This window comes from Ixodes scapularis, unplaced genomic scaffold, assembly GCF_016920785.2.
Source record: "Ixodes scapularis isolate PalLabHiFi unplaced genomic scaffold, ASM1692078v2 PGA_scaffold12__126_contigs__length_90152505, whole genome shotgun sequence".
Lineage (NCBI taxonomy): Eukaryota > Metazoa > Arthropoda > Arachnida > Ixodida > Ixodidae > Ixodes > Ixodes scapularis.
The window spans coordinates 84,687,299-84,759,387 of NW_024609838.1; the positions used below are offsets into that span (position 1 = coordinate 84,687,299).

Consider the following 72,089-nt stretch of genomic DNA (forward strand, 5'->3'; position numbering starts at 1 on the left):
GTAAAAAATTCCTCAGATGGCATATGACAGAGAGGATGTCCTACATGCTGGATTCTTCTTCTTTTATTTTTCATTTCGTGTTTTCTTATGTTGATATGTTTTAAAAAGATGAGAAAGAAAGTAAGTCGTGAGTCAGCGCTGTGTCTGTGTCCCTTCTTCTACTTGTCCTTGTGTTCGTTTGCGCTGTTTTATTTCTATGTTTACAATGGCCCCTCCTTCTTTATTCTATGAGCTTCAACAATTTGTCGAGCTTTTTGGTCCCTGTGTTTATGCAAAACAACGGCTTTGTCAAGTAACGGTGTGCAGGCGCAGTTCCTGCAGTGTAACGCCAAGTGCGAGCTTGCCGTACCTGTTAAAGAACTACGGTGTTCCCGCAGGCGAATGTTGAGGCACCGCCCCGTTTGTCAGATGTATACCTTCCCACAGGTGAAGGGTATCTTCTGTACTTTTTAAGTCACGATCTTTAAAGATCCTTAGCATCTGTGAATATTTTAAACGTAAACTTCCTCTTTCTTTTTTCTACCGGAGTGTCTATTCACGTCGTCCCAGGACTCAATCGTTTTCAACAAGTCATTTAAGCGAGCAGCTTAAAGCTTGGTATTCTTAGCAATTCATTTTCAGTCAACTCAAGCTATAGCATATGTTTTTGCGGGTTTTTATTATGCATGTTTTAAAAGCATTCTTGGGTTCTTTTTCCTCTTTCTCCTTTTCATTAAACGTCAGTTGTTAGTTCAGCGCTCTATACTGTCTCCCTTGTCTTTCCTTCCTTGTCGTATTTGCGTTGTTAATTCAACAATAGTTCAAGGCAGCTTCCTGTGTCTCGCTTGAGGCATTTGCGTACGGCTTTAGCAGGTGTGCAGTCAAAGGGAATGCTTGGTCGCACAAGAAAACTGGTTTTACAACAGTACCTTCGTCACTAGCACAGGAGACCGGAAATGGTCGCCGTCAACAAGTGTGCACACTCTTGAACGTCCATACACGTTTGCGTCATGGCACGTGCCGGGGCTTCCAAGTTTATGTACCGGAAACGGTAACAGTGGTCCAACAACGGCAAAAGGATGATACTATAACTGCGTCAAGACAAAAAGGAAAAAAGACCAGTAAGCATAAAGAGGGCATGTCTCAGAAGTAATGAATAAACTTTAAAATTATTAATTGCTGTAAAACAAAAACACAGTTTAATTTTTTTTATATCAACTTCAATATGATTATTACGGTTCAGGAGCACTACACCTATACTTATTTTTCAAAATTCAAAGATAATGTTAGTAAGACCTTTATAGCAAGGGCCTCTCATTTCTCTCCCAAATTCGTAAATATATCGCAGATTGCAGTCTGTAGACCAATATTTATCCTAGCAAACGAGTAATGTGGGAAAAGCCTAAAGAGACACCTACCACTCCTTGTAGTTGTAAACATCCGTTGCATGCTCTTTGGGTGGCGACACTGGGAAGTGGCAGCCGTCCAGGGCGCCGACTGCGTGCGGGAATCCAAAAACAGCGAAGAACTCAGTCATGTGTGCCGTGATCTCGTCCGAACGCACCTTCCGGAGCCGGACGTCTTCCAGCTTCTTAATCACGGCATCGCAGAAGTCTTTGTACAGCATGTTTGCGGTCGGGCGACCGATTCCGAACAAGTGCACGATTGTCCTGTCTTCGGCGCTCGAGCACAAACCGTACAAGCTTACTGCCACTCGCTTCTCAAGGGAGATTGGCTGCCTCATATTGGTTCTCTCTCGCTCCAGGAGACACCTGCATGACTCCACCAGGAATCTGCAGGTGGCAGGAGAGACGCGAAAGGCTTGCTTGAAATGGAACTCGCCCAAATGGGTCAAGGTGTCTTCGAACCACCGTTCGTTCCTCTGGAAAGTCCACCGTGGAAAGGCTTTTTTTCCAGGGCTTTTTTTTCTGAGCCCCAACGCACAGTGGGGCCTGCGGACGCCACCCTAGAGAGCTTGCCAGGACCCTTCTGTCAGCTGGACGGGGGACCGGCCCAGCGAGCAGCCCACTGGGAAGCACTGGGCCCCCAACGCCCACAGCATCGGCCCGCGCCCTCATCCTCGGGCATTACTTCACATCGTCAGCACCTCTCTGTCATCTATACGTCGTCGTCCCCCCCCCTGTAAATACCATCTCATAATCATCATCACCAGACGTGGCACCGCGGGCCTCAATGGTACGGGCTGTCGCCTTTCCGTGGTGCCACGACTCTCCCGAGCCAATAAAGGTTATTATTATTATTATTATTATTATTATTGCAGGTCTTTAATTCTTTAACTGAAGCTGCTAAACGTACTGTTATTTTGAAAAAGCGCAGACTACAACACAAATGGCTCAACTTTAGTATCCTGGAAAAAATTAAAGAAAAAAAATATCTTGGGTGGAGTCGGTGTCGAAAGTCTCCAAATAACATAAACATGAGGAATGAATTTAGGCAAGTTAGAAACAAAGTGAACGCGATAATTCGCTGCGCGAAAAGACAGTACTTGAAATCAAAATTTAAAGAGGCCAAGCCAAGCTCCTTCAAAACATGGTCCTTAATTGATTCATTCCGATGCACTGGTAATACGCAATCTATTGACCAAACTATCGAAAAATATTTCGGCGCACTGTCATCATCCTTAGCTGAAGCGTTCAACAACTTCTTTGCTACATACTCTGGTGTGAGCCGAAACGATGATGACGACACTTGCACTTTGCATAACACATCATCAACATCAGCGTTTCGTCCCACTATAGAGGACACATATCTTCATTCTCTACTGTTTGGTTTCAAAGCTAACAAGTCACCTGGGGTTGAAGGTATTTGCACGTATGACCTCCAAAGAAACTTCACAAAGATTAAGAATGTTTTTTTAGTTATGCTAAATGGTTTCATACGTGTGGTACCATACCCACTGGCCTCAAAGTAGCCATGGTAAGACCTCTTTTTAAAGGAGGAATACGATCTAAAGTTGAAAACTATCGCCATATATTTATATTGCTAACTATAGGACAATTACTTGAAAAACACAGATTTCAATAGATGATCAGTTTTATTAATAAGCATGATATCTTTACGTCAACTCAATACGGCTTTATCGCTGGACGAGGAACCCAACCAGCTCTGGATGACTTCTCTGATTATTTGTACACAGCATTTGAAAAAAATATGTTCGCTTGTGCTCTATTTTTTATGTATCTAAAGCCTTTGATACGGTTAGCCATCAATTGCTTCTAAGAAAATTACAGAATTTAGGGTTTCGCGGTCCGTTTTTTTCCTTACTAGAAAGCTTCCTATCTGATCGTGCCCAACGTGTAGTAATCGGAGACTTTAAAAGCTCTCTTATTTCTTTAAAGGCAGGAGTCTCTCAGGGTTCTATTCTTTGACCTTTGCTCTTTAATATTTTTGTGAACGACATGGCCCATGTTATAAATGAATGCAAAATTTACCAATATGCCAACGATACCCTCCTTGTCGCGCGTCATATTTATTTCTCGGATTCGCTCAACATACTCCAGGCCAACTCCACGCTATTAACGGATTGGTTTACGAACAACCTTCTAGACATTAAAAGTCCTAAAACAAAACTTTTCTGTTTCCACAACCCCCTAAAAAAGCATCAGGGTAATGTGCACTTCTTTCTCCATGCATCAAGCTGCGATCCTTGTAATTGTGTATCCATCGAATCAGTTGACCATCTAAAATACCTAGGCGTATATTTTGATTATGGTATGTCATGGAACTCACACATGTCTTACCTTTGTGGTAAACTGCGATCTATTGCCTGAATGCTCTTTAACAGTCTAGTTTTTCTGCCTGTCCGTATCCGATTTCTTATTGTGCACGCGCTTGCTTACAGTATACTCCGTTATAGTGCAACGGTGTTCGGTAACTGTTCAGGACGGTGGCAAGCGAAAATTAATATTTTACTTAAAGGTATATTAACAAGCGTTGCATATAATACGGATCTGTCTAACAGTGCTGACATCTTTAAAAGTCTTAAACTCCCGAATTTTTGTTCTCTGTTTATTCAGACTGTTGTGCATCGGTACTTTTGGAACAGCGATTTCAGAACACCAGCTATTCCATCCCGCACATTGCGTCGCACCTCTCGTTTCGAAGTGAAGCTTTGTTTCACTCGATATGGCAAATTTATGCGGGAATACTATGTCCCGTTTTTGTTCAACGCCCTCCCCGACTCTATTTGCCAAGCTACATCATTGAAGACGCTGAAACAAGAACTCAAGTGCTTAAATTTGGACAGTAGTTAACTGCCTTTTCAAAATGTGTGTATAGACTGTTGTGAGGTGCTACTTGTGTGCTTGTTTAAATATAATGTTTTTGTGTGTGGATTTTTTTAAATTTTGTACCTAGGTACAAAGGTACAAATTTTAAATTTTGTACCTAGGTACACACATGCCATTTTCTTAGGGTGTTATCACACAAGCCTTTATTGGCATTGATGTACCCGTGTTCACATCCTACTTTTCTCGTCTGAATGGATCAATAAATTTATTATTATTATTACTATGACCGGCTTGCGTATTTGTGCATATGTGCAGGTGTGTGTATGCGTGCTTTCCCTTGAGTCTAAGTGTTTTAAGTGTCCAAAATGTTATTGGAACTGACTCAAACTTCTTTAGTACGTGGCATAGTTATTTTTTAAGGCCACTGCAGATAGGTTCAGTCATACAAGCCCTGGATGGCTTTGACGAACCTGACTTGCGACGTGGACGTGCTAGTTTTTTTAAAAATAAATTTATTATTATTATTATTATTATTATTACCGTTCTCGACTCATCACGGGTAGGTTGTCGGTCATGAGAGCGGCTATGGTGAAGGCATTGGACTGCAGCTGCTGATCGATGTTACTTGAAATTCTTCCCTGTACGTCGGCATCCGTCCAGCTGCCTCTCATCTGAAAGGCGTTAGGCTCTCACGAAGAAAAGTGCCCCAACCACGCGCTTCCACTGTCCAACATTGCGGATATCGCCGTCCAGGAGACCTATGTTGCGCTTTTTGGACCCCCACAGCGACTAGGGAGAAGGAAGTGACGTCCACAGCTCAAAAAACGCAGATTGGATGTTTCTTCTGCAGAAATTCGTCATCAGCGACTCTCACCAATCAACATCCAATCTGCGTTTGCTGCGTTGTTGACGTCACTTCCTTCTCCATAGTCGCCGTGGGAGTCCAAAAAGCGCAACTTAGGTCTCCTGGGGCCCTATGTTGCGCTTTTTGGACTCCCAGGAGACTAGAGAGAAGGAAGTGACGTCAACAACGCAGCAAACGCAGATTGGATGTAGATGGGTGAGAGTCGCTGATGACGAATTTCCTCAGAAGAAACATCCACTCTGCGTTTGCTACGTTTTACACGTCACTTCCTTTGCCCTAGTCACCGTGAGAGTCCAAAAAGCGCGACATAGTGCCCCTGGATGAGCATCGTACCGGCGTGCGGATCCGTGTATCACTGGCTTGTAATGGTATCATAATTATCAAATTGGATTTAAATTTAGATTAAAGCTCGCGACTTAGCGAAACAATGTGTGGTAACGTGTTTTTAATAAGACGACGAAGTTATTTATAAAAATATACGTATGCACTTTAATATTTTGCGTGCCCAATACTTTACCCATCGTCATTGTCATACTTTTGGAGTGACACCAAGTTTTCCCTTGCAGCACCAACACACTGGAGTGTGTTTCGACGGGTTGAAGTGCATTGACTTGGATGAACTAAACTAGCCCGTCTGACAGGGGGTATTATATATTAAACATAATCTACTTGACATACAAAGCAGATCATGTTTCACCAAAGGAAGTAAAACAATTTAAAACAAAACTATGGTTGCAAAAACGTACTTGATTATACGAAGGTGTCTTCGTTACCTTTGTAGTATCTTAGGACAATTGTTGAGGCCGATTATTAGGGATTTAACACACTGTTACCGAGCCACGCCGCTGTCAACTTTACACACTGAACGAAATTCACGCATGCGTAACGACGCGAGAACATTGGCGCCTTCTCGGCCACTGCGGAAACCTCCCAAATATAGTCAGGTTCTATCCTCTTCCAAAAGATGTCATGAGAAGCACCATAAGCCTTTTTTTTTGTTCTGATGGTCTATCGAGATATCCTGATGGTCTCACCGGGCAACATCAAAACGTTTCGATGGTTCGTCAGTCGCCACAACAAACGTTTTGAAGGTCTCTGAGCTACAAACAGATAATTTTAGTGGTCCATCAGCCACCATGAGGAAATGTTTGATGGTCGATCAGCACCATCAAGTAAGCTTGTTGGACAATCGACAGTTAATTCTGATGATATGAGCGGGATTACAAATACTGTGTTAATTTACACACACACACACACACACACACACACGCACGCATAGACACACACACACACATATATATGCTGGGTGTTTCAGAGAACGCAGGCCAAATCGCTCCTGCAAAAACTACTCATCGCAACGAAAAAAGGCTTGTGGCGCTTTGGTCCTGAGCGGGGGGCCCATTTAGGAAAATTATTAAAGTCCGGGATAGTTAAGTTGTTCATAACTTTTGCGTAATTAACTTTTCTAATATTGTGTTTAAGGGCATGGTTTAAACTAGAAAATTGCTCAGCATCATCGAAAAACACTAAATCAACAAATTGCAGAACGATAGAAGGCACGCGGAGCATTTTACGGCTTTCTGAAAAACCGCACAAAGTCGACGGGTTTTTAAGTTTGGGTTTGCTGTCGGAGCGCATCTCAGCCCCGGCGGCACCGCGTCCCGTGGAGAGATAGTGCAACCAACCTCTGCAGCGCTGTCATCGCGCGACGCAGCAGAGGCTGGTTGCACTATGTCTCCGTCGCGACCGCTTGCACAAGAGATGGCGCAAGCGGTCGCGACACCAACTGCCGCCAACGAACGAGCAGACGACGCCGAGAGCCGGCCCTTTTGCAGACAAGAAACTGCAGTTCCTTGCTGTTACCGCGCCTGTCTTTTTTTTTTCTGCGACTGTTGCCGCCTGTGGAACGCGCGCCGCTTTTGAGTCGAAAAGATCGTCTGCTGAAAAGGCCTGCTCTCGGCGCCGTATGCTCGTTCGTTGGCGGCGTTTGTTGCGCCATCTCTTGTCTCCCGTGCGAAACGGCGCCGTTTTGTTTGCAGACCGGTAGCGTCGCTGCGTTTCCATAGGAGCTAATCCTTTTTCTTTCTTTACTTTTTCCTCAAGTATGTTCGCTCTTCGCAAATCTTACAAAAAAGCACCATCTGCGGGCAACGCTGCACAAAGTTGTAGCGCGATAGGTTAAGAAACCGAATTCACCGGTCCATTTAAAGAGTCTGGCGTCTCCTTGTATCGTATATATATATATATATATATATATATATATATATATATATATATATATATATATATATATATATAACGGGCATGGTGGCGGGAGGCCGAAGGCGAGGGTATAAAACTGAGAAGAAAAAAACCCTTAGTGAAAACAGCAACAACGGACGATTTAATCTTCGACGTTTCGGCCGGAGTCCGGCCTTCGTCAGGAAGACCACCTGACGAAGGCCGGGACTCCGGCCGAAACGTCGAAGATTAAATCGTCCGTTGTTGCTGTTTTCACTAAGGGTTTTTTTCTTCTCAGTTTTATATATATATATATATATATATATATATATATATATATATATATATATATATATATATATATATATATATATACGATCGGTTTAAGCTTGCGTGCGATCTAGTCAACAGGAATATACACTCGCTCAGAACCACTGCAACCACACGCGTCCACGACTGGTCGAATATTGTCTCGCATATAAGAGCCGCCGCAGATATAATTCCTGGAAGTACCAGGGGTGCTATGTTGCGCTTTTTGGACACTCCCAGGAGACTAGGGAGAAGGAAGTGACGCCAACAACGCAGCAAATGCAGATTGGATGTTGATTTTGTTTGCTTCTGTCAACATCCAATCTGCGTTTCACTTCCTTCTCCTAGTCTCCTGGGAGTCCAAAAAGCGGAACATAGCACCCCAGACTATACCCTGTCAACGTGCTTAATGGTACAAAAGCACTTTTGATGGTCCATCACCTGGTGGTTTAACGGACCATCAGGTGCCGTTATGAACTTCTGGCGGACCGTCAAACCCTTGTGATGGTCCACCAGGGAGGTCTGATGGACTATCAACTACCACTGGAGCTCCTGACGGACAATCAAAACGCTTTTGATGGTCCATCAAGGAAATCTGGTAGATCATCAGGTGCTATTCGAGCTCCTGACGGACCATCAAGACGCTTTTGATGGTTCATCAGACCCCATCAAGGAAGTGTGATGGACCATTAAAACTCCTGTGATGGTCTATCTGGAGGGTCTGACGGACCATCAGGCGTCATCAAGGAGCTCTGGTGAGCCATCAAAGAAACCTGAGGGGCCATCAGGGAAGCTTGGTGGACCATCACGAAAGCTTGATGGAACATCGGATTTTCTCGACGGTCTTTTCGATCGGGAAGCTGCCGTCACCGCAGCAGCTTGGGCAACAGTAATCTTCCCAGGGAAGGTATACGGTGAGCGCTACGTGCTTCGCATTGTTTTCAGGAGCTCCTTTTGCATTGTTCGCAGGCGCCGTTATAATCCATTATGTGGTTTGCACTTCACACGAGAACTTCGAATGCTGTCAACCCCTTTCGAAGCAGCTGCAAACCTAATCTTTACCGGAACGCGTGGGAGGGTTGGTCACACGCGCCTTATCATTTATCTTGTGGTTTTGATGCTTGTTTTGTGGTTTTCTTTATTGAAAAGGATACTGAACTGTGTGCTGTATGCTTGATTTCAAAGGGATATGCTGGTTTGTTTTCAATTGTTTGGCGGGATTTTTTTTTTTGGTTACAACGACTACACGAAAATTTCTTTGGCTGGTAGAGGTATACAGCTTCGCTGTAAAAGAAAACTTTGCTGCAATCTTTCGGCTACTCCACCCCCCCCCCCCCCGCCCCCTCCCCCCCTATGTCATAACACAAATATTCTTTGTGCATGACGAGTTTAGCGACCTAGCACGGCCAAGCTGGTATCGACCTTTCGCTCGTATAGGATGTCCCATAATATGATATGCTTGTATGGTTCCGTCCCCACCTGCATCTTTCCGTTGTAATCCACTAAGCTGGTATAGGATGTCCCATAATACGATATGCTTGGATGGCTCCGTCCCCGTTTGCATTGTTCCGCCTTATTTTACATGCTTGTACCGCCTTTTTGCAGGTATAGGATGTACCATATTACGATATGCTAGTACGGGCGTTTTTCCATAATGGTTCCATGATCGATATTTTCGGATGGGCAATGTATTTATCTGCCTTAGATTCTACGAAGAGCAAAAAAGCGGGTTGGTGGGAATGCAGGAATCAAAGAAGGAATAAACACACTCAGGGACAAGGACAGAGAGCCCAGTTCTTTCAACTAGCAACGAAACTTTACTCATGTCTTCATCAATGCGCACATTCCCCCTCACAACTTCCCATACTGGTAATGATACATGAAAAAAAAAACACCCGTAAAAGGAAGAAAATTCCAAAATAAATTAATGAGAAAAGAAGACGATAAGAACCAAAAAAGGGAAGAAAGGAGAAGACTAGAAGCAAAAACTGTATATCCGCAGACCTAGTGCGTGCCGTGCAGGGTGTAGGATAGACAGGTGGGGAAACGAGAGCGAAGTGAGCGACCGGATTGTGTCCCCCTCGGGTTTCTCTTTTTCTGTTTCGCCATCTATGTGAAGCACCGCGAACTCTCACTCCAGCTGGGCGACCGGTGGCGACCTAGCTAAACTGACGAAGATGTTTTCTCCTAAATTTTCAATGGAAGACTGTCATGCTCTCGGCTTATTTTTCGCACTCTCCCATAGAGTTCCAAGCAAATCCGATTCCAATTTTTTTCCTCTTGCCGAAGCGCCATCTGTCGCAAATCGGGGGTACCGGCAAGCAGACGAGTACACAATCCGGTCACGGCGCTGCGGTAGGCTTCTATGGGCCGTTTCCCCACCTGTCTATCTTACACCCTGGTGCCGTGCTTGTTCAGCTAATTTTAGCTTCCCAAAGGCCCCGTCCTCCCCGAAGTTAAGCTTCACATGTTATCACCATACCATAAGTGCCCAACTCTGAACTCAGAATGAAGGAAATAGCAACGCGCTTCAACACTTCATTTGTTTGCTCGTGCTAACTGCTCTTAAAACAGCTTTGCAGTAGAGTTAAAAACAATGAAGCACCCAAAGGATTTACATTTTGGAACGGTAACACCTACCTTCAACAAAAGGGAGTCTGCATCGGATCCTGTTTTGCGTCAATTCGCAGTGATTTATTCCTAGCATACCACGACAGACTGCTTCAAAAAGCTTAGATTCGTCGACTGTGGTAAAGGTATTTCGATACGTTGATGACTATTTGATACTCCTAGACACCAACAAAAAAGACCTCCCGATTCATGCGCTCAATGGGCTCGTCATGTTTAAAACATGTTTAAACCCTTTGGAGATTACACACGAGCTTCCAGAACTAGGATCCTTAAAATTTCTGAACCTAAGATTGTCTGGTCGGCCCTGTCATGTATGTTGGTCATATGAACCGAGAGGGAAAAAAACACTCCCCAAATATAATTCGGTGTATTCTAAATTGGTAAAGAGTGGCATAGTCAATCAGTGCTTAAAAAACTATATTTTCAAGTCCTGTCCTCATTCAGCCCTAACAAGCTTTGCAGGACAAGTATCTAGGATATTAAGTGCGGGATATCCTTCACATCTATTAACTTCACTTGCCGAAAAACTCCTCAAACAGATTAAAAAAGGTCAAATCACATCCCGCAAGCCACGCGACAGATACAGTAACCAAAGTCCGGTAGTCGTCCCCTACATTCATAACAATTCTCATAACCCGAAAGAAGATTGGGAATCGCACAAATATCGACGTAGTCTTTTCCGCCCCCATCAAACACTCAGCCCTATGTAAAAAAAAGTGAACGCTATACCCGCTGGGTAGTGGACACAGCGCGCCATTGTCGATTGACCGCCAGCGCCAGTGTGGCAGGCTGGTAAAACACTAAGACGGCTCCAATCGGCGACGCAGCACGCGAAGCACCAGGCATACGGAAGTACGCGTCTGAGAATGCCGCCCCTGGTCCTGTTTTGCGGGTTCAGAGATATTGAGGATGTCGGCTCCTTCTTTCGTGACCAGGCGCTTGAAAAGGGATACAGACTTTTTGAGAATAGTCATGTCTACGCTGTGCGAGAAGAGGACGGCGTAGACATTGCGGCCAAGTGTCATTCCCAACAGGGGAAACACGTGCACGACGTCACGATCCGGGTGAGTGCGAGCTGTTATAAAAATATACTTCACTGAGAATCATATAGACAAGAGCCTAATTATTATTCTTTTACTTGCGCAGTTAAACCCACAGTCCCGGAAGATCATCGCCGGGTCGTGCACCTGCCGGTATGGTGTCCTCGGCGAGTGCAAACACAGCGCCGCTGTTGTGCACTACGTCAACAAACATGAAGTTGCCGCGTGTACCAGCTTGCCTCAGGCGTGGGGGAAGCCTTCGAAAAAGCCGAAATTGAACGACAAGGCGTCGATAGCCGATCTCTTTGGAGGTAGGACTACAACCACAAGTTGCGGCATTAACGTGGCGTCGACGCCTGCGCGCGACAAAAGCGTCGAGCCGTACAAGTTATCGCTCAAGTCGACGCCCCACTCTTGATTCTCGCTACACCAATTCTTCGCAAATCAAGCATTTTGTACAGCGCGAATTACTCAATTCGCGCAAATTATGGGCTTGCAAACGTTCAAGCGTTTCACAGTAGCCTTAGAATATAATTGAGGGAGACCAGCACGAACTATCGTTAAAAAGTTGATTTACATTGAGCTGAAGTGGACTGAATTGTTTTTATGAGTGAGAGCACTGGTCTGCATGCAATCCTAGGTGCTGTGATTTTTCTTTGTATTAGCAGCAAGCTTATATGTATGAGTGAATGACGTGCAATGTTACTTTCTTAGGGAACCGTAGCAACACCGTGAGGAAGCAACAAGCACGAGAGATGCCTCCCAGCTACATCCTTTGCCACTTTCCAGACATCGAAACTCCATTCACCAACATTTTGCGAATGATGGACAAAAACCAGGTGGAATTAGAGTGCTCTCAGATCATGGATGACATTTTAGACCTTGTGATGGACAACGTGCAGCAGTCCGAGGTGGAAGAACTTCTACAGAACGTTCCAATTGACCCTTCAGGTGGACAGGAGCTGGGGGACTGCTTACATCCACTCACAGATGCTGAGAGAAGTTTCTTTCAAAAAAGCATAGCATGTTCCGACATTCTGAGTCTCTGTGTTGGGGAGCGAATGACGCTGCTCGCGCTGCGGTTCACGCGGGTGACCGAAGTTGTTTTTGTTTTCTTCTTTTACTCTAAACCGCCGATCTATCAAGATCGGCCGCGCCGAAAAATAAGGCGAAACGACGACGACGACGAATAAACGCTCAGTCTTGTGACAACCAGCTAGGCGGACATGACTCCTTCATTTTGTCTTCCGAATTTACTTCATTGGCGACGAGGATGGCCTGGCCTGTACCTTACGCGCTACGCGATAAGGTATCCAATGAGTTGGATCGCTTAGTGGCCGAGGGCGTGTTATCTGCCGTGCCCTATTCTGCTTGGGCTGCCCCGATAGTGCCGGTCGTTAAAAAGGGTGGTGACATCAGAATCTGTGGGGATTTCAAGCTCACGGTAAATGCGGCATGCCATACCGAACAGTACCCATTGCCTTTTATCGAAGACATATTTGCATCTCTTTGTGGTGGTGAGGTCTTCAGCATGTTGGATTTGAAAAACGCGTATCACCAGCTTTGCCTTGACGAAGACGCGAGACAGTTGGCCGTGATCAACACGCACAAGGGGTTGTTTTGCTACAATAGATTGCCATTCGGCATCGCATCCGCACCGGCCGTCTTCCAGCGCAGAATCGAGTCCATTTTGAAAGATTTCCATGGAGTACAAGTTTACCTGGATAGCTAGGTTCGACATTGTACATGTTCCTTTTTTTAGTACACGGAAGTGACGTCATCACGTCTGATTGGTTGGAAGCAAAAGTGACGTAACTTCCCTAGAAAAATGTGGGCGGAGTCGGCAAAACTGGGCGGAGTCGGCTACCGGACGTGACAACAAAACGACGTTTCGTTTTGTACCGAGTACGTTTCAAAAGGTACTTGCTCGGAACTAGGTGTCATTGGCAGCTTGTTTTCGGCGGCGAGGCGTCGCCGTCTCGTCAATTCGTCTTTTTCTTTAATAGAGCTTTATTTTTCGCTGGAAAGGCTGTATCGGGAACACCGCGATGCATTCGAGCTTCCAGAGGAGATCTTTCGGAAGCAATACCGCCTGCCAGAGCCGTTTATACTGAGAGAGTTTGGCCTTCTTAAGGAGATTTTGACAGTCTGACAACCACAGTAGCGTAGTCTGACAACCGGGGGATGACTACTTCCGTCCGCCATATTGTGGCTCTGACTCATAGGAACTCTACGCGATTTCTCAGGAATGAACAAGACAAAGAAGTAACGCCATATTGTGTTATCGCGAAATCCGCTTGTTCTAGCGGCCAACAAGCTCCGCCCATCGGCCAAACTCTCTCAGTATAAACGGCTCTGCCGCCTGCCTAAGATCGTGGTGCGGTGGTTGTGCGACGAACTTCGCGAGGAACCGGAGGTGAGGAGAGTGCGTACCTCGTGGACGGTCATGACTGTGGAGCTTCAAGTGTTGTGTGCACTGGATAGCTAGGTTCGACGTTGTACATGTACCTTTTTTTAGTACACGGAAGTGACGTCATCACGTCTGATTGGTTGGAAACAAAAGTGACGTAATTTCCCTAGAAAAATGTGGGCGGAGTTGGCAAAACTGGGCGGAGTCGGCTACCGGACGTGACAACAAAATGACGTTTCGTTTTGTACCGAGTACGTTTCAAAAGGTACTTGCTCGGAACTAGGTGTCATTGGCAGCATGTTTTCGGCGGCGAGGCGTCGTCGTCTCGTCACTTCGACTTTTTCTTTAATAGAGCTTTTTTTTTCGCCCGAAAGGCTGAATCGGGAACACCGCGATGCATTCGAGCTCCCGAAGGAGATCTTTCGGAAGCAATACCGCCTGCCCAAGATCGTGGTGCGGTGGTTGTGCGACGAACTTCGCGAGGAACCGGAGGTGAGGAGAGTTCGTACCTCGTGGACGGTCATGCCTGTGGAGCTTCAAGTGTTGTGTGCACTGCGCTTCTACGGGACGGGGAGCTTCCAAGGCATGGTGGCGAGCGACGAACACGTAGCGCGGGACCAAAAGACAGTCAGCGTTGCGGTCCGCGCCGTGTCCGTCGCTATCGTGCGTCGTCTCGGGGTCCAGCGTGGCTGGATCCACTTCCCCGAGACACCGAGCGAGAGGTTCGACGCGGAGAAGGGCTTCAGGCTGCTCGGCAGGATACCCGGCGTCATCGGTGGCGTGGACGGGACCATGATCTCCATCGTCGGCCCGTCCAAGAACGACCCCACCGTCACGAAGGCGGCGTACTGGTGCCGCAAGTACTTCTACGCCCTCAACGTGATGGTGGTAAGTACACTCATGTTACGTTGTCAAAACGCGCCCCAAATCTGTAGAAAAAAAAAAAAAACGTATTGCCGATACGGTTTAAGTATGCCGTTTTATGACTGCGGGCTGTGGGGTCTCACGACTGCGCGAGCGTGTGCTCTACGTAGCGTGTGAGCCGTGAGACTCTTCTCCCAAAAATAATACTTATCTGTTAAAACGTGCAAGCTTCCGTAAAAAAAAAGAACACATTATTTTTGTTTCAAGGTAGTTAGTTGTACCTTGCATCCAGGAAGGTGTGTTGGCATGCATGTGTCAGACAAAATAACTTAAAGGTTCTGAAATTGCGACTGCTTTGTGAACCATAAGTACAATCTACTACTTGTGGATTGAGGTAATTACATGTCGATATCTCTCTCACTTTCAGGTGTGTGACGCCGACTGCCGGATAATGTGCATCGACCCACGGTATCCCGGGTCGGTGCACGACTTCTTCGTGTGGCAATTTTCCTGGCTCCGAAACCAACTCGAGCAAGGGCAGCTGCCACGCGACGGCCGGTTCCTGCTTGGTGAGCATACTAAATTCATTCCTTACGCACACGGTGGCTCTCACTGCTTGAAAGCCACAGTACCACACGTACTGTGCTTGTTGTGAGGCACACAGACACAGTTGCTGGAACTCCTTGAAGTGAGACAACACCCAAAGTTTCGCCATTAATCTCTTTTTATGTCCACATAACTCTCACACCCTGCAGGCTAGGAAAGCCACACTACACCAATCTCACGACAGTGATAGACTGCGCAAGGCATGCGACCGCAGTGCGAGTCGCTGTCCGGTTCGGCCCACTCACTGTTACTGTCTGCCTGTGCCCTCTTGCTGGTTGGTTTTTGCATGAAGTTGGAGCTCTTTCACTGATCCCTGGGGGCTTGCCTGGTCGCTTTGACGGTCGTCAGTTTGTACGGAATGGGATCAATTCCTCCTTGGCCACTTGGGGCTCGCCAAATCTGTCCTCGGGTCGTCTCTGTCCCACACACTGGATTCTTTTCCCTGACCCTTCTTCTTCGGTCTGCCTATATAGCTCCTCCTATCAGACCCTCCGTGTCCCAACAGGACCTGACTCCTTTCCAATCTAACCACCCCCTCTCTTTTCCCCATCTCCAACTCCACCGAGGATTAGGAAAAAGGTTCGTCGAACTGGCGCCTTATCCCCTTGCTTGCCAAAGACAAGGCCAGCGTGTTCTGCTCTGCCCGTGCCTAAGGTCACGGCCACACTCCCAAAAACAACAGAGCTTTTATCTGTCGGATGCAAGGGCCTAATAATGCACTTGCATACAACACAGCACCCCTGAAAAATCGTGCACACATCCCATACAACCCACCAGGAAAACAGATAGTTACATGAAATAACAGGGAGTTTGCAGGCAAGCTGGTGCTAATTAATTATAATGTAAACTGATACTGTAGTGCAGAAATATTAACAAAATTTTAAAGCACACTTAGGTTACATTATAATTGACATAGTTGCACACAGCTGTTTTTGCTGTTTTCTTGCCTTTCATTTTAAAAAGTAAAGAATGTAATATGTTCCATCCTCTACATGTGCAGGTGACAGCGGCTACCCCTTGGAGCCTTGGCTCATCACCCCTGTCCCCGGGAACCACGCGACCTCCACCGCTTGCGGCCGGTTTAATAAGGCACATTCCTCGATCAGGTCTGTTGTGGAGCGCTGCATCGGGCTGTAGAAAAACAGATTCCGGTGTCTGCAAAGGCACCGGGCTCTGTGTTACCACCCTTCAACAGCCACCGCCATTATTTCGGCATGTGCAGTGCTCCACAACATCTGCCTTGCATCGAGCGAGCCAGAACCGGAGTCAGACTCCGACCCTGAAGAGTCAGAGTTGGAGTCTGAGCCGAGCTCGGACGGTTCTGAGCCGAGCTCGGAGAGGTCAGCGTCGGCTCCCGAGAGGCTGGCTCCTGCCGGCCCTCCGGTCGGCCTTCCGGTCGGCCTCTCGGACAGGGGGAAGGCTCTGAGGCAGCGCCTTGTCGCCCGGTTCGGAACACGCCGCAGACGTGCCCGTGCGGAGCGCCACACGCAAGGGGTCCGCCGCCACGACGGTAGTCCCGACCACCAGGGACACCGTCGGGAAGCCCCTCAGCGGCCTCGCTGCGGTGGTGCCCAGCACGGACGCCGCCAGCGACAGGGAACCTCTCGCCACCACGACTGAGGTCCTGACCACCAAGGACCCCGTCACATCCTTGCCCTCAGTGAAGCCCTCCCCGTGGAAGCCGTAAAGTGCACACTTCGCTTCCTGCTCCACAGTCATGGACGTCCACAAGCTACATACTCTCTTCAGCTCCTACACCTTGTGAAGTTCGTCGCACAGCCAGCGTGCTGCCTCCGGATACGTGTCGAGTGCATCGCGGTGAAATCGATACAGCCTTTTTTTTATTTTTATGAGCAGAAGGCACGAGACGCAGTCGACAGTGACAGGAAAGGTTTGGAGGTTTAGTTGGCAGACCAACAGGTCATCTGGATTGCCCCTGCAAAGAACTCAGAAGTAATTTAGACTACCTCTAGAAAGAAATGCTTGCTTTTGCAGAGATTGCTTTCTTAGTTGCTGATTGAACCAGGGATATTGTTGTCATGGACATTGTTTCATTTTACAAATTCTTCAAAGCGTCTTGCCTTCTGCTTCATTTTGTTATCTCTTTTATGGTACTTCATCAAAGTTAGGTGATTGTGTTATCTCAAGACAGTGCACATGTAGTTTGTTTTGAAAATTGATTTATTTCTTAAAGAAAAACCTGCGACTTCATGAATAAAAGTGTGTTAACATGGAATGTAATATTTCATTCTTGGAAGTAAAACTGAGCATCGACTGGAACCATGTAAGCAATTGGGCAATCTTAAGTATATATCACAGATATCTTGTTGAACACTCTGGTCTTATTTGAGCACAATAGTTAAATTTCGAAAGGAAAAAAAAATATATATATATATTCTCTGACTAGCATACCACCATATAAACACTGGACCACTTTGAAAGAAGTATCACAGATGTTGCGCCAAACATTCTTATTTGAGCACAGCAATAGCAAGTTCTCGAAAGATAAAAAAAATTGTTTCTGACTAAAGCAGCCGTCACTCGCGCGCTCCCCGTTAGTTCCGCCGACCCCTCCGCTGCCCCCGGCACACCCGGCTCCTCGTGGTTCGACATTTTGGTTTGAAGAAGGCGCGTAGCGCACATCCCGCATAATATTGGAACAACTTTCTCTCCAATTAATTCTTAAATGTATTGCAAAAGGACACAAAAAAGCGGTTTGTCTTAACAACGCCCAAAAGGTTTTGATTGTTTTTCAATACTTTTACCTGTACTAGAACAGATGCGACGGCCAGCGACGAACAGGATTGGTTGCCGTTCCTTCGCTAAACGCAGGAACTGCTCCCCGCGTCGTAGTAAATCCTACCTCGTATCCCGCGCGTAGGGACGCCTCAGGGAATGCGTAGCTACTTCCGCTCGTCGGTGGTTGGCTCCGGACGTCGCTGAAACGGGTGACGGGTGTCAAGTTTGCGATGACGTAGCGGCGTCAAAGTGGGCAGAGCCGCCACGTGAGTGTTGCTAGGATACGCTCCTCCTTTGCATTACGTCACTTCCATGTACCTTTTCTCAAATGTCCAACCTAGCGATCCTGCCCTTCTACGGCACGGGGAGCTTCCAAGGCATGGTGGCGAGCGACGAACACGTAGCGCGGGACCAAAAGACAGTCAGCGTTGCGGTCCGCGCCGTGTCCGTCGCTATCGTGCGTCGTCTCGGGGTCCAGCGACGCCGAGCGAGAGGTTCGACGCGGAGAAGGGCTTCAGGCTGCTCGGCAGGATACCCGGCGTCATCAGTTGCGTGGACGGGACCATGGTCTCCATCGTCGGCCCGTCCAAGAACGACCCCACCGTCACGAAGGCGGCGTACTGGTGCCGCAAGTACTTCTACGCCCTCAACGTGATGGTGGTAAGTACACTCATGTTACGTTGTCAAAACGCGCCCCAAATCTCTAGAAAAAAAAAACGTATTGCCGATACGGTTTAAGTATGCCGTTTTATGACTGCGGGCTGTGGGGTCTCACGACTGCGCGAGCGTGTGCTCTACGTAGCATGTGAGCCGTGAGACGCTTCTCCCAAAAATAATGCTTGTCTGTTAAAACGTGCAAGCTTCCGTAAAAAAAAAACAAAAAAACTACAACATTATTTTTGTTTTAAGGTAGTTAGTTGTACCTTGCATCCAGGAAGGTGTGTTGACATGCATTAGTCAGACAAAATAACTTAAAAGGTTCTGAAATTGCGACTGCTTTGTGAACCATAAGTACAATCTACTACTTGTGGATTGAGGTAATTACATGTCGATATCTCTCTCACTTTCAGGTGTGTGACGCCGACTGCCGGATAATGTGCATCGACCCACGGTATCCCGGGTCGGTGCACGACTTCTTCGTGTGGCAATTTTCCTGGCTCCGAAACCAACTCGAGCAAGGGCAGCTGCCACGCGACGGCCGGTTCCTGCTTGGTGAGCATACTAAATTCATTCCTTACGCACATGGTGGCTCTCACTGCTTGAAAGCCACAGTACCACACGTACTGTGCTTGTTGTGAGGCACACAGACACAGTTGCTGGAACTCCTTGAAGTGAGACAACACCCAAAGTTTCGCCATTAATCTCTTTTTATGTCCACATAACTCTCACACCCTGCAGGCTAGGAAAGCCACACTACACCAATCTCACGACAGTGATAGACTGCGCAAGGCATGCGACCGCAGTGCGAGTCGCTGTCCGGTACGGCCCACTCACTGTTACTGTCTGCCTGTGCCCTCTTGCTGGTTGGTTTTTGCATGAAGTTGGAGCTCTTTCACTGATCCCTGGGGGCTTGCCTGGTCGCTTTGACGGTCGTCAGTTTGTACGGAATGGGATCAATTCCTCCTTGGCCACTTGGGGCTCGCCAAATCTGTCCTCGGGTCGTCTCTGTCCCACACACTGGATTCTTTTCCCTAACCCTTCTTCTTCGGTCTGCCTATATAGCTCCTCCTATCAGACCCTCCGTGTCCCAACAGGACCTGACTCCTTTCCAATCTAACCACCCCCTCTCTTTTCCCCATCTCCAACTCCACCGAGGATTAGGAAAAAGGTTCGTCGAACTGGCGCCTTATCCCCTTGCTTGCCAAAGACAAGGCCAGCGTGTTCTGCTCTGCCCGTGCCTAAGGTCACGGCCACACTCCCAAAAACAACAGAGCTTTTATCTGTCGGATGCAAGGGCCTAATAATGCACTTGCATACAACACAGCACCCCTGAAAAATCGTGCACACATCCCATACAACCCACCAGGAAAACAGATAGTTACATGAAATAACAGGGAGTTTGCAGGCAAGCTGGTGCTAATTAATTATAATGTAAACTGATACTGTAGTGCAGAAATATTAACAAAATTTTAAAGCACACTTAGGTTACATTATAATTGACATAGTTGCACACAGCTGTTTTTGCTGTTTTCTTGCCTTTCATTTTAAAAAGTAAAGAATGTAATATGTTCCATCCTCTACATGTGCAGGTGACAGCGGCTACCCCTTGGAGCCTTGGCTCATCACCCCTGTCCCCGGAAACCACGCGACCTCCACCGCTTGCGGCCGGTTTAATAAGGCACATTGCTCGATCAGGTCTGTTGTGGAGCGCTGCATCGGGCTGTAGAAAAACAGATTCCGGTGTCTGCAAAGGCACCGGGCTCTGTGTTACCACCCTTCAACAGCCACCGCCATTATTTCGGCATGTGCTGTGCTCCACAACATCTGCCTTGCATCGAGCGAGCCAGAACCGGAGTCAGACTCCGACCCTGAAGAGTCAGAGTTGGAGTCTGAGCCGAGCTCGGACGGTTCTGAGCCGAGCTCGGAGAGGTCAGCGTCGCCTCCCGAGAGGCTGGCTCCTGCCGGCCCTCCGGTCGGCCTTCCGGTCGGCCTCTCGGACAGGGGGAAGGCTCTGAGGCAGCGCCTTGTCGCCCGGTTGGGAACCCGCCGCAGACGTGCTCGTGCGGAGCGCCACACGCAAGGAGTCCGCCGCCACGACGGTAGTCGCGACCACCAGGGACACCGTCGGGAAGCCCCTCAGCGCCCTCGCCGCGGTGGTGCCCAGCATGGACGCCGCCAGCGACAGGGAACCTCTCGCCACCACGACTGAGGTCCTGACCACCAAGGACCCCGTCACATCCTTGCCCTCAGTGAAGCCCTCCCCGTGGAAGCCGTAAAGTGCACACTTCGCGTCCTGCTCCACAGTCATGGCCGTCCACAAGCTACATACTCTCTTCAGCTCCTACACCTTGTGAAGTTCGTCGCACAGCAAGCGTGCTGCCTCCGGATACGTGTCGAGTGCATCGCGATGATATCGATACAGCCCTTTTTTTATTTTTATGAGCAGAAGGCACGAGACGCAGTCGACAGTGACAGAAAAGGTTCGCAGGTATAGTTGCCAGACCAACAGGTCATCTGGATTGCCCCTGCAAAGAACTGAGAATTAATTTAGATTACCTCTAGAAAGAAATGCTTGCTTTAGCAGAGGTTGCTTTCTTAGTTGCTGATTGAACCAGCGATATTGTTGTCGTGGACATTGTTTCATATTACAAATGCTTCAAAGCGTCCTGCCTTCTGCTCCATTTTATTATCTCTTTTATGGCACTTCATCAAAGTTAGGTGATTGTGTTATCTCAAGACAGTGCACATGTAGTTTGTTTTGAAAATTGCTTTATTTCTTAAAGAAAAACCTGTGACTTCATGAATAAAAGTGTGATAACATGGAATGTAATATTTTATTCTTGGAAGTAAAACTGAGCATCGACTGGAACCATGTAAGCAATTGGGCAATCTTAAGTATATATCACAGATATCTTGTTGAACACTCTGGTCTTATTTGAGCACAATAGTTAAATTTCGAAAGGAAAAAAAAATATATATATTCTCTGACTAGCATACCACCATATAAACACTGGACCACTTTGAAAGAATTATCACAGATGTTGCGCCAAACATTCTTATTTGAGCACAGCAATAGCAAGTTCTCGAAAGATAAAAAAATCGTTTCTGACTAAAGCAGCCGTCACTCGCGCGCTCCCCGTTGGTTCCGCCGACCCCTCCGCTGCCCCCGGCACACCCGGCTCCTCGTGGTTCGACATTTTGGTTTGAAGAAGGCGCGTAGCGCACATCCCGCATAATATTGGAACAACTTTCTCTCCAATTAATTCTTAGATGTATTGCAAAAGGGTACAAAAAAGCGGTTTGTTTTAACAACGCCCAAAAAATTTTGATTGTTTTTCAATACTTTTACCTGTACTAGAACAGATGCGACGGCCAGCGACGCACAGGATTGGTTGCCGTTCCTTCGCTAAACGGAGGAACTGCTCCCCGCGTCGTAGTAAATCCTACCCCGTATCCCGCGCGTAGGGACCATAGAGTTATTATAATGTACGCTAGAGGTTCAACTGGCGCTAGTGTGCTGCTGCAAATTGAAGCAGACAGCAACCAGCCAGAAATTGACTTCCGGTAATGCATTTCTATGGGAAAAAGCGACTGCATTTTCTCTCTGCGTTCGATTATAAGAGCAAATATCATGAATAATTTGTATGTACAAGGCACATTGGAACATTTCTCAGTCACGCAGACGAAATAACTGGTCAGTTACAGCATTTTTATTTGACATTCGTGGCATAAAAAACGGTGTTAAAACCGCTTCCTGCGTGTATTTATGTGCACTGTCGGACACTGTTAGCGCGAACACGGCGTCGACGCTTTCCAGCATGGGGGATATACGTGCCAAAACGAATGAATTACACGTGAAAAACCAAGAGAGACGGCAAGAACTACGCAATAACACTGGATAAGTAACTCCTTATGCATGCAGACGATCAAAATAAATTGAAAGCCACGTAATATACTAGTAGTCAGATATGCAATAAATAAGTACTGATTTATTCTTTCTGCTCGTGAATATGTGCGAAGATGATTGTTCTGGGTTCAAATCATCAGCCGAACGCTCCAAATCTTTGCAAATAGGGAGAAGCCAGAGAACAGGTGCCTGATTAAAACTGCCCGACATAGGAAATAATGAAAAGACACACCTTTCGTAGCCCACGTACTTTATTTTTTTAACAGATCGTCAAGATGCACGACGGAGTCATTTTCATATGGTGAGTGACAGAACGGGCATATTAGCAATATATAAGTGCCACCGGAATGCTAGCGAAGCTTGAACGCACTCTACATTCCTTTCGATTGTTATTTTGCTTAGAATCGTCGCTCATTTTTACATACCTGCCATGGAACAGAGGTTTGGGCCTGAAATATAGCGAAGTTTAACATCGTTCAATAGTAAAGAAAAATGCTGTAACTAAAGCAATTACACATTCACCATATCAATAAAGGTACATACTATCAGGTACAACTGAAATAAGAAAAGTTATTCGTGTTATTTTCCGGCGAAGATACAAAATTCACGCGCGTTTTCCCATAGGAATGCACAGGAGCACCGCAAAAGTAGACTGGTTGCTGTCTGCTTCAATTTGCCTCCCGGAAGTCGCATAGACACTAGCGCCAGTTGAACCTCTAGCGTACATTATAATAACTCTATGGTAGGGACGCCTCAGGGAATGCGTAGCTACTTCCGCTCGTCGGTGATTGGCTCCGGACGTCGCTGAAACGGGTGACGGGTGTCAAGTTTGCGATGACGTAGCGGCGTCAAAGTGGGCAGAGCCGCCACGTGAGTGCTGCTAGGATACGCTCCTCCTTTGCATTACGTCACTTCCATGTACCTTTTCTCAAATGTCCAACCTAGCGATCCTGGACGACGTTCTGGTAGCCGAGAAACATGGCGAGTCAACGCTGCGGCAATTGCTACAAAGGCTGCGGGAGTACGGGGTCAGGTTGAACAGGGACAAATGTAAGTTCTGTCAGAAAGAGGTCAATTACCTGGGTCACAAAATAGATGCCGCAGGTCTTCATCCCAAGGAAGAGAACATGGAAGCAATCATGCAAGCCCCTAGACCTCAGAACGTTTCGGAACTGAGGTCATACCTCGGTCTCATAACGTATTACAGCAAGTTCCTGCCGAACATGTCGACCCTGTTAGCTCCGCTTTATGCACTGCTAGTGAAAGGCCAAAAGTGGCAGTGGTCTAGCGCCGCCGACAAGGCTTTCGAAGGTAGCAAAGCAGCTTTGAAAAACGCAAATTTTCTTGCTCACTTTGACCCCAGCAAGCCTCTAAGAGTGGAGTGTGACGCCTCGCCTTATGGCATTGGGGCGGTATTGTCCATTAAGGTTGGAAGCGAGTATCGACCGATCGGGTTTCGTTCACGTACGCTATCCGTAGCCGAGCGTAATTACGCTCATCTCGAAAGGGAGGCTTTAGCTCTGGTTTTTGGAGTAACGAAGTTCCGGCAGTACTTGCTGGGCCGCCATTTCACGTTGGTCACCGATCACAAGCCGTTGATTGGCCTTTTTCGTCCGGATCGGCCAATCCCATCGATGGCCGCCGCTCGCATACAGCGTTGGTCGTTGTTACTGCGGGCTTATTCATTCGATCTGGTGTACCGAAAAGGAACTGAGAACCTGAATGCAGATGCTCTCAGCCGGCTGCCGTGCTCAAGGGAAGGTGAATCATCAACCGAGGAGCTGTCGGAGTATGTTCTTCTGATGGAGCAGCTCGATGAAAACTTCGTTTCAACGGCAGACCTGCAGCGGCTGACGGCTGAAGACAATGACTTAAGGCAGGTCCAAAAGTGGCTTCAAAGTGGGTCCTGGCCTCAGAAGAGTCATAACGGGAAAATGACCCTAAAGCCATTCCTGGAAAGGCGGAGCGAACTAACCACCTCGCACGGCTTGGTATATTGGGGATCTCGAGTCGTAATACCGCAAAGGGCTCGGAAGACTGTACTTGCTCTCTTGCATGAAAGCCACCGCGCCGCATCGGCCATGAAGGCGTTAGCTCGGTCCATTATATGGTACCCCGGAATTGACCAAGATCTGGAGCGTATGGTCAGTCAGTGCACGAAATGTGCCCAAGTTTCTCCAGCCCCACCGGCCAGAGATCCTGTGCCATGGCCGGAGACGAACGAGAAATGGTCGAGAGTGCACGTGGACTTCGCCGGCCCAATAGACGGGTTCATGTTGTTAGTTCTCGTTGACTCTCATAGCAAGTGGATTGAAGCAGTTCCACTCAAGTGCACGTCAGGGGAAGCAACCACGTCCGCGTTACGCTCTATCTTCAGCCGATTCGGAATACCACGGACTGTGGTTTCCGATAATGGGCCCCAGTTCGTAAGCGCCGAGTTCCAACGATTTTGCGAGCGGAACAATATCCGACACATTTTCTCGCCTCCCTATTTCCCCCAATCAAACGGACTCGCGGAGCGAGCCGTCCGCACTGTAAAAGAAGGGCTCCAACGGCTGAGCAGGGGCAGTATGGTGACACGACTAGCGCGATTTCTGCATGAGTATCGTCGTACACCCGGCAAAGACGGTTGTTCCCCATCTCAGCGTTTACTCGGCTACGATATACGTTCACGTCTGGACGCCGCCTTGCCTCCATTACCCACTCCTTGCAGTCAATCGGAAGCTAGTCCCTTTCGCCCAGGTCAGCCAGTGTGGTTCCGAAACTACGGTCCTGGCGACAAGTGGAGCCCCGGAATCGTAAAGGCAACAACTGGTTCCCGCCTGGTACAAGTTCAGTCCCCAGGCGATGGCAAGGACCACCGGCGCCACGCCGACCAGCTTCGCCGTCGTGATCCCGGTGACGCAGCTACTGAGCCTCCCGCGCCAGCACCCGCTTCCGAGACTGTCCCACCTGAGGCGGCTTCCGCGCCAGACCCCGCTCTCGAGACCGTCCCACCTGAGGCGGTACCAACATCCGTGTCTCCAACTCCGCGACGATCAACGCGAAGTCGTCGCTCGCCATCACGTCTCTTCTACAAGGGGAAAGGAGTGTTGGGGAGCGAATGACGCTGCACGCGCTGCGGTTCACGCGGCTGACCGAAGTTGTTTTTGTTTTCTTCTTTTACTCTAAACCGCCGATCTATCAAGATCGGCCGCGCCGAAAAATAAGGCAAAACGACGACGACGACGAATAAACGCTCAGTCTTGTGACAACCAGCTAGGCGGACATGACTCCTTCATTTTGTCTTCCGAATTTACTTCACTCTGCATGGCGACGCTGGCACAATCTAAGTGTGCACGGTGTGATCTTTTACCTCTTTGGGTCACCAGTTGAGGAAGGAGCTACCCATGCTGTAAACACACCTGTTTGGAGTGCTTTCCAGAGGTCTGACTTGTTGCAAGGACCAAAACCTGAAACCATGCTTTTAAAGTGAGGTCTGTGGTTACATATCGTCTCCCACAAAAGTAGGCACTGATTATTTAGTGCCAAAACTTCAAAGAATCTTTCCTCAGACTGACAACTGTTGAATAACGACACACTTTATGCTTGCTTTGAAAGTTATTTTTGTTGCACAGTATCATCCTTGGTCACTGCCATGGGCATGGCGCTGAAGATCAGACACTATTAGCACTTCTTTTTACAAAAGCTGCAACTGTTTCTCAGATCAACATTGATGCTCCTGCGCCAACAAGTGGTACCAAGAACACAAAATGCGGATTTCAAGCTCAATGGCGCATACTATCCTCCGAACCAGAAAGACCCCGCAGGAGCTCGTTTCAAGCCTGATGAACGAAGAAAGCTTTACAAGCGAAGTAACATCGTATGGTAGCCTTATCTACTGTGTTGTTAGTGTTCCGAATGCTAATACCAACTTTTTTGCACAGGCTTGCAAACCGAGCCGCACGGCGATTGTTTGAAGGAAAGGTTCGGGGCCGTGTCACTGAGGTATGTTATACAGACGCCCCAAGAAAATATTCCATTGTGTTTACGTGATCTACGCTTGAGAAGGGATAGTGTCTCATTAATTCACAGTTCGACGTCTTCTACTTGAAGATTTTAAAACACAGTTTTCACTGTAGAATTTCAACTGCACATTTAAACTGCATGAATTTGACGATATTTGTCATTCTGAAAGGTTTTGAGATAAACAGTTTTGACCATGTCATGAAATGATTGGCATGCAAACAAATGAATTTGCAAAAAGATGAATCCTTCAGCTCAGTATTTCACTTTTCTCATTTCAGGTGGGCCTGCTTGTCCATAATGGTAAGCCCTGGCTCGGCCGGAGTGCTGACGGGCTTTTCGGACTGACCACTGGCACCGTGCTTTTGGAGATTAAATGTCTTAGCAGCATAAGGAACAGCCTTATCGTTGACATCACCCGGAAGGTGACATTTGTCAGCTGCATAGTCCATGTCGACGGCAAGCTATGTCTAAAACAATCACAACGTTACTACACGCAGGTGCAGGTGTTGATGTATATTCTGCATTTGGAGGAATGTTTATGTCACCGTGCTCGTCACCAGAAATGACAACTTCCTGGGCACTGCAATCCCAACTCTGCAAGACTTTTATTTCGATTGGTATTTGCCAGCCCTTGCACACAAGTACCAGTCCTAACTAGATAATTTTGAGAAATGTCCACATGAGACACTGCACGTACTGCATTCAAGGAACCAGTAGAATAAAAAGTTGTACACCTGCTTCAACTTGCCCGAGTTCCAACTTCTATTATACTGAACATGAAAGGCGTAGATAATAGCAATCGTGCTAAGAAATGTCTTCACAACTTCTACAACAAAACACGACATGCCCCACAGGGAGGCCTCGTAAGAGCAGTGTATGGCAGAAGAGCTATCCATGAAAAAGAACTTACACAGGCACTGAGAAAGAGCTGGCTTCGAAAATGCAATAGGAGCAGGTGTACCACCTCAGACAAAATGAGCTACACCACTATTGAGCCTTTTTGCTACTAATGCGATCTCCACAAGATGAATTCTCGCAATTGCAAATGCAAACGAGAATGTTTGCGACATTAACTTCATAATCCAAAGGTAGTCTGGACCAAAGCCTCTTCAAAAACTGGTAGGCATAGTCGTCCTCCATGTAAAGGTGAACACACTGCGACAGTCAATCCCAGTATCACGCCTCTCAGTGGCCTCAACGGGAATAAAGGTTAGAGATTACAGATATGCATAAGAAAGAAACTCACTGTGACCTTCATTCGTGTTGGCACCGCTTGAAGCGGCTGGTAGTGGCGATCGAATGACACAGCGTATTCACCTTAATATTGAGAATGACTGTACAGCAAAGAAGCAAGGATGGCTGTTGTATAGCCATCCTTGCGAGCACCCGATAATCTGGACCAGCATGTACCATCTCGGACAAAAAGCACCCCAGGAAGCGCGAGCGGCGACTGTAGCTTGGTTGGTTTCAAACGTATCGAAGAGTGTGTGTCCGTCGTACTCTGCTTTCAAGGACGCGTGTCTTTCCACTCTTCTGCGACGTGTTGCTTGCCACAGAATCTAGCATGGGGTGCTGCGACTGAAGAGAGTGTTTCTACCTTTACGGGCGCATATTGGCGTATCGCCTGAGCAGCCACTCCGTCTTTAAAACAAAATTAGCTTATTGCTCAAGTTCCCTTGCCGTGACTTCTCGCTTTGTAGGTGCCATATTAGAAAGTGCACCCTTGTGATTGCAATATGAAAAGAGCAAAAACTCATCGCATTCAAAAATTGGACTCACTACTGGCCAGCGATATGCGCCGCAAAGCCGCAAGCGCTAACTCTGGTCGTTGCATCGCTGCAGAAGTTTGTCATCAACGGCTCCTCACGCCACAGGTGATGAACTGCTAAACAAGGCGGCATCCCGTGTCAGATTCAGTGGCAAGCACAGCGCCGCAGAAGAGCAAATGAAAACACACCCCTGCAAGTACAGTGGGACGAGCATGCACTCTTTTCTAGTCAAAAAGTCAGGCGAGCCACCAGGAGATGGCGCAATAATACGCATCAGTTGCCAGTCGTTCGGTCCTAGGGACTTGTCTCTGTGATACTGCAGAGTGCGACACAACTAAGGCAAACAAGTTATCAACAGTGTTTGCTTCCTCTTTTTGAATTGTACGGCTACCAGGCAGAACTAGTGTGGTAAAAACAACTCATAGGCTTACCCTTTAAAGGGATACTTCAACCAAATTTGAAATATACCCGTCGTGTTCTAAAATAGGTTGAATATGATCCACAATATCTGTAAATGACAATCGCACACTCGTATTTTGAGCCTGGCAAACTCTGGCAAGCGCTTGGAGACATAGACAGGATGACTGCATCAGATCCCCAGCGGAAACAGCCTCAGGAGAGCATGTGACATCCAACGCAATCGTGACGTAGTTCGTCTCTGGACGAGCACAGCTACGGCGAGGCTGACATAGAGAGGAAGGCCCAGTCGTTCCAGCCACCGAAGCAGCTGCTTTTGTACGAATTTTGAGTGACGGGTTAATCTTCTATAACATTGTAGGGGGACAATAGCGACTTCTGGGACACACAAAAGCGATTCTCGGAAAGAGGGGAGTTCCTCCTTCAGCTCTTCTCTCGTCGTGGCAGGAGGCGAGACAGTAACCGTCACTAGCCGTCAAGGTTCCTAGACGGGCATTACAAATGAGGCTTTAGGGACATACACCAGGTGCTCTTTGCTAATCATTTAATTCGTTTTAAAATTCCTTTTCCAGACTTTTTTAAAGAAGATATTGGTGTGTCCGATGTGATACTGCTCCTTTGAACGCATATAGACCAAAAAATGAGCCCCGAAATTTCGTTGTAGTATCCCTTTAAGCGGTCAAATTTGGCAACCATCAATACCCTATCTGTGCAAACTGCAAAAAAGTGCTGGAGTCATGTTTATGCTGCTTGTATCATACAGTCTACTTTACATTTCTTCATATTGTGACCACTCCATGGCAAGTGTTTTCAAACTTTTCAATCCCAGAGAACACCAATTCTTCCTGAGTGATAATTGAGGAAAACCAACCTGGAAGACCTGGAATTGTCAGAATTTTGCACTGTCTGGAAATATCAATGAATTATCAGAGAATTTTACAAAAAATGGCTATATCAGGGAAAATGGCCAGTGAAAGTGGTATGGCAGTGTGGACTGAAACGAGACAAACACGCATCGCATGGCAGGGCTGAATAACATTGGCCGAAAAATAGTCCTTGACCGAAGGAGAGAAGGAATTTCAATCAATCAATCAATCAATCGTTTTATTTATGGCCTTTAAGCCAACGGAGACCCTAGACAAAAAGCTGCCAGTGGCAGCTTGACGAGGTCTGGGGCCCGTCTAAAATTTGTCAGCAGGACATCCATTCAGAACACAAAAAGATATTACATGCAAAGATAGGCTGAGTAATCACTTCATGCATTGAACTTCTAACAGCATTATACAAAAGAAAAAAAAAGTTATTCGCAGAACTTGTGACAGTTTGAAAACATATACAGCTACATATAGAAGAAAATTACGCAAAACAACACAAGGCGCACAAACGCATAACTTCTAACAGCACTGTACAAAATGCAAAATTTATACAAAGGTATGGGTATGCTCAAGAAATTTCACGGAACAATTCACAAGAAATGCATAAGTAATGATTTCCTTCCCATTTGATATATATCGGTATTATTATTAAGAAGATGATTAAGTAATAAAGGTAGACGATATGTAATTGACTGGTAAGTATAGTTAGTACGAGCTCGTGGTACTATCCATTTTTCGAAAAGACGGGTGTTGAAACTACGAGGATGTTCGGAGAGCTCTGACATCTTGCATAAAAGCGAAGCATGCTCAGGAGATGAAAAACGAAAGCTGTGCAGTAATCTATGGTCATACATCTTATCAAGATTAATTTTTTTTATATTTGGCAAACAAAGGTTTGGTGTGAGCGAGATAGTGCTCATTGGCAATATAACGAAGCATCTTTTTTTGAAGTAAAGTAAGTTTTTCTATGTTTGTTTGTGTAGTTGTCCCCCAAACAAGATGGCAATAATTAATGTAAGACTGAAATAGTGAATAGTAGATTTGTGATTTCACGTTAACTGGGAAAATATTGCGGCAGTGTGACATAACTCCAACCACCCTAGACAGCTTCGTAACAAGATAATTGACATGATCATTCCACAAAAGGTGTTCAGAAAAAATTATTCCAAGCGTCTTATGTTGTTTCACTAACTCGATTGGTACGCTGCCTGTTGTAATATTATGATTAATTGGCAGAGCCCTGCTCTTTGGTCGAAAAACTATAGCTTTCGTTCTCTGGATCTTAATTTTAAGGCCATTGTTGTTGGACCATAAAAGGAACTGGCTAAGAACATCATTTGCGTCTACGATTAATTTTTCAACATTCGTTTCGGCAAGAAATAGGCTGGTATCATCAGCGTATATTATGTATTTTATTTGTTTGTTTATATTAACAATATCATTAATATACACATTAAATAACAATGGCCCAAGTATACTACCCTGGGGAACCCCACATCGTATGTTAAGAAAAGGCGATGTATGACCATCGATCACAACACATTGCTTACGGTGCTCCAAATAGGAATGTAAAAGGGACACACCACGTATTCCACAACAGTATAGTTTATCAAGTAGTATCTTATGGTTTATGAAATCAAACGCCTTACTAAAATCTATAAATATACCAAGGGTAAACAGGCGATTTTCTATATTTTTCAAAAAAAATTCTTTTTGTTGAAGCAATGCAGACTCAGTTGACTTTCCTTTGCGAAAACCATATTGAAAATCCGAAATCAGAGAATGTTTAGCAAAGAAAGAATCGAGGCGTTTTAAAATAATTGTTTCAAGCCCTTTGGAAAATATAGGAAGTATAGAGATAGGCCTATAGTTTGTCGGTAGATTTTTATCTCCTTTAAATATGACTGATACTTTAGCTAATTTCATTCTATTAGGAAACGCCCCCTGTGACAAGGCAAGGTTAAAAATATGCACCAGGCAAGAGGCGATGATATCTATAACAAATTTTACGGGTCTAGCTTGTAAATCATCTGTGTCGCAACTTCTACTATTGCTAAGACCCGTAAATATAGAACATACTTCGTGTTCATCAGTTGGTTCTAAAAAAATTGTTTCGTGTACTATATCTTGTATAAAACTGAAGGCAATAGCATTACTTGGCGGTGGGCTTAAGTTTACGAATACCTTATTGAAGTGTTCTGCTAATGATGCACCAGAAACGTTTTTCCCGTCAACAGAAAGTTCACCAATAGCTTTACGTGGTCTACTACGGTGTAAAACCTCATTTATGGATTTCCAAACTAATTCTGGTCGTTTTTTTTGCAATTTCGGTTAAAAAGCTGTGTATGGTACTCCAGTTTACCTTTCCGCAATTCAGATGTCAGGCGGTTACGAAATTGCTTGAAAATTATCAGTTTATCGGGATCTCTCGACGTTAAAAAAGACTTATATAAACGATTCTTCTTTTTTAACATTTTCAGGTGCAGAGGAGTGATCCAGGGCTTCCGAATATTTCTAGAAACTGTCTTTGTTAATAAGAGAAAATTCGAGCTATAGACATTGCTAAAGATGCTAATAAATGTGTTATACGCCTCATCTGCACATGTTTCAGAATAAACTGGGCCCCAATCAGTGCGCAAAATTTGAAACCTGAAATTTTCCAAATTACGCTCGGATATGTTTTGAAAAACATATGATACTTTATTTGATTTCACTATGGAAGCGCCAACCTCACAGGATATAAATATAGGAATGTGATCGCTAATATCACTAATTATTGTACCAGCGTCATTAACGTCTGTGCTAATATTGGTAGCGAAGAGGTCAAGGGCACTGGAGCAGGAAATATTTATTCTAGTGGGAGACAGGATCACATTCATGAAGCCATTTGAACTGATGATGTTATCTAGTTGCGACGATAAAGTCGAGTGTGACAGTGTGTTCACATTGAAATCTCCACCAAGGAAAAGGGTTAATTTATTTAGAGATATAAATTCAAGATACCTATCTAGAAACGAACTAAACTTATCAAAACACGCCGATGGCGTTCTATATACTACTGAGAAAACTAAGTTGTTACTTTGTACAGTTAGTATTTCAAAATCATCTGTCATTTCAGTATACCTTGCTAGAAGTTCACACCTAATGTTTTGCCGAACGTAGATGGAAACACCTCCTCTGCGTTTCACCTGACGATTTAAATAAAAATGAGTAAGGCATACATATCATCGTGGTCATGGTACCATGTTTCTGTTAGCATAAAGACGTCGAATTGAGATGGAAAATGAGAAATTAATGTGTCAAATGTATCCACTTTATTTCTGAGAGAGCGCACATTGAGATGAAATGCAGAAAGAGCGTTCTTAGTTTGTAAGCATTTCATTACATCGGATGGCAAAATACAGTCGTGATACCGCATTTCCATTTGGCGAGACAGTCATTTACATCAGTATCTAGCAAATTTTGACGAGATCATCTTCATTCACAAGTTGAACAATAGGCGTGCTGTCAGACTTCCGGGCGAATATCTTTCCATTTTTTGCCCAGACAAATTTCCAGTGAAATTCTCGCTTCCTCCCGATAGCTTTGCCAAGCAGACGCTTGAGCGCTGGGCATAAGTGCTCATGTACAAAAACTGGCAAAGCCGGCGAGAGGCCAAGATCAACAGAAGTGATACGCCTCTTGTTTGCGTTCTCAAGCACAGCATCGCGTTTACGGCGGTTTAGAAACTGGACGATGATGTTGCTTTCTCCAACGATACGCGTCGGTACGCGATGACACACTTCGATGTCGGAGGGCGTTATCGGTTCACCGATGATCTCACCGATTTGGGTCAGAACGGTTCCGAGTTGTTCGTTATCACATTTTGGAATGCCTTTAATCTCTAGGTTTACGTTTCGCGTGTACTGCTCGCAGAGAAGCAGCCTAGTCTGACATTCTTTCATCTCTTTCTGCAAATCTGCATTTGTTTGACGAAGGCCTTCGTTTTCTTTTTTTAATGCTACGTTTTCCTTGAGAACTTCGTCCAGTTTCTTTTTCATTAGTTCGAATTGGCTGTTCATGAAGTCCATGCTATTCTTAACTTCACGTAAATCAGCTCGGATGTCTCTATCAAACGAGTCTTTCAAAGTTCTTACTTCTTTCTTTAAGTCCTCTTTTAACTCAGAGAACATTTTGGTGAGATCCTTTGCCATATTGTAGGCACAAAACAAAAACAGAACAAACCAGCACAATACACTCTACACTATGGCAGCAGCGACAGAAAAAATGAAAAAAAAAAAAACACGTCAAACAACCGGATAATGAACCAACCTGCAAATACGTGGTTCAGCGTTTAGTGCCGTGAACTGTTGGCCGTCGCTGCTGCCAAATGACGGTGGTGTCGATGGTGGTCCCCTTTTACGCTACCGCTTCGATGATGTAATCGGCGCAGACCAGTAGAAGCGCGAGGTGATTGGTGCGTAGCGGCACGTGGCAGGGCAGACGGATAAGCAGAGTTTCCGAGATGATGCGACGGTCCTGCACCTTGCCCGATGATACAGACGAGGCGGCAGCACAAGATATCTGCAAATACGTGGTTCAGCGTTTAGTACCGTGAACTGTTGGCCGTCGCTGCTGCCAAAATTTGGTCGAGATAGTCAGGAAAACCCGCGGAAAAATCAAGGAATTTGAAAGAACCAACTTGATAGATAGCCCGATTGTGGCCGTAAAAAAATACTGCACATAGTACGTAGGCAATGTTTGGTGCATAGTTATAGTCACCTCGGTGACTACGAGGCAAGAGCGCCGGCCTACGGATCCCCAAGTGGCGGGTTCGAAACCCAGCCGAGGTGCCCGGAATTTGACGGAGGCTTATTGCGGAGAAGGCGCCGTAAAACCGAGCTTTCGGTTGCACATCAAAAGATCCCCGGGTGGTCGAAATTAATCCTCAGTCCTCCGCTGGGGCGTGCCAGATGCACGTTGTTGGTTTGGCACGTAAAACTTCCAAATTTTGGTGCATAGTTATGCATCAATGGATGGCTTGGTTCTGGTGAAATAGTACTTGTAGTGAGAAAAATATTTTACTCGGTGGGAGGGACGATTGTGGAAGTTGGGGAGCGCAGGGAACCTCTGAGGGTGCACCGAAAAATCTAAGGGTCCTAGGAACGCAGTTTGAAAACCTAAGCTCAATGGAATGACCTACATGTGAAGTTTCGTCATATGGCTTGATGAATGCAGGCTGCAAGTTTCCAAGCACACGACACATATGGACCACATTATCCATCAATGGAATTAGAGTTATGGGCACTGTCATTTTGAGAATGTTATAAATCTTGATCCTTGGGATCATTCGCTCCGCATGAATGCGCACCTGCGCAATGTTGTACGTATCCCGTACTTCCTGTTCGCCAAATTGCCCATTCCCAGAAAGAAAAGGGGGCATCACCAGCACTGCATCGGCGTCCTTCAGACCTGCCTTAATGCCCGGGAACCCCTTGTCTGCTAAAATAACATCCCCGGGTTGTACCACACTCAGGAAGCCGGAGTCCACAGTGTGGGCACCCTGGCGGCTCCCCAGCCAAGTTGCCCGACTGCGAGGTAAAGGTACCGAAGTTTTCCCTCGTGGCGGCGACGTCACGCCAGCCACGCGCACATCGGATGCGCCGCCTTGATAAGGCAGATCAGAGGCGGCGCACGGAGAGTCGCTGCCTGGACTCCGGCGGCGCCAATAGCAATGTTAATCGTCTCGTCCATGTCCCATTAAATGTAGTTTCTTGTTGTTAAAACCGTTGGCTCCGTGTTATTCCTCCGGGTCGGGTATGCAGCAAAGCAAACCGACCACAATGGCGCCCAACCGTGGTATGCTACCCACTCGCAGGAATTTCACGGGGCTTGGTTTCTTCTTTCGGTAAGCTTTTTTCCCATACCCCGTGTTTCCTATCGTTGTTTTGTGCTTCCGTCACGTCCGCGTTTGTTGTATTGGCGTGTTTCTGACTGGTGTTTTTGTGACCGCGGCAATCGTTTTGCGCGCTTGTGTTGGGTTTTTGGGGGCGTTTCTTTTTTTTGTGCTCGCAGGCATGCTCAAACTGGAGCAGGAAGCCGCGATGGCCGCAGCGGCACAAATGAACCTGCTCACGAAGGTCACGGAGATGTGCGACTCCGTGATGAAGCGCCTGGCCCACACGCCTGGCCAGCAGGAGTCCCCACCGCGAGAGCCCCGACCACACTTGACTGTTCCGGTCTACATGGGGTACGACGACGTCAAGTCCGTGGCAGACTTCCTGGGCGAGCTGCAGACGTACCACCTTGCCTCCGGTGCCTCGGAAGCCTTCATCGTGGACCGGATTGTCCCGCTGGCGTTACAAGCCAGCGCCAGGTGCTGGTTGGGGTCGCAGGCCCCCTTCACCAGCCTGGCGGACTTCCAGACAAGGCTTCGCGAAGAGTTCCTGCCTGCAGGCTACGCGACGCAGATTCTCCGAGAGCTCGAGGCAAGGACGCAGCACCCGGATGAAAGTCTGGTCCGGTACGTTCGGGTCATGCAAGAGCTCTTCAAGAGGGCGGACCCGAAGTCACTGGAGTCGGACAGAGTAGCTCGGGTCAGAAGACAGTGTCACCCCAGGTACCACCTCTACCTGATCAACCGCACCTTTGAGACCCTTCAAGAGCTAGACCGGGGCGCCCGCCTCATCGAGGAAGCTCTTCATGCAGAGCGGAACTACGTCCCGCCGCCACCAGCCAAGTCCGCGCTCGAACCGGCATGCGCATGGCGGGTCCCCGAGGCCTCCACGCAAGTGGACTGTCCGAACGAGACCTCCCTTCCCCACCACGTCAACCAGGAGAGTTGGCCTGGCATGCATGGTGATCTCCCGTGCGGGGTAAGCGTATGTTCGCCTAACTCTCCCCGAGAGGTCCCCGGAGGATCAGCGAGGCCCGTGAGGGTTTCGGGCGGGGGTCGCCACGACAGGTGGGAGGTCGTTGGCCGTGCCCTATCGTAAGCTGGGGCCCAACGGAGATCACCACCCAAGCGAACCATCTTCATCAGTCTGCTCCTGCAAGTGCTGGCGAAAACTGGCACGGTGCGGTCGCAAACCCGCAGCCCAGCAGCATTGATCCTTGCCGCAACGGAACAAGCCCTCCCCACAACAGCCAGTCGCAAGCCTGGTGGAGGCCCTCCCATAGTGGTTCCTTATCCGATCACTGGAGGCGGTCCGACGGGCACCTCGGTGCGGGTGGCCTAAGCAGGCAACTGTGTCGGACTGCTGCTACCACTGCGAGCAGCCCCGCCATCACCGAAACCAGTGTCGAAGACTTCTGGACACTACAAACAAAAGGTGGCACGAGACGGCGGCAAAGGGCCGGAACCAGAACCAGGGAAACTACTACGGCCGGCGACGCTGAAACCAGACAGCCACTCGCCGACGGCCATTGCAGTCCCTGGGAGCAGTGAGGCCGTGGCACAGATTCCATCGGTATGTCGAATCCAGCCCGAGCCTAATATCATTGAACCGCGCATGACGATTTTACTGCTCGATTTTCCCATTGCCGCACTTTTTGATTCCGGGGCTGCTATCTCGCTCATAGGGGATTTCGTTTTCGAACTCTGCAAAGCAAAAAAGATAAGCCTCCGGGAGTGCGAAACCCGTTTGCAGCTAGCTTCTGGTACAGCGATAACAGCTGGAGGAGCCGTGAGGCTGCAGATTTGGTTTAATGAAAAGAAGCGGCGTCAGCGATTTCTTTATATGCCAGGACTTGTGGTACCCGTGATCTTGGGCCGAGATTTCATTACAGGCGAAAGCATGACACTCGACTTTTCTGGTGGTGGATACCGGCTGGGACAACAACCAGAGCTGACTCCGTTTACCAAAAGGGAGGACTGCATCCCTAACTCGACCACTGCAGCCCACTTCACCACGGTGCCAGACGTCTTGCCTGCCGGCGTTCGAGAATCGTTGCGAAAGTGCCCCGCAAGCAGCCAGCAGGAGCAGGAGCTGCAAGCCGTCCTTGAGTCTTTCTCACCGATGTTCACGGAAACACCTGGAAAGACTGACATTCTGCTGCACCGCATTGAAACCGGTGACGCGCCGCCTCGGAGGTGCAACCCCCGACCGATCAGCGTCCACAAAAGGGCACTCCTTGATGCGGCGCTCAAGGAAATGATCGACACCGGTTCAGTACGTGAGTAGAAGAGCCCCTGGGCATTATCCGTTGTTCTCGCCCCGAAAAAAGACGGAACAGCCAGACTCTGTGTGGATTACAGGCGGCCTAACGATGTGTCCGTACGAGGCAGCTACCCTTTCCCCAGAATTTCCTCTGTGATGTACGCGCTCGGTAACGCGACCGTATTTACAACGCTGGATTGCAGTCGCGGGTTCCTTCAGATCGAGATTCACCCATCAGACGTTCCAAAAACGGCTTTCATCTGCCACAGAGGGTTGTTCGAGTTCACCCGACTGCCGTTTGGCTTGTCTAACTCTCCAGCCAGTTTTCAACGCCTGATGGATGTTGTACTTGGGAACTCGAAGTACGAATTTGCCATGGCATACATGGATGACGTGGTTGTTTTCTCGAGAACTATCGAAGAGCATGTCGAGTACCTTCGCATTGTACTTAAGCGAATGCGTAATGCTGGGCTCACGATTCATCCCGGAAAGGTTCAGTTAGCCGCGCCCAAGATTAACCTTCTTGGATTCGTTGTGGATAACGGCACGCTCCGCCCCAACGAAGATAAGTTGCGCGCGCTAACGGAATACCCAAGCCCACATGACGTAAAGAGCCTACAAAGATACCTCGGAATGATTGCGTTCTACAGGGATTTCATTCCACACTGTTCCGAGATATCGCAACCGCTCAATCACATTCTAAAAAAAGGCGTCAAGTGGTGTTGGGCCGAACAACAACAATGCGCATTCGCAGCCCTTTCAAAAGCCGTGACTGACAACGCTTTTTTACAGCTCCCACACTTGAACAAGCCGTTCGTTCTGCAGACAGATGCAAGCGACTGTGGCCTGGGTGCTGTCTTGCTGCAGGAGTATGGCGGTGTGCTTCGGCCAGTTGCTTTCACGAGCCACACGCTAACTCCAGCCGAGCGCAACTACAGTGTCGCAGAACGTGAATGTCTCGCCATTATTCATGCTTTGAAGCGCTTCGATATGTACCTATATGGCGCAACGTTCCAGATTCAATCTCATCACTTAGCGCTATCATGGCTAAGGGGACTTAAGAATCCAGCCGGACGTCTTGCTCGTTGGCCGCTTACGCTACGACAGTACGACTACTCCATTGTGTACCGCCCGGGGTCAACTAACTAAGTTGCTGATGCGCTTTCTCGTGCTCCACCTCCCGAGGAACACTCGCAGGATACCCATGGCTTGGTGACCATCGCGGCCACGACACGAGGATCCCCAGGTTCACGGTGGGGTACATTGGTGAGCCGCGAGGAGCTTCGCGAGGCGCAGCTGGATGACGGACTCTGCCAACGCGTGTCCGCTTGGCTGGCAGCAAGAGGTCCAGTCGACCGCCCAAGTGACTAGGAGTTCGACTCCTACTTGATGAGCGACGACGGCCTCCTGCTGCGCTACATCCCCCAGGCCGACGACGATCCGGATGGCTCGGCATTCCGGACCGTGATACCCCGCAAGCTACGTAAGCTTTTCATCCGATACATGCATGACTCTGCCTTGGCAGGACACAGCAGTGGGAGCAAGACCTACGAAAAGTTTTCCCAAATTGCTACCTGGCCAGGCATGAGGCAGGATGTGCTCCGATACGTTCGTAGCTGCTCGGTGTGCCAGAAGGCAAAACCACGTGGTGGCCAGCCCCCCGGTCTCATGCAACCAATCGCGAGTCAGAGCCCTTGGCAGATTTGTTGCTATGACGTCATGGGCCCCTTCCCACGTAGTACCCGTGGTAATCAGTACTTATTCGTGGTAACCGACCACTTCACGAAGTGGGTCGAGTTATTCCCTTTGCGGAAGCTAGATTCGCAAAATATCTGGGAGTGTCTACTAGAAACATTCGCTAGGTTTGGCTTTCCTGCACAGCTTGTAAGCGATAATGCCTCCTATCTAACGAGTAAGGTGTTCGTCGACGCATGCGCGGTGCTGGGAATCAAGCACAAAAGAACTTCCCCATACCACCCGCAAGCAAACATCACGGAAAGGGTAAATCGGAACCTTAAGATGATGTTAGTGGACTACACAGAGCGCCACAAGGACTGGGACGCGAAACTGCCCGAGCTGGCATTCGCAACCCGTACGACCACTAATCGGTCAACGGGTCTCACTCCTGCTCAATTGAATTTCGGCAAGGAGCTTGAGTTCCCTCTTTTTAACAGTCTCCTTTCTACAGAGTCTGGGGGAAGGCTTCGCCCCTACGTGAAGTTCGCAGAGGACCTGCGAAAGCGCTTCTCCGATAACCCTCGAGAGGCCCGAGAAAATCTCGACGTCGCCCGAGTACAGCAGGCAGAACAGTACAACCAGGGGCGACGTGACTTGCAGTTCGAGGTCGGAGATATTGTGCTCCGGCGTACTCACCCACTGAGTGACGCCGCTCGAGGCTTCGCAGCCTCCTTCGCCAACAGGTGGGAACGTCCGTTTCGCGTGCGTGAAAAGTGCTCGCCACTCACTTACAAACTAGTTAACTGTGAGTCTAGTGAGGAAACCGGACCTGTTCATGTCACCGACCTTAAACGATTTTTTCAAGCAGAAGACGAAGATTTCTCGCAGGACCGGAACGACACTGACGGCAGTCCCGTTCCGGAAACCCCCTTGTCTCCACCGAGGCGGCGGTATAACGTGGGACGTCGGTGACACCAAAGAGAGAGGAACCTTTTTTTTTGTCTCCTTGGCCTCTCTCGCATTTTGGGGGTAGTTGTCTACTTCCAGGGATCTGCCCCCTTTTCAAGAGAGGGGGGAGAAGATTGTGTTCCCACCTCAGATCCGTTATTTCAAACTTTCTGGAAGGGGTGCGAAGATAACGTCAGGCTCAACCCTCAACTGAGCTCCATGTCGTCTGTTTCCTTGTTTTTCTGTGGAGCTGGCTCATGGACACCACCTTCACCACAGCCGCCATCGGGATGACACGGCGGCCGGTCTCATGGTGGACCGGGCCACCAAGGACGTCGGCGCGCCAGGGGCAGCCCAGAGAACCATGGACCGCCGCCACCCTCTACAGGATGGAGCGGCAGCTGGCTCGGATCAAGGACCACGTGCAGAGCAGCCACCTGCTGGAGGCGGTCCAGAGCAACAAGGTGGAGGCCTGGCCCAGAACAAGCACTTTCGAGGCGGGGCTCGGCATCGACATGTCGTTCGCAAGCCGCTCACGTCGAATTCTTCTTCAGGTTGGTCTGGTCTACAACCCTGTATCTTATCGCAGTAACAGATGTGCCTTGTCGATGCCGCGCCCCTTTTCCCTTGTATTCCGCGATATTGACGCAAAAAGTCTTTGTGTTGTGTATGCGCTCTGTTGCGCGCTGTCTGTTGTCATTAGAATGCTGCTGATTGTATCCGGTGATGTTGAGGTCAACCCAGGTCCCTTTACCCAAGAACAAGTGCACAGAATGCTCGAAGTAATGGAGTTGCTACCGAGCATAAAGTCTACGCAAGACGTTCTTCTAACTGAAATGACAGCAATTAGACAACAGCAGATATCGGCTGAGGAAAAGCTGACGTCACTGTCGGTGGCGCTTGAATCTCTAAAAAAAAGATGTCGCTTCATTAAAAACCCTTGAAACGAAAGTACAAAGTATGCTGGCCACGTCGACTGCATTTTCTGAGCAGTTGTGTCAGCTAACCACCAGTCACGATGATTTAGAAAACCGCTCTCGGCGAAACAATCTAATCTTTCACGGCATCGACGAGGACGCAAATGAAACATGGGCAATATCGGAAGCAAAAGTGGCGAAAACGTGCGATAATCTGTTGGGACTCAAACTCGAAGATACGCATATTGAACGTGCTCACCGACTTGGCCGATTTAACGCAGGAAGATGCAGGCCAATAATTGTTAACTTTTCTTCTTTTAAAACAAAACAAGGCATACTGTCACAGGGACTTAGATTCAAAGACAGTGGAATATCGATTCGAGAGGACTTCTCTGACACTCTCCGTCAGGATAGGAGGAAGCTTCTTGAATACGCCAAGGCCCAAAATGTGCCATTTCAACTACGTTTCAACAAATTATTAATGGGTCAAAAATCTTACTATTTTGATCGAACAGACATGAGTGTAAAAGAAAGACCAGCATAGCAACCAGTTCATCTTCCTCGGAATTGTGCTAAAAAGACCACAGCAGTGGATGAACTAGTTGTACTCTTTGTCAATTGTCGTAGCATAAAAAATAAAGTTGATGACTTTGCCGACTTAATTAACACTACCGCTCCTAGTGTTGTTATTGGGACAGAATCCTGGCTTGATGACACGATCGATGATGCAGAGGTGTTTCCGCCAGAGTATTCTGCTTACCGAAGGGATAGGAATAGGCATGGCGGCGGGGTATTCCTGTTAATACATAACAGCTGACAAAGCCTTGCTGTTGATTTTTCCAATTTCTCTTTTGAAGCTGTTATGTGTAGGGTGTCCCTGCTGAATGGCGAATTCCTCGTCATCGGCTCCTTTTACAGACCACCTGCGACTAGTGACGAATCAATCCAACTATTAACAAATGCCTTGTCATCCATTTCTTTCGACTATCTTGTGCTGGGAAGGGACTTCAATTTTCCGGATATTCAATGGGATGAAGGGTTGCCGAGTACCTCAAATTCATCCGTGCCATATCAATCCTTTATCAATTTTACTTCTAGTTTTTCGCTGCACCAGCACGTGTCAGTTCCTACGCGCTTGGACCCTAGAAGAGATAGCACGCTCGATTTGATTTTCAGCAATAAAAGTTCTATTATCTTTTCTGTCTCAGCTATTCCTGGCATTAGCGATCACATGGCGGTAATCGGACAAATAAAATGCGCAGAGAAAGCAGTAGCTCGTATGCCCCCAAGGAAAATTTTTCTATACGATCAAGGTAACTACGCGACTGTGGCTGACGAACTTTTCTCTTTTTTTCCTTTGTTTAGAGACCTCAGTGCTGATGTGGATGTTGACACACTCTGGAATATGTTTAAGACAAAGCTAGAATCCCTTACTGACACCTTTGTTCCATCAAAAGTTATAACCTCCACAAGACGCAACGACAAGCCATGGATTAACAAAGAGCTACGTCACATCATAAAGAAAAAACGGCGAGTGTTTGTAAAGTACCGACAAAATAGCAACTCTGGTAATCTGGCCCGCCTGAAGGAGCTTACAACACTCTTCAAAGAAAAGATGTCCTATTTTAAAACTATGTTTCACAACTCCCTTGACGAAAAATTAGAGCGAAACCCGAAAATATTCTGGAAATACGTTAAGGCCTCAAAGAGAGACGTCACGGACATTCCACCCATCAAAGAATCCGGACGACTAGTAGATAAGGACAGTGATAAGGCGCCCACAACGTCTCCCGTCATCGACATGCCGGACGAAGCTTGAAGGGGGGGGGGGGGGGGGTGGAGTGTGGGCATTCTGGCGGCTCCCCAGCCAAGTTGCCCGACTGCGAGGCAAAGGTGCCGAAGATTTCCCGCGTGGCGGCGACGTCACGCCAGCCACGCGCACATCGAATGCGTCGCCTTGATAAGGCAGATCAGAGGCGGCGCACGGACAGTCGCTGCCTGGACTCCGGCGGCGCCGGTAGCAATGTTAATTGTCTCGTCCATGTCCCATTAAATGTAGTTTCTTGTTGTTGAAACCGTTGGCTCCGTGTTATTCCTCCGGGTCGGGTATGCAGCAAGGCAAACCGACCACAACTGTTACGTCGATGTCCGAACAGCGGCCTCCGTAGGCCTTTGAAGAAAAAACAAATCACCCCGTTAGGTGCAATTGCATCCAAAAACTTCAGCGTGTACCCCCTCTTATAGCTTGAGTAGAGCACACGCTGCTGGTCCACACTACTTGGTTCCTCCGTCCTGACTTCAGTGCAGTCGATTATCATCCTGCACTCCCGCTAGTTTGCCTTAAAGCAATCCGGCAAGGTTGCTCTGATAATACTCGACGGAGGCCGAAAAATCCAGTTGCGTGTCGCAGCAATCAAGGTTGTCAACACTGCCCGAAAGTGGCGTGATGCAGTCGTCTTGTCTATGTCAAACAAGACTACAAGTGCGGTGTACCTCCAGTCCAAGTTTCAGTTTAACCAGAAACAACAGCAACCTGTTCGGAAGAGGCACGTCGCAGCTGCGCTCAGGAAGAAGGGGCAGCATGCTCAAAAGCAGAGAAAACACTCCCATGCTCACATTACATATGTCCCGCAAAGCATCATTGGAATGCCGGATACTGTCGTACCCTCCAAAAAAGCTTGTCCTCTCGTTGGTACCTGAGGGCCTTGAAGATACTCGTGGCTTGTGCTGCACCTCAGCGTCGTAGACCTCACGATGTGTGATCTGTGTACAGCCCTCCCCGCCTTGTAAGGAGCATGTGTAAACTGAGAAGCTCCGACAGTAGCCTCCAAAGTTGTCCGTCTGGGTCTCCTGTAAAAGCAGTAGTGATAGGACTTAGTCAGGCTGTCAATGAAAGCTATAGTGCTCAGCAAAGAGCCCAAAACTAACATGCTTTTTTAAAATTATTATAATTTGCAAGTTGGCTCATAATTAGGGTTCCGTGTTTTCTGTTTCTTTCTCCTGTTAGCCAGAAATAAGGGTTTAGCGGGGTTTATGCCGTAAGATCGAATGAATATCTACAGTGTTTCTCGAAAATAGAACTCCAAACCTGCAATTTACTGCTAAGTTGCACATGTAGAAACAATTTCCAAAGAAAGAAGTCACCTGTCGGATACTTCAGTGCAGTCAGTTTTTGCGGTCTATGCAAATAAAGCTGCCGATGAAGGTTGCTCTAAAACCGGGGGTTTACTTATTCAAGCAGAGGCTTCAGTTCAGTGTTTTTCGGTTCTCACCAATTTCTAGAAAAACCTTTCAGAGGTTATGTTTCGGTTTTTATCGGTATATACCAAAGACACGGAACCTTACTCATAACTTAATACTGAACATTTCTCTTGAAGTCAAACAGCTTGACAGGGGGGCAGTAGTCCATGTTCTCGGCTTTCGCTGCAATTAAAATTGTAATGAGGTACGAGGGTTGTGGTACCTGACTGTTGTGGTCCTAGAGATGGTGACATGAAGTAGCTGCACAGCTGCTCTCTTCCTCCACCTGGAAATATTTCACAACCAAAATCTACATTCCTGCTTATTTCGCTCTAGGGAGGAGCATACTTTTGTGATGCTTTAGGCGAAAGCAGCCACTTGCGGTACTGTTGGATGGCACTCTACACACACTCATTGTCCAAATACAAATAAGTTGAGTAAACATTTACCTGCTAAACCTCCTGATTGGGCATCGGAATCCGAATTCCGCTTCTTGTTCACGAGTGGGAATTGCGTTGGGATATAACCGGGGTGGCTGTCGATGTCGCTCGGTTCGTTATTCACAAAATGGTCCGAGCATAATCTTGAGTTCTTGCTGGGCGTTCAGTCCGAGCCATTATCACTGAAGCATTGGAATAAAGAATTAGGATCAAACCTGACTTACATGTAGAATGCAGCAAGACATGTGAGCTACCACTTTTACTAGTGTTTCATGACTATCTCTATTTAATACGGTTTTAGAGTTATTTACCCCTCAGTGAAATTATAGCCGCGGTAAATCAGGACTTACCAAGGAGGGTCAGTCCCCAAGGATACATTACTGTTTAAAAGCACTTAGTCACACAATGAGCAGCGATTTAAACTACCTCGCTGATAGCTGCTCAAACGACAGTTCACAGACACATGCCCAAAGCAGCTTACTAACATTAGACGGTATGTAGCTATCGAATAAATTCACATTACTTTTAGAATTGAAACGGTAGCCGGTTCGGGCATCGGGAAGCGCGGCCTCGCGAAGGAGCTTTCTCAGCGCACTGATACCGGTAAAACTTTTTACGAGCCGCTGCTCCAGCGAATACTGTCTGACATATCAGTGCAGCCCCCAAAACATCGATCAAACGAAAAGTGTCCGCGGAGCAACTTGAAGTACGCAGCCGGTAAACGGCACAGCTAACAGTTACGAGCACGTCAACAGTTTCAACCTGACTCCGCTGACTCTATCGTCGCATCGAACGATCGAGCCTTGCCTAGGGCCGCTATTCTAGCGCATCAATTGCTAAAATTAAGCCAGATACAGCTCGAATGACGATATGTAACGGGAACACTTACTTGACACGTCTTACGGCATTTATCCATCTTTGACGGCGTTCTTTTTCCCACGGCCTCGATGGGAACCTGTGGAGCTTCACGCCCGCTAGGCCTTTACGCTGGTGGCAGTCTTTCACACAACACAACGTTACTAAAACACTCAGTTGGGAAACTCGCCGTCGAAACCTGGGCCGCTGGCGTCCACCGAGACCGAGCTAAATACGACAACAGCGCCACTCTTTATCATTTGTCTCTATACTGTGGTCACCTTGAGCTTTTAGAAAGCACGTTTTTGCGTAAAAACACACGGAAAAGACTCTTTTTGTATGAAATTTATTGGAGTTCAGTACAAAATGAAGGGCGCGTGATATTTTAAAAATCAATTTAGTCTGCAAGGTTGCGCGGCACAATTAATATTGTTTTTATACAACTATGACTCAGCGGTGCTTTCAGGTAGCGCGTCCCGACCTAGCCGCGTTTTAACTTCGGTAGCAAGACGCGGCGCCTCCGCTGGGGAGACGGGGGTGGCACCCCTGTAACCTCTACAGCTGTATCTGTTTCGGCTCCAAAATGGCCGATAAAAGCCAAAATAGAGGTCACGTGTAGTTCCTCGAGTGGCCGCTGCGGGGGAAATGGCGGCGTTGTGTTCGCCGTTAGGTCGGTTCTCTGGGACAGATCGGGGCCACTTTTTCAGAGCAGTCTCTCTATGGTAGTTTCCCAACTGAGTGGTTTAGTAACGTTGACACAACAGTACACTCTTAATCTTGGGCCGTCAAACGTCACGGCCCAAGATTAAGAGTGTACTGTTGTTTTCTTCGCATGCGTGGAAGTCCCTTCGAAAATTCCACGCATGCGAGATAAGATTCACTTTTTACAATTTTTTTTCGTCTACGCTTTATTTTTAAATGTACTTCTCATCATGCTTTGTTGTGTTTGAAAAATTCTAAAAGTGCATCTTATCTCCCAATCATGGGATGCTCGAAGGGACTAAGAAGAAGAGGAGGTGGAGGAAGAAGTATTAAATAGTTCATAGTTCAGCTCTGTGTATATCCTGTTCTGTACTCTGTGCAAGTGTTTAGCGTTCAAGCTGTTCCTCATAGATATTGCTAATCAAGTTGTCAATATGCTTCTTTACATCCACACGTTAGTCTCTTCATCGGTTTGTTTTTCTGGAAACTGGTGTCATCAGGTACGGCCGTAGACGATGGTAATCTTCCCTGTACATCAGTCAGGCGTTTTGCAACCGACCATATCCAGATACATAAAAGGAGTTGGTAAAAAAGCCCGCAATTTAGGCTAAAATACCTTGTAGTCCCCAAAGTGGCTCAATACCACTGTTTCATTGGTTGTGTGCTACAAGGAAAAGAATCGTATCACAAAATTAAGCAAAAATAAGGTAAAACAGGAACATAGCCAAGTTCACATTGAAACCGAAACCAACCAAATTGAAGCAACCCAATGGCGCCGAGTGCGTCAGCACCCTCTATCCGCCGGTAAGGCAACTACTAAAATGAAAAGGTCTATAAAAATATAGTCCGGCGTGCTATTGTTTCTCTTACCTTCACCAGTGCGCCAGTCGAGCTTGGGTTTGGAACGAAACGCGGTTTTCATAAAAAACGGCTAATCCAAACAACTCGCTCGTAGCGCCCGAGGGGGCGCTACGAGCGAAGTGGCGCTACGAGCGAAGTGGCTTGGATTAGTGAGTTTTTTCCACATGCGGAGGTACCTAAATAACACTCCGCTGGCCCCACTCGTCCCTTCTATAGACGATTGCAAGCTGGGCGACTGGCCGCCACCATGTCTCTGCTTGGGCAGGCATGTCCGTGCGATTACTAGCTTGCCAAAGCTACGTTCACCCGCGCGTTGCACACGCTTGCACGCAAGGGGCACCAGTTGCAACGCCATGCTTGCAATTGTCTATAAAAAAAAAGAAAAAAAAAGTCGGTTGCAAGCTAAGAAAAAACCTGAAATGCCTCTCAGAGGAAAATGTAATCCTACGCCGAGAAACGCCAGCCAATCGTTTTCATGACCTAACGATTCCGTAAACCAATCGCAATCTTTCTGAAAAAAAAAAAAAAAAAAAAAAGCTCAACATGGCTGCTGGCCTTAGCAACGCGACGCTAGTTTCTCGTGACAATTATTCTGCTTTTTTTCACCGTGTTTTACGTGCCCGAGGTTACGCCACGAAATCTTAATGGTATCGGCTTGCGTTTGCAGCAGTTTTTGCGCGACAACGTGAGAATCCAGCGACGCTATCGCCAACGAAAATTTCGAAGCGGGCGCGAGGCTTAGCACTGCTGAAAAGTGAGAAGCTACTCCGGACGTCGTCTGCTTCGTTGGATTGTGCTTCTTGAAGAACCGCTTTGGTGTCGCCGGTAAGGCTGCACCAGGCTGTTTCGTCCAAGAAGAATCAGGGGAATCGCTTTCCGATGTCACCTCAGTGGGATCCATGACGGAAGACAAAGAGAGCGGGGCGCGGTGGTGGTGTCGATGACTTGGGAGAGTGCCGATTTGTCAAAACCCGAAAAGTATAATTATTCTTCAAAATGGTGGATACTTGGGCTAGTTGGTGGTTGCTATACACAATTAAACAGCGCACAAGGAGAGGGACAGAAAAGGAAGACAGAACAGGCAAGCGCTGACTCGCAACTGACGATTTACTATGAAAAGGAGAAGGAAGAAAACTACACACATGAACATATATCGGAAAAGAGAAAGATGTGAAAAAGCTAATAAATTAAATAAAATTACACCTAAAATAATTATAGCTGAAAAGGAAAACAAAATAAAATGAAAATCAATCTCTCAAAGTCCTAGGCATGTCCAGTGCCGGCACTCCGAAGCCTTGACCATACACCTATTTGTGCGCAGCTGCCCCCATAAACTCATACTCGCTGTCTTGTAGTGTTAATGATGGCTGGCTCACACATTTGGATTCGAGCTTTCTTATCCAAAAGGCTTCCACTATTTCTCTTGTTGTTTTTTCTTTATGGGAAGCTAGAACAGTTGTTGCACAAAAATCTGGATCACATCCACAGGTTCTGCAGTGGATGGCTAGGTGGCTTCCAGTGGTGGTTTGAAGAGACTGTTTATGTTCCCTCAAGCGGTCGTTGAGGCAACGCCCAGTCTGTCCGACATAGGTTTTCCCGCAGGACAGAGGAAGATGGTAAACCACTTGTAGAATGCAAGACACAAAGTGCACCTTGTGGTTTTTCATGCAGCAAGCCCTGCTGTCATTGTTCTTGTCCACAAGCGTGCAAATTCTACCCAGTTTGTTTGGGGCTGAAAACACCATGGGCACGTTGTATCTATTGGCAACATTTTTTAAGTTGTGCGACGTCTTGTGGGTGTATGGTATAATTAGTGGTCGGATATTGGTAAGGTCTTTGCTCTTTTTTCTTTTGGTCGATCCTTTACAGGTTTGTATCAGAGTGCCCGCAACTTCACTTAACATGGCTGATGGAAAGCCGGATCTTGAGAGTTTGTCTACTTGAGAGCTGAAACTCTGTTCGATGGTGTGGTGACAGGATTTTTTCAAAGCTGAATACATGCACGAACTGGCTATCCCTCTTTTTATTAATTTTGAATGGGCAGATTGGTAATTAAGAATTTCTTTTTTGGAGCGTGGTAGGTAGGACCAACAAATGTGGTGATCTGAGATTTTTATAGATAGGTCCAGGAACTGCAGCACATTTAGAATAGGTTGTTCATACGTAAAACTCAGACCTTTACCGCTTCTGGAGAAAACACTCAGGATTGTATCTATTAAGTCTTCTGTTTGTTCTTCTTGGAGGATAATAAGAAAGTCATCAACGTACCTGAAGACTTTTATAATAGACATAGTGCTCAAAAGCGGTGCGAGGATCATGTCTACGCCTCCCAGAAAGATGTCGCTTAAGATGGGAGCAACACATGACCCAATGCACACTCCAGACCGCTGTAGGTATGAAGAATCTTGCCATTTTACAAACAAGGCTTTACTAACCTTGGCAAGGAAGGTAGCCTTCAAAGTTCCAGAAGCAGATCGTCCCCGATGCATCTCAGAATGTGTGAACGTCATCACAAGCTCCATCAAGAAAGGAAGACAGCCCATTCAAGTCAGACCCGTGGTCAGATATTTAGGGCAAAACTCCCAGAAACTTCTGCTCTCAGATAAAGAAGGAGGCTTTGTCGTCATGCCCGAGGGTATGTACAATGAAAAGGCTAACGCTGCTGTAATGAAAAATTTCAAGCCTGTAGACATAGTACTGAAAAAGATCAAGGAAAGAGCATATGCCACCTGTCAAAAGCTAAGTCTCAATCAGCTGGCGGTAAAAATAAAAAAAGCTGAGGGCTTGCACCTGGATATATTTTTTAGTGCAAAAACCCACAAAGATGCATGTCCCTTCAGGGCCATTGTATCAGAAAGGGGTACTTGGCAGAAACAGATCGCCCTCTATCTCCAGACTCACCTCTCTAGCCTCAACATAGTTGACCCGTTCCTCATACACAACTCCGAGGAGGTAATTGATTTTTTGAAGAGTGACACCAATCAGAAGAGAGGAGCCTTCAGCGTAGACGTGGTGGACCTGTATTACTCCATTCCACAGGATGCTCTCCTGGCTTCAGTCAAATCAACTATTGAACAATCAGGAGAAATCAAGTTTCAGAATTCGAGTGGTACTTCAACGGAAAGCTTCATGGAGCTACTAGACTTTTATCTGAAAGCCTTGTTTGTAAAATGGCAAGATTCCTCATACCTACAGCGGTCTGGAGTGTGCATTGGGTCATGTGTTGCTCCCATCTTAAGCGACATCTTTCTGGGAGGCGTAGACATGATCCTCGCACCGCTTTTGAGCACTATGTCTATTATAAAAGTCTTCAGGTACGTTGATGACTTTCTTATTATCCTCCAAGAAGAACAAACAGAAGACTTAATAGATAATTCCTGAGTGTTTTCTCCAGAAGCGGTAAAGGTCTGAGTTTTACGTATGAACAACCTATTCTAAATGTGCTGCAGTTCCTGGACCTATCTATAAAAATCTCAGATCACCACATTTGTTGGTCCTACCTACCACGCTCCAAAAAAGAAATTCTTAATTACCAATCTGCCCATTCAAAATTAATAAAAAGAGGGATAGCCAGTTCGTGCATGTATTCAGCTTTGAAAAAATCCTGTCACCACACCATCGAACAGTTTCAGCTCTCAAGTAGACAAACTCTCAAGATCCGGCTTTCCATCAGCCATGTTAAGTGAAGTTGCGGGCACTCTGATACAAACCTGTAAAGGATCGACCAAAAGAAAAAAGAGCAAAGACCTTACCAATATCCGACCACTAGTTATACCATACGTCCACAAGACGTCGCACAACTTAAAAAAATGTTGCCAATAGATACAACGTGCCCATGGTGTTTTCAGCCCCAAACAAACTGGGTAGAATTTGCACGCTTGTGAACAAGAACAATGACAGCAGGGCTTGCTGCATGAAAAACCACAAGGTGCACTTTGTGTCTTGCATTCTACAAGTGGTTTACCATCTTCCTCTGTCCTGCGGGAAAACCTATGTCGGACAGACTGGGCGTTGCCTCAACGACCGCTTGAGGGAACATAAACAGTCTCTTCAAACCACCACTGGAAGCCACCTAGCCATCCACTGCAGAACCTGTGGATGTGATCCAGATTTTTGTGCAACAACTGTTCTAGCTTCCCATAAAGAAAAAACAACAAGAGAAATAGTGGAAGCCTTTTGGATAAGAAAGCTCGAATCCAAATGTGTGAGCCAGCCATCATTAACACTACAAGACAGCGAGTATGAGTTTATGGGGGCAGCTGCGCACAAATAGGTGTATGGTCAAGGCTTCGGAGTGCCGGCACTGGACATGCCTAGGACTTTGAGAGATTGATTTTCATTTTATTTTGTTTTCCTTTTCAGCTATAATTATTTTAGGTGTAATTTTATTTAATTTATTAGCTTTTTCACATCTTTCTCTTTTCCGATATATGTTCATGTGTGTAGTTTTCTTCCTTCTCCTTTTCATAGTAAATCGTCAGTTGCGAGTCAGCGCTTGCCTGTTCTGTCTTCCTTTTCTGTCCCTCTCCTTGTGCGCTGTTTAATTATGTATAATTATTCTTGTTTTCTATTCATCCGACAAAATAAAGGCACACATTTCGTGCGCAAAGCCCACAAAACTAAGTAAACCACTAAATATTTATTATTTGCAGGAACTATAAGTGCTTAGCTTTCCCACAATCGAAGGCGCTGCAAGACGGTATGTTAGACCGTATCTTGGACAGAAAATGAATTGGGAAGACGGTACATTGGACATGAGTTTCTTTCTTTACTAAACAGCTATTTCGTTGGCAAAAACATATTCTAACTAATTTAAATGTCCTGAATGAATTAAATAAATATTGTAGTAGTTTAAGACACGTTTCCTGGAGGAAGAAAAAGCAACGTTGCTAGCGAGCTACTTTCTCGACGGCGGAGGCACTTCAGATGGGCGCAATGCGCTTGTGGGCGGAGCTAAAAGATTGTTCTTAGGTTGCATCCGACTATAATTGATTGGGTAGACCTCATCGGTTTCTATTCGATGTGCGTGACCCCGGTTTCAAAGACACTCAGGTAAAAAATAATCACCTTCGAAGGAGCTCTGTGTCTCGGTCCCTCAGCCTGGGAACAAAGTTTGCCAGATACCCGTCGGTATCTCAATGGCGGAAAATTTCGCGCACCCAAAAGGCTCTTCTGGGCGTCAAGTCGTCCACACTCAGATGCACTAATTGCGTATGGAAGAGCATTTGTCGCATTTCTATATCAGCGTCCCATATGGCCGCCATGGTACTGTTGATGCACACCAAACCACGGGAACTGGAACCACAGTGCACGCGCTAATCCGCAGCAATAACCGCCGTACAAGAAGCGCTAGCAAGGCGCTACTCAACCGCTAACGAAGCGCTACTGAAGCGCTAACAAAGCGCTGCTTGAGCGCTAACAAGGCGCTACAAAAGCGCTAATCGCGCGCTATGTTAGAACTAAAGGCCTGTGCACACATGCAGCGGAGCGCTACAAGCATAGCGCTGACCTTGCGCTAAGCGCGTGCTGACGTGAGCCTTCTCCAGCTTTGCATTGCACCGTTCAAAACTGTGGCTCAGGGCAGACGATAAGTGGCTGACGACACGTGAGGAGCGCTACATTAGCGCTTCGCTGCATGTGAGAACCGACCTGGTGGAAAAGAAGACGAAGTCTTGAGTTCGAGCAGCTTCCTTTCGAACTTCCCGCAGTTTTGGGCTCGTTCTAAAAAGAACAGTGGCCATTCTAGGGCTCACAAGTTGCACAGGCGTGTATTACCACCACCGAACACGGCTGACACCGACAGCTCATCGTTTCTACCGGCACGTATACTGAAAATCGGCGCCAGAAGACCTGGGTCGGCGGTTAGGCCTAGAGTGGCTACACCTGGCCTCGGCGGAGAAAAGCAACCCGCTGCGGCAACGGATGAGGCTCTGCAAGCGCCTACAGCAGACGGGAGGGCGCCGTCCTCGACGCCGCTCCACTCGCTGAGCCCTTTTGATGACACGCCCAGCTCACGATTGAATTCAGTCATGGCTTCCCTTGCACAGCAACCAGCTACATCACCTGACGTCCTCATCGAACAGACCCAAGATATGGATTCTCAGGAATCTTTACCTGGAGGAGCGAGCCAGCATTCTTCCACTCCAACCTGGACGGCGGACGACACGCTGGAGATTCCACCACCCAAAAAGGTGAAGGCCGCCCCGGTCCTTTCCATTAGTCCTTACCCGACCCCCTCTCCCGATCGATCAATTCGCGTACACATTAGACCAACCGTGAGGTTCGATGTCACCGCCGTTCCCACAAAATGCATACAACATGTTATAGACCAGTGCCTTGGCACTCGGGGCTATCAAGGGTTCGTGATCCACAAGGCCTCGAACACCATAACTGTGCACCTTGCCTCCATAGAGGACGCCGATAAGATCTGCGCAATTAGCCGAATCCCTATTAATGCCGACAACCAACTGTCAGTCCAAGCATACTTCGCACCTGGGCCCAACGTGCAACGATGCGTTGTATACGGCCTAGACTCCACCGATTCTTGTGCTACGATTATACAGGACTTGAAATCCCAGACTCACACCGTGCTCGCAGTTCGCCGCATGGGCGCTAGCACGACTTACCTTGTCACGGTACAAGGCCCTCAGACCCTACCAGAAAAGTTTTATTATAACGGATGTATTGTACGCCCGAAGCTCTACCGGCCCCGTGCTGTGTATTGTTATCGGTGCTATCAACTGGGTCACCTGCAAAAATATTGCCCAAAAGCAACCGTTGACCCTGAAAGGACAACATCAGAGGGCCAGCCACGCTACCGATGCGGCCTCTGCAAGACTGATGAACACGAAATAACATCTTGGAAATGCCCGACCAAGCAGAGGGCCTCAGCCCGTGCGCGAGGCCGCCTCAAAAACATCTCCGCGCCACTTATTCTTTACATCAGTTTCCAGGCATTAGAGTCCGCGGAAAACACACAGCCAGAGGAGGCAGAGGAGACAGCATTAAAGGGTCCCTCGTCGTATGCCGCCGCCCTGAAGAGACCTGGAAAGAAAGGTCGTCAATCGGCCCACCTCACCTCTGGGAATCCCCCAGAGCCAACCGGAATTCCCGCGACACAGGACGATCTGGGCACAGAAATAGCGCAGTTGTCACGGCAGATCGAACTTCTGCGCCAGAGGAAGGCGCGCGTCACGGCTCGTCGTAAAGGACGCGCAGCTACGCCACAACATGCAGGCACGCAAATATCGCCTGCTCCTATGCCACTCCAGACGGAAAACACGACCCCTTTTGATCCGGCCAATTGGATGGCCGTACTTGACACCCTAAACAAATTGAAACAGCTGATAGAGACTTGCCTCCAGCATGGCTAAGTCTCAACAGCAACCGGTCGTCCTACAATGGAATTGCCGAGGGCTCCATAACAAAGTTGGAGAACTCAAGACCAAGATTCTTTTCGGCAAACTTCATGTGTGGGCGCTCCTCTTACATGAATCTAATAAACTTAGCGCTCTCCCACACTTCATTGGCTATCACAGCCCTTCGATTCCGGATCGACGAACAGGCTCTCACTCATATAAACCAGGAAAGGCGGCAATATATGTCGCAAACCATGTCCCTCAGACATCGGTGAACCTAAAGAGATGGTGTAATCAACAGCAAGAGGTGGTTGCAGTCTTAGCACGCCCGGCCAAGACACCCCTGCTTCTTGTGTCATTTTATGGGAGGCCACGGAATGCACCCCCCAACCTAGGCTGGCTTCATCATATCAGGACCACCTATCCAGGCATTCCAATACTCATAGGAGGAGATTTCAACGCCCCACATACCTCGTGGGGCTATAACTACAATTCTAAAAGGTGTAAAAGTCTATGAAGTCTTTACAGACTCCAACTTTACGCTCCTTAACCATCCCGACGTGGCAACTATCCCAGCGAGCCGTACTCATGCACCGGATCTCACATGGTGGCTAGGGCCCGGATCTCCTTCGTGGACACCTGAGCCAGACGGGTGGGGTAGCGACCATTCCCCTATCTTAATTGGCTTATACACAAAGCAACCTCAGAAACTGCGCCGCAAGATCAGAGTCACACATTGGGACGGTCCGTTCCGACGACCGTGCTAACTCACTTGACACCACGACCCTCATATCGACTCTACAATCTATCCTCGCAGACAGTACAACCCTTACGACTGTAGACGAGGACGAGCCTACTCCCGACATACCGCTACTCAAGCTGTGGGCCGAGCGGCGCCAGGCCGTGATACAAGCCAATCGTAACCCCCTGCAACCCGAAGGTCGCGCCTTGGTCAATCAAGTAACTGCGCGCGCTAGTCGACACGAAAAACGATTATCACGCTGCCGGTGGTACGGCTGGTGTGACAGCCTCGGCACCGGGGCTGGGAACAAAGCCTTATGGCGAACCTTCCGAGCCATGGAACGGGGTGGCCAACAGGCAGACCCATCGGCGAGCATTCGGCTGGCGCTCAACCTCACCCCCGAGGAGTTCGCGAAAAATGCGGCAGTCAGTTTCTTCCCAAACCACCAGCAACCTCCGACCGACCCTCCTTCGAATGAGGCAATGGACACTTTGGGTCTCACTGATCCGTTTACGAAAGCAGAGCTCATCGCCGCCATTGAAGCAACAAAGAAACACTCGTCCCCCGGATATGACAATATCCCGTACGAGCTGTTCAAGAACTTAGAGGGGGAAGCCATTGACGCCCTTCTCCAGGTGATGAACCAAGTATGGGCCGAGGGCATCCTACCACCCGAATGGAAACACTCGGTGGTGGTGCCTATACCCAAACCAGGCAAGCCATCGACCAGTCTTCAGGCCCTCCGGCCTATTTCCTTGACACCAACGGTCTGCAAGCTATTTGAGAGGATGCTGGCTACTCGACTATCGTGGTGGCTAGAATACCACAAGAAATACCATCCCACTCAAATTGGATTCGGAGCGAATTTGGGCGCGGAGGACGGCCTGGGCATCCTGGCGGATGAAGTTCTACATGTGTCGCCCCACAGCCATTTAGTGCGAGCAGTGGTGGCCACCGACATTTCCAAGGAATATGACAGCATCCAGCCCGAAATGATCATCAGAAACATGGAGACCCTCGGCCTGCCCAAGCAGGTAACGAAAGTGGTGCTCTCCTTCTTATATTCTCGGACAATTTTGGTACGGGTGGACGGACAACCAATTGGCTCCTTCACACCAAACCGCGGGGTACCGCAAGGCTCCGTCCTTGCGCCCCTGCTTTTCAACATTGCACTCATGCCTCTGTCATGGAGCCTACAGGACATCCCCAACATCAAATTTCTCATTTACGCAGACGACGTCACACTGTGGTCTACCCACAGAGACCTCAACACGCAACGACAACACTTACAGGAAGCTCTTGATGTCCTTCACGCATATGCGCAGTCCGCTTTACTTAAAATTTCTCCTCAAAAGTCCTGCTATACGCAGGTGGCCAACAAGTCGGGCAGGAGAGTGGCCTCCAAGTCCAACTTTCATCTCAAGATCGGTCCAACGACTATACCTGAAACTGAAGAACTGAGGGTGCTTGGGCTTGACATCCATCAGTCTGGCTCTGGTACCCACTGGCTCCAATAGGCAAAAAAATCGTCGGCCACAACTCTGCACTTGATTCGCAAAATCGCACCAAGGAGCGGCAGAGCCCGGACTGGGGTGGCCCGCCGCCTCGTGCGCTCAGTTCTCCAACCACGTCTTGTTTACCAGGCTCAGTTCCAACGACTAACCTCTCAACAATGGGCAAGACTTGAAGTGGTCAATAGAGATGCCATGAGAGCAAACACGGCACTCCCTCGTCTTACCCCGATTCCAACACTGCAAGAGCACGCTCAGCTCAATACTCTCACGAAGCTGGTGAACCAGCGCGAAGAAGCAAGAATACTCAAACGCAAGCACATTCCGGCGGCAGCAGCTCTTCATTCCTACTTCTATGGAGGGCCTCCCCTGACTGCGACACTGGACGACATCCCACCGTGGTGTTATACTAATATCACCACTAACAAGACAACGAAGCTTCGCCGAAGCGACCAACCAGCTCCAACCCCTGAAACCAGCATTCCTCAGGGCCAATGTGTGGTCTACACGGACGCGGCAGTTCTGCTGCAGGGAGGACGGGTCACCTTCGTGAGCCCATCACACCCCGGGATTCAAGCCACCTGTAACTACAAGTCGGACACACCAGGCTCTTTATTACTAGAGCTACAAGCTGTACACGACGCGATCAAAGCTGTCCTCGGTTTGCCAGACATCAAAGAAGCTCACATATACACTGACTCGCTAATTCAATTAAGCATTTGAAACAAGTTACCCAGACGGTACAAATATGTCAGCAGATCTACATACTACACCAGAAGACAACCATCAACATAAAAGTTCACTGGGTACAGGGGCATAGTCAAGACCATTATAATCTCTTGGCTGACCACTATGCCCACCACACTCAGCCCTTACTTGACCTCCCACCCGCTTCCCTACCTTCTGATCCCCGGTCCGACCTCATAGCCCAGAAAAACCTTCTCAGACGGGACACACGCGCTTTAATCCCTCCGTGTGTCTGCTCCCTTCCCCGTAACCTTTCCCGGGTGGAGGAAGTTTCCCTCCGGAGGCTTCGGGCTGGGGCGGCCCTAACAACGTCCGTTACCTGGACCTGGGGACACACACCTGCCGACCCGGGAACCTGCCCTAAGTGTCCGGCCCCTGTGGCTACGGCGGATGCTCGTCATCTGCTGTCGCTCTGCTCCGGGACCAAGACCACCAGTGAGAAGATACTTAGCGAGGCCGGGCTAAAGGGTCACCCACACGATAACTACACTCAATGGGTGAATGACAACAAGTATTACAAGTCGCTTTTGCAGTTCCTGCACGACGCTGGACAGCACTCCCTTCTTTAACCCCCCCCCTTTCCCCCCTATTATGCCACGTAACACATTTCACGAATAAAAAAAAAAAAAAAAGAGAACCGGCCTTCAGTCACGCGCTAGGAGGTGCCACATGCATAAGCGCTCTTTGAAGCACTCACGTAGCGCTAACTTAGCGCTCCGCTGTATGTGTGAACGGGCCTTAACTTCGATACTTGAGAAAAGTGGAGAGAGCAACTGGATTACGCTTCCCCGCGTCTACTTAAATGATTTCCAATTTAAATCCAAAAGAAAGCGATCACTCGGGATTTAGTTATTCTCGCGATAAACTACAGTCTCGTTCTTCCCACTTCATCGAGAAAAATGAAACAGAAAAGCGGACGTAAGTTCGAAAGGAAACTGCTTTTCTTTTTTCTTCACTGTCGTCTCGGTGGAATGGAAATATCCACGCTTCATTGTCCTCCCCGCGCCTCAGCCGATATCTTCTTCACGCCCTGGGGCGAAGAAATCGGAATCGCCAGGGCTACCGGAGCGCTAAAATCTATCCGAGTAGAGAGGGTTTGCTACTACGCCAAGGCCTGGACGACCGGAAAGTGTGTACAGCAACGGGCCATTCAGCCATTCGAACCAACGAGGCGTTGGGACCCCGTCACGTGACGCCAGACGAAGCGAATTGGTTCCACTCCTACACTGAGATCACATGACACGCTTGCAGCGCCTGATTTGTCTATTTCCTTTGTAGCGTTCTTCGCGGTCCACGCTGAATATTTGACTGGAAAGGATTGGCCGCTTCAGTCTTCACTGAACCAAGGCTAACGCTACCAGCCCACTCTAGCCAAAACGTCACTGGAAACTCGTCGCAAGACACCGCGCGCGGCGAGTCCCACGCACCTACTAGGTATCACGTGACCCGCTCTCGGAGCATGATTGGTCCGTTTTCCTCGACGTGCTCTCGGTGGTTCACGTCCGGGCAAAAGGGAGTCTCGCTCGAGAGGCAGCTCTCGTCTCGTTGCCCGAGGCGACTGTGGAGTTTGCACCGGAGATCGGGACCGCGCATCCGTCCGATCTCGGAGGACGGAATCCGATAGCCCCGGGGGATGACGGCAACACTGAATGCGCGGCGGATCGGAAGCCGAGTAACGGAGATCCGACGCTCCGAGGCGTCCTAATTACATTCGCGGTTCGAAGACAATGGAATTCTTACGTTGAACCGAAAGAGCGAACGAAGAACAAACAAAAGAATCGAGTATGTACCATATGGTAGAGGTTTCCAAACTGACATAATCCGAGAACGAAAAAAAAAAAAAAAATCTCGGCAATTTGCTTCGTCTAGCAAATGAACTGATCCAAAAGCACGCAGCTACACACAGTTACACTGCCGCGCTTGAATTTAGTGGACTTACGCCCCGCTCAATTTAGCGGACGATGTTCATGTGGCACTTTGACGTCATGTTAAGCCATGACATGACGTGGACCTGTGACGTAACGTGGCAGCATGGCATCACGTGAAACTAAATTCCTGCTAAATATGTAGGGGGGATATTGACGTCTTTTGACATAGGTACATCTGACACTATGACGTAACAATAACGAGATTTATTCCAAGATAAATTTAGGGGATAATTTTTTTCTGCTAGATTTAGCACGTCACGACATGCATAGATAGGTACCTTGTTACGGGCTTTAGCTGAGCAAGTTGGTTCATTGCTTGTAAATGGGGCCAGCTGAACACGAAAAACACACAGAGAAAAAATTATAACATTCGCACGGCTGAACTAGCAACATTTAATAATGTCTCTTTTTCCTTTTCTGCTAATCCTTGATTCCGGTTTTCTTTTTCTTAACGCTAACTTGGATTTTTTAATTCTCTACACTTGATTTAGGTTTTCTTTTTATTTACACTTAATTCGGAATTTCTTTTCTTTTAACGAATTGACCTTTCTGCTGTCGGAATGTTCTCATTCCTTCTCTTCTGTCTTCTTTAAGCGATCTTCCTCTTCTTTTACCTTCTTCGTCTACCGCGCATGCCAAGGCGAGGCAACGTTGTGCAACGTAAACATTGTGGGGCTACATAAAAAAATCAACTGGCCCGTGAACTACTGGAAGCCCTAGCCATCGAAGAAAAAGGCGAAGACTGTGTTACTACCCCTTCCGTTGCACTAGAGCCACTAAATGAGCTGCGCTTAGAGTATCGGCACTCCGTTCCCCGACATTGTTGTGGGCGCCGCCATTTTGTGGCTTGTGCAGAGCAGACGCAACTGCCGATCGTCATGATTAAAAAGTGCGACTTCCTCAGCATTAAATTCGGAGTTAGGAAGCTCACGTAATATTGCTTTGCTTCGTCGCGAACTGTTTGAACATTTGCGGAGGGCGGAAAAGCGTTTCCTGCGATTTCAGATAAAGCTTCAGATAACTGGCAACCACGATTTTAAGCCACAATATGGCCAAGTGTCGTTACTCTGAAGCGTAGCTTATTTAGTGGCACTACGTTGCACTACACAACTCAGAGAAGATTTTCCTGTGGAGTGACATGAGTTCCCGGCAAAGTTAGAAGAAGAGGAACATCGTTTAAAGAAGACAGAAGAGAAGGAATGAGAACATTTTGACAACAGAAAAGTCAATGCGTTAAGGCCACGGTCCCACTGAGTGTGGCAGTTTAGGTACTTTTTGGCAGGTCATTACTCATCTCCTTTTAAATACTGTTCTGTGGGATTGATGTCATTCGAAAGGCAATGCAGTCCTCTTTCATTTGATATTAGGTATGTGCTGGTTTTTACTGTTCATGCGCGTTTGTAGCGTTGCGAATATGATGGCGCGGACCCTCACTTGCTCCGCTAGTTCATGTTTTATGAACGATCCATTAAAGATAGCACGATTCCAATATAGCAGTTTTGTTAAGATGATGTCGGAGCAGAATGTAACGATACACTTTTTTGGTATTTGCACTACTTTGTTTTTATGATCCCTCCAAATATTGCCCTAAAATTGACATGTTTCAGCACTAATATGTTTTAAACGACAAGCGCTAGTGCAATGAAATTAGCTACAGATGTAGTGCTTATAATTGGTAATATGCAAAAAAAAATTTAATGTTGTGTAAAATTTTTTTGTTTAGATATTTTATATCAAACGTAGCACGTTTTAGTGCTTCGAGTCATGGTACTTCAAATGCCGCTGAGGAAATAATTAAACTATGATAAAATCTTTTATAACATTTAGAGCTACAATGGTTGCCCAAGAGGTGGACGATGGCTTTTTTTCATTTTCAAACTCATAACGCTCCAGGAGCCCTTCAAACTTACCTGTTTTTGACGCATATCTTTTTTGGACATCAAACAGATTTATTGGCCTCTAATAACATTCATTGTTTGGAATAGATATACGTTGCGATGTAATAAATTTCCACAATGATCTTGCTTTGGTTTCTTAATAGGTGTAGAGCTCAGCTAATTTTAAAAACAATTAAAAACTGTTTGGGTGTTTTGTTGCGCTACCTGGCGGATGGCAGACAAACTGCTGATTTCTAGTGTTCAAAAAAATTCCGAGGGCGGCGTTGGTGTCTGTATCATCATCAATATCCGTGTCTTTTTACCTTCACATTTAAAAAATATATTGGAAGACTTACTATCGATAAATGAATGGTTTAAGTACTGGGTTCGAATAATAAATCTAAGAGAAATAATTACACACGTGTAGCGTGATATAATATGTTCATAATTCGATATGATTGAAATCAGTAAACAATAAAGACGAAGAGGAAAATAATACACCCGAGTTCACTTCATGCTTAGAGTCACTAAATGAGCTTTAAAGTATCGGCACTCCGTTCCCCAAAATTGTTTTGGGCGCCGCCATTTTGGGTCTTGTTCAGAGCAAACGCAACTGCCGATCGTCATGATCCAAAAGTACGACCTCCTCAGCATTAGATGCGGTGCTAGGAAGCTGATGCAATATTGCAATGCTCTGTCTTGGGTTGTTTAAACATTTGTGGGGGACGGAAAAGCGTTTCCTGTGATTTTAGATAAAGCTTCAGGTAACTGGCAACCATGATTTTAAGCCACAATATGGCCAAGTGTCGTTACTCTGAACCGTAGCTAATTTACTGGCACAAGCGGGAACAACGAGGAAGAGGCAGGTGTCAAAAGGTAGTGGCTTGTGGAATCCAAGGGGCTTACGTCATGGCCCCTCCAGGTATTACAAGCCTCTTGAACAAGAGCGTGAATAGTGTCATTAGGGAGTTTTCGTAGATCGTCTTCGCCGTCCCGCAAGGCCCTCCGCAACCCGCTACGATAGCGGGAACTCCACAGTCAAGGCTATCGGCGCGCAGGCGCAGTAGCAACTTCTTGGTTGCGGAACGCTTAGCGGAGGGGTCAGCGCGGTCTACGAAAACTCCCTATTAAATAAGCTACGCGTTAGAGTAGCGACACTTGGCCATATTGTGGCTTAAAATCATGGTTGCCAGTTATTTGAAGCTTTATCTGAAATCACAAGAAACGCTTGTCCGTCCTCCACTTTTAACAATGTGCGACAAAGCAAAGCAACATCACATGAGCTTCCTAACACCGAATCTAATGCTGAGGATGTCGCACTTTTTAATCATGACGATCGGCAGTTGCGCCTGCTCTGCACAAGCACCAGAATGGCGGCGTTCACAACACTGTCGGGGAAGAGAGTGCCGATACTCTAAGCGCAGCTAATTTATTTGCTCTAGTTCCCACGAAACTCCTTTTCCCTGACTGAAACTGAAAGTAAATATGAATAATACACCATTATTATAGCTTATTTAGTTATAACCAACTACACATAATGCGAGGAGGAAGCGGCCGGGTAGGAGAAACGCGGGTTTTATGTGCGACTGTTCTAACCGTCTCAAAAGAGAGAACGCGCGAGCTTGTGCTGGTTAAAAAAAAAACCTCCGAAGAAAAGAGGCTGCACGCTGTGTTCTTTGTTATTATGCGTCTAATTGCAAATTGTTGTGTGTATGTTTATACAGCCGGAAGTTAGTCCGCCTAAGTCCGCCTTAGTGGGCGTCTGACTCTCAGCTGTAGATGAGCAATTTAGCCAGTGCGGTACAACCGCAAACCTGGGGTCTTTAACGTGCACCACGCAGTAGTGATACACGACGGCGCGCCGGTACGATGCTTTTCCAGATCGAGACGGGCAGGGGCGTGGTAGCTTCTGCAGCGCGAGCTTTCGCTCCAAGTGCTCCGAGCTGGTGTGCGCTAGACCATGCACTCGGCCACCGACCCCCCCCCCCCCCCCCTCCCGCCCCTTTTTGCGTCTAATTTATATAAAGGTATTAGTATTTGAAGATCGACGATGGACGTCGATCGTCTCGAGGTAATGTAACGTAATAACATTATATAAATAATAAACTTGGTGAAGGGCTGAACGACTCAATTTTTCAATTCTTGGACTGTAATGTGGCGGTAGCCTATTGTACTTACTGTTGATGAAGAGCAATATGAGGTGACGAGGTAATAATTAAATGATAAGGCTCTATAAGGACGACGACATTAGTGGGTGTCGAACCACAACGTACAGTGCCAGACTTGTTTCAAGTATCGTGTACCAAAGACTTTCTTCACCCGCAACCGGTAAAATCAATAAGGACGCTGCTTTACAATTGTTCGTGGAACAGGAAAACTGCACCGTGCAGAAGTGCGGCTTATTCGTTAATAGGAGGGACGGTTTTCTAGCAGCATTCCCTGATTGACTACTTGGAACAAATGGGCCTCGTTGACGTAAAGTGTCCCCGTTGCAAAAAATTCTTGAAGCATACTTAAACCGCAAAGGAGTATGAGGCGAAAAATAAGAAAAAGGAGCCTGGTGTGAAAGGTCCAAATTACCACCATAGCTTCTATACTATCAAATACAAGGACAGTTACACAATAGACAAAGAGAGTTTTGTGATTTAGTTATATTTACACTCAAGGGCATTGATATCCAACGTATTCAGAGAGATGACACCTTCTGGTCAACCAACATAGAGCCTTTTCTACTCAAGTTTTACATGGAAGGCCCGACTTTCGCTGAAATTCCTTACGTAGACGAGTTGTCCGACCGAATAAACTGTAGTTACTCCCGATCTGGGAATCTCTCGATCTTCGTTTGTAAGCCATAGTATCATGAGATCGTGGGGTGTGGCTCTTCGTCCGCCGAATATTGCTTCGGCGGGTGTTTTTACAGTGTAAGATGAGACCGTCGCGTGCTGCTGGAACAACAACCTGGCGATTCTTCACTGAACTGCTGCTTCCGTAAGCTTCAAAAGGGCTTTTTTTTTTGTTTCGCACACCATCTGTTCTGCATGCCCGTTAGTTGCAGGATGGTATGGTGCACTAATGTGATGCCTGATGCCGGTTTTTGTTTCTTCACAAACTTGTTTATTTTGTTTGAAGCAAGATTTGGTGCGTTATCAGAGAAACGTATTTTCGGTAGGGCAAAAGTAGGTAAAAGGGACCGTAGAACGTCAATGACGTGTTTGGACGTCGTGGCAGGCATCGTGTAAACTTCCAGCCACTTAGAGTACCCATCGCCCGCGACTCCGCAGATGCGGATACGTTTCGCCACCCACCGATTGAAGAGTGGATTGTTTTCAGTTACTGTTCATGATGGCGTTGGACTCAAGGAAGACTTCGAGTTATTCCAGAAAGTCAGCCTAGGTGCCAGGACTTTTGTCGAAAGCGGTAAGTGTTCGAAACGTCGACAACGTCGGTAGCCACGTGTTGTGCTTGACACTAGACACTTACCATTCGCGGAAAAGAAACTTGCTTGTTCGTCTGCCACGGGTCGTCCGATATCAGGTCATCACCGCAACACCATCTCCCGACAAAAACGCAAGTCCATAGTTAGCAATCACGTGAACTTATAAATTCCCGAACGCTCATAACTTGCCGTCGCTAAACGCCGTTCATTCATAGCGTCATCATTGCAAATAAACGTCTTCCTATTTCTTCTGATGATTTTCATCATATTCCTCCTAAGCTGTACTTACAACATTATGTGTGTCGGTACTTCCGAAAATATTGCATCGACGTTTGTTTTCTGGGAACTATAAAACCTTTACAACATCTTCTGGACCCCGTGAAACACAATATTTCGTGACGTTATTTCAGTCGTCATTATAATGGCGAGGTAAGTATCGTAAATCGCGAAGCAGTTTACTTGACGTCCACTTCCACTGGTGTCTTGGAAGATTGAGTCTACTGAGCGTGCATTCCTGCAGAAGAAATTTTCATTGATAGAATATTAACACGTCAATCAACATTTGATTTCTTCTTGGTAACATTTATTGCGAAAGCCCGTGACAATCGCCGAACCGCATCAATTTATACCCAGCCTGACATTCTCGCATACATCCGTTTGCTGGGCCACGCTACTTGAGCTAGCTAGTGCCACTAAATAAGCTACGCTTCAGAGTAACGACACTTGGCCATATTGTGTCTTAAAATCATGGGTGCTAGTTATCTGAAGCGTTATCTGAAAGCATAGGAAACGCCTTTCCGCCCTCCACAAATGTTTAAACAGTTCGTGACAGAGCAAAGCAATATTACGTGACCTTCCGAACACCGAATCTAATGCTGAGGAAGTCGCACTTTTGAATCATGACGACAGGCAGTTCCGTTTGCTCTGCATACGAGCCAAAATGGCGGCGCCCACAACAATGCCGGGGAACGGAGTGTCGATACTCTAAGCGCAGCTCATTTAGTGACTCTAGAGCTAGCTGAGCACAGCTGGCAGCGGTGCGAGCAAGGCCACGAGGGGAACGTGATGGCGCTCGAGCCATCCCACTCTGAACCAATGTTTCGGCCACCCCACGGGTGCGTGTCGCCATCTATTGGTTGAACTAACGCCTTGTTCAAAATGGCTGCCGTGGGACCGCAGCCTTAAAGGAAAAGAAATTCCGAATTAAGTGTAAAGAAAAAGAAAACCTAAATCAAGTGTAAAGGATTAAAAAATCTAAGTCAGTGTAAAGAAAAAGAAAACCGGAATCAAGGTTTAGGAGAAAAGGAAAAAGAGGCATTACTAAATGTTGCTATACTTCGTTTCAGCTTTGCTCCAGACGCAGCCAAAGCTACAAGCGCGAGGTCCGGGCTTTCAGCATCCCTGCCAAGCACGCGCGCTCGTGTAGCGCAAGCACTGTTCTGGGCCACATGCTCGCGCTTCTAGCATCGGCTGCGTCTGGACCGAAGCCGAAACGAAGTATAGTCCAGCGGTGCGATTGTTATAAATTTTTCTGTGTGTTTTTTATGTTCAGCTGGCCCCATTCACCTACATAGATAAAACGTTTGGGGTGACAATTTTTTTTGCTGTGCCCTTCCGTTTAGGGCGGCAGCTGTTTTTGCTGTGCCCTTCCCGTATCAGGACTTCGCACTCTCTCATGAGTTCCGAGACGATTTGGCGGTCGTGTTTGTAATACTTATGCACATAAACCTGAGATGTAACTGTAACGACTTTACTCTTTACAGTTGCTTTAAAAAAATACCCCTGTAGAAGTTATTTTCACTAAGCAGTTACAAGTTACTTTCACTAAGCAGTAACGAGTTACAAGTTATAAGTTACTGTGAAAAGTAGCTAGTTACCGGTCGGCTAGTTACTAGAAACTAGCCTACTTCCCTGGGTAAAACCGTCTGGGTGTTTAATAGGGTGCCCGGCTGAACATAGCAGGATGGCTCGCCAAGGACCAAATGGTGCTTCGAAAACCAGACCCAGAAATACAGGCGAGAATGCCGCGATTCTTTGATCTCTCTGACAACCACCGTGATAGCGGCGCTTCAACACAGATCGCAGTTCGATCTCTCCCTTGATAAATTGTGTCGCCTGCTAAGGCCTCCTCTTACCTTGGTAGTTGGGATACTTTATTCCCTCAGCTTGCTACATCTAGTGGCAGTACATCCATGGTACATCGTTCAAGAAGGGCTTTCGTCACGCGCAGACCGTCTCCCGCCTCGCGCTTCGGCTTGTTTTGCTCAGACCGCCAAACCAACAACTACAAAAAAGCGCAGCCGCAAGAAGAAATCCTCGAGTTCTTTGGCAAACATCACGGCTCGAAATATAAGCAAAACGAAGAAGCCGGCTGGCTGCAGGTGGACCAGAACAGTGTGCTGCGCGTTCCCCCGCATGGCCGACCCGCGAGGTGCCGCTTGAAATGGCCCCAGGACTATGACCAAGCAGGGGAAGAGAGGAGATCTCCCTGACTGTGCTGTGCAAGCCGAAAAAGCCGGCTTTTTGTTTTCCCATTTTCTTGGAGGTGCGTCGTCGTCCGCGGTTTACTGACACTCTGCTTTCCTTCACTATTTTTTTCTGGAATTTCGCGTGCGAAGGCTGTGCCGAAATTTAGTAAGTAACCAGCCATAAAAAAAAAGAAAGAAAACGAACTTTCGGCCTTTCTACTTTGGTGAAGAAAGAAGAGCAGCGGAGCTGCAGCTTCTGTTCTCGGCGTTGACTTTCCAGGCCAGCGATGTGCTCTTCTTTCGCAAGGGAATCCGAAGCACTCGGCGCAGCGTAACTTTAGGCGATAGCGGCCTCGCGGAGGTTACGAAACCATTCGCGCTGCTGCGCACTTTACCTCCTCATTCCGTTCCCGCTTTTCTTCCTCCGAAGAAATTTTGCCGCGATCTATGAGCGACGGCGGCAAGCGGACAACCGGCAAGCACAGCACTCTGAACAGCTACCGCCATCTATGAGCGACGGCGGCGGCGGCGACGGCGGCGATCCTGGGGCAGTTTCCCCAGGATCGTGTCAACTGCACGATCCTGGGGAAACTAGCCCTTAACAGCTCCACTATAAAACAGAGCCACGTGCTTCTGTACATGGCTAAGGGCAAGCCACGTAGCAGTGGGAACACAGAGGAGACGGAGAAGGAGGAGGGGGGGGGGGGGGTGCAGGCATTGATCAGTAGGCCTTGAGCCAAACGTACGGGGGCTCAACATACTGCCCAGCACCCCCCAGGAAAATGTCAGCGGGTGCTCAAGCCCCCGTTGTTTCCCCGGTTCCGGGGTCCCTGTGGGGAGGGGATCAGGGATGATCTGTGGGAGGAATTTCCAGGGTGGTGGGGGAAGGGGGAGGCAGGAAGTGTTTTTGAAGAGGAGGCGACCTCCTTTCCAGCGTTTGCTCTGCTAAAGTGTAACGATGTGGGAGGAGCTTCCACTACACTCTTAACCTGTCACCGACTAGAGGTCCGAATTTCCGTACGCTCTTTCCTTTTTTTTTTAATCTTTGTTTTTAAATTCATTTTTTAGTTATTCGACGCTGTGGAGTATTTAAAGCAATGAGGGAAAAATAGAAACAGGACCAATACTCATACTCATCACTGAACCACAAATAGAGATAGTGACACAGCTCAAAACAAAACAACAACTGTAGAGGCAACCTAGCAGATTGTTTTCTAGGCTGCCTTTGCAGTTGTTGCTATACTTCATTTCGCCTTAAGTCCAGACGCAACCGACGCTACAAGCTGATCGTGCCAATCAGACTAAGTCAAAAGCGCACCCTCATGGTGTTCCCCATGTTTCTGTGGGTGTTCTATCATCGCGAAAACCAATCGTAATCAGAAAATGCCTAGTGACTTGCGCCATAAACGCCTACTCCGGGCGGCTAAATGACCCTGTCCCGGGCACAATTTTCTGGGAATTAAAAATGAATTAATGCTCGTGTGTTGAAAATCGAAAGCCACACATGAGTCTACATCCTCCCATTCAAGTGGTCTTCTCGCTCGCCGCCGGTAGCTGAGAACCTGAGCGATCTTCAAGGGACTCCCGCTGGTGTCCTTTGACACCAGGGGGACAATTACACAATTACAAACAAATACCGTGATTCCTGACGGTAATTGTGCGGCTGATGTGGAAAGATGCGGCACGGCAGGCTCGGTATGCCAGAGGGGAGCGGTGGCCTAGATCCTAAGCAGCATCTCCACCAGAAGTGTCGCGGATTGAAAAAGCACGAAGATCGTAAACTCAAAGTAGAGATTTAATCGGCGAACTTGTGCCAGAAACAGTGGAAGGAATGCGTCGAAACGGAAGCAGCGAACGTCGCGGCGTCGGGAGAATCTAAGTTAGTCGGCAAGGCTCACGCTCGACTCCGCATCTACTACACTCGGCATCTCGAACATTCGACCTTCAATGTTCGAGATCGCCTACGCACGGTCATTCTACTCTCCTTAGCTTTAGAATTCCGCGTGTTTGGAGTTTACTTATTTTTTTTGGAATGAGGGGGGGGGGGGGGGGGTATTTCGTTTACGAGTTTATTTTTCCCTACAGATTCGGTGTTTTGTTTTTTAAATTCGTTATGGACTTAAAAAACAATTTACACAAAAACACCGAATCTGTGAGAAAAATGAAACTTCGCAAAAATATGCCCCCAAGTTCGAGAAAACAAAAATAAACGCCGAAAACACGGAACCTACTTATCTTTTACACTCGAATCGAAGACACGAGTCTTCTATACTTTGTTTCGGCTTAAGTCCAGACGCAGCCGACGCTACGAGCTGATACCACCAACCAGAGAGCATCAAAATCGCACCATCATGTTCAGAAACATGATGAACATGTTCATCATGTTTCTGAACATATCCTATTCTCGCTGAATTAATCATAAACATGAAAGGCCCAGTGACTTGTGCTTTTCACTCTGCTTAAGTGGTCCCATTAGCTTGTATGAGCCTCGGTTGTGTCTGGACTTCTGCTAAACGAAGTGTACGTAAGGAGAAGTGTTCCTTCTCGGTCATGCTCGCGAAAATATAACTTACCCGATGTGATTATCCAGCTCTTTCGCTTTTCGAGGTCTTACTTAAAACACAAAAATCAGTAGGATTTTTTCGCATTGTGATGATTCTAGGCAGGTAGAGAACACGCATCCATATTGCGAGCCTGAAAAACGAAATTTTGGATCTCAAACCGCGCGTGTAAGATTCAAAATAATTGCGCCTTCACTACAACGTAAGCCATCTGAAAAATAAAAAAAACAGTGTAGCCCGACGCTTCTTTGATATAACGTTCTAAGCAGATGCTTTTTCTCGCGGTATTTTTAACATGGTTTTCGAAGCGGCTACTCTTGCAACACCCAGCTGGTAGAATTTTATCATCATATATCCAGATCACTAGACAGCAGGAAATATGTCGACTGCGTGATCTTAGACTTTCGAAAGGCATTTGACACGGTCCCCCATCAGTTATTATTGTATAAATTGGCTTTGCTAAACATAGATCTCAACGTCCTGAACTGGATACAAAATTATTTATAAGGTCGAGAGCAGCGAATTGTTTTAAACGGTGCTATATCCACACCAACTCGGGTTACGTCGGGTGTGCCACAAGGGAGTGTCTTAGGGCCTTGACTTCTTCTCATATACATAAATGATATCACCGAAAACATAGTCTCATATTAAACTGTTCGCCGATGACTGCGTATTGTACACGGAAATAAACACGTCAGACGACCTGGCCATATTACAAACGGACATAAATATTTTATCTTCTTCGTACAATCAATGAAAAATGAGCCTAAATTAAGTAAATGCAAGCATATTCGTTTCTCGAGAAGTAAGCTGCACGATTTTCATAGCTACCTAATCAACGGGACCGTTTTATGTACTGTGTTTGAGTATGTTTACCTAGGAGTGCTATTTGCGGATTCCCTAAAATGGAGCAGCCATATAGAACGTACAGGTCCCGTCAAAGTAAAACGGAGCGCCGGAGCGGCGACCAAACTGCATCGCCGCGCTATCTAGCAGCGCCGGTTGGAACTGATAGGTGCCGTCTGCGCATGCGCACGTGCGGTTCGCGGTGTCCTCCGTTTTCTTGTTTGATCCTCGCATTGTTGGCGTCTCGAGCTGCCAAGCACTGTTCCGATAAACACCGCTAGGTGTTCGACTCACACTCGGAGATAACGTTGACTGCAAGTGCGGAAGGGCCAGTGTTGTCGATGAGCACCGACCCTTATGCTATCAGGCGTCGATTTTAGGAAGATCATTGCGCCGCTCGAACCACCGATAACGTGTGGGTTGGAAGAAGAAAACGGAGGCCCCAGCGGAAGGCACGTTCGCATGCGCAGATGTAGCCTATACGTTCCAGCCGGCGCTGCCAGATAGCGCGGCGATGCAGTTCGGACGTCGCTCCGGCGCTCCGTTTTACTTTGACGGCACCTGTACAATCGGAAAGGGTAGTAAAATGTTTTATTTTATCCGTCGAAATTTTAGATCCGCGTCGCGAAACGTTAAAGAAGCACTTTATTTTTCTTTGGTAAGAACGATCCTTGATTGCGCGTGCGTTGTGTGGGACCCTTATCACGACTTCCTTCTCAATAAACTAGAAAATATTCAAAATCAGGCAGCGCGTTTTGTACTGAACAACTATGGCCCTTATGCTAGTGTTACAGATATGAAAGCCATGCTGGGATGGGGAACACTCGAATGTAGACGAAAAAAACAAACACTAAAATTTTTCCACCGTGTCTATCACAACAAAACAGGAATTGATAAAGTCACTTATCTTATGGAGCCATCCTACGTTTCTTCCCGTTGTGATCATCCTAAAAAGGTTGCTGTTCCCACTTACAGGACTGACAGTTTTTCGAATTCATTTTTTGTCAAAACCGCGAGAGAGTGGAACGACCTCCCGGAAGATATTGTGTCCATTGATGATAATGACGTTTTCTTTTTCAACTTGTTATAATGTTTTCTAAAACCCCTACAATAATGCCCACAGGGCGATGTAGGTTCAATGTAAATAAATAAATAAACATCTCCATTCGTGTGATGATTTTCGCCAGGCAGTATCGTATTGCACGCAATTACAATTTGTTTTTATAAAGCTGGTGAGTTTTTTTTAGGCCCCCTGCCATGTTCTAAATAATTACAAAACAAAATCGTA

General features: G+C 47.4%; 2 pseudogenes; one reads left to right on the top strand and one right to left on the bottom strand.

Annotated features, from left to right (window-relative positions):
• Nucleotides 1-30,139: 30,139 nt before the first annotated feature.
• On the bottom strand, nt 30,140-30,708 carry LOC115331528 (annotated as a pseudogene).
• Nucleotides 30,709-40,827: 10,119 nt separating this feature from the next.
• LOC121835255 lies at nt 40,828-41,773 on the top strand (annotated as a pseudogene).
• The last annotated feature ends 30,316 nt before the right edge of the window (nt 41,774-72,089 follow it).